Genomic DNA, 72,089 nt, shown 5'->3' with positions numbered 1-72,089 from the left:
TGCTATATAATTATATCAACCTTTTATTAGTAATAACGTGCATTTACACATTCTTCCTTTCTTGCATTCGATCACTGGTTTTAATATCGCAACAAATGTGAGAAAGCGAGTCAACAAAATGCACTCCAGATCTGCGCTGCGACACATGCTTGCCGACTCTTTAAACAGCACGAAGAGTCATAGCACAGTCCCACGACTCTTTTCCCGTCATTCGTTCACGACTCTCCTGGCAGCTCGAAGAGTCACAGCACAGCGCCACGACTCTTCTCCCGCCGTTCGTTCACGACTCTCGAGACGGCACGAAGAGTCATGGAGCACCTTAACGACTCGCTCGCCTTAGCGACTCTTCTCCTCACTCATCGTTCACGACTCTCGAGACGGCACGAAGAGTCGTGGAGCACCTTAACGACTCTTCTCCTCACTCATCGTTCGTTCACGAGTCGCGAGCTCTCTTACACAAGGTGCGGCGGCGGCAGTCTCGCCAGCAGACTGGATCTACAGTTTAAAGTGGGATCCACCCGCTCGCTCTCCGCGGATGGCTAACAGCTGTGTTTAAGAAATTTATATCGCTCTTGAACATTGTCCATGTCCATCCCAGATAGCTGTTTGTTGTTCCACAGTCATTCAATATAAGTTTCTACCAATATCATAATGTGTGATCGAATTTCTATAAAGCGGGCCAAGTTATACGTATGTATTTTTTTTAATGTTGCTTTCTACTAGTAAAACACCTTAACGCGTAGGCTCACCGCAGATGGCCAACAGCTGTTTATATCACTCGTGAACATGACCCACGTCCATCTTACGTAGTTGTTCCTAATTCTGCAGTCATTCAATAAAAGCTTTCTTGCAGTATCATGTACGATGAAATTTATGATTAAACTTCTATATTTATTCTTTAATGCTGTTTTCATTAGTAAAATATTTACACCTTAATGTTAATGAAATATTTCACGTCCTATGAAAACGATTTTGTCAGACAATGTTTAAAGTTCACTTTATGCTCAGATAGTCTAATCGGGATTGAAGCTACATTTTAAACTGGGGGTCTAAATCACTGGGCAAGGTGCCTCCACCGAGGATCGAATCCGAGACAGGAAGCGATTTCCTTACCAGGATTTAACAAGGAATGAAAGGATGGCTGAATAACATAAATAAAACAAACTCCATGGTGCATGTTCTTTGCTTCTTGGTTTCTATGTTGGCCAGCTTGAAATAATCTTGGAGTGACAGATAAGTGGTGTCGCCCTCCTCAAAGTAAGCCTATTGACACCGAAAGTTCCGGGTTCGAACCCCTGCCCAGAGATGAGTGGTAATCTATATTTAACCTCCTGTCAATTACTCTAATCCTCCGTCCTTGCCTTGTAACGATACCTGGTCGATCCCACTTTAAACTGTAGATCCAGTCCCGATTAGCCTATCTGTACGTAAAATTCATTCATCCTCGCTGTCAATACTAAGTAATTAGGTATAAAAGATGCATAAAATACAACAAAGCGTGTTAGGCAGTTAAAATATTAAAATTGATTTAATAAATTATAAAACATAATTACTGCATGCTAATTTATAAGAAATTATAGCATTTTGAAAAATGTTTGTTCCTTAATGGGAAAATAACTAGTAGCTTATTTCTTCTGTTCATTCTCATGTTAACAGATTTGTTTTCTTGGATAAATAAAATTGAATGTGTAAATTAAAAGGTTTACATGTGCACGAAGCGGAAGAGCAACTCGATCGGGTATCGTGCTGAGACTAGATGACTTGGCACATCGTTTCAACTCGTTAATGATAATGCATATCTTTTTCGCGATTTGATTTCAAGTTAAAAACACCTGTCTGGTCTTGTTCGCTTATCGATTTCTAAAGCATAAATCGGTATCGTTACTCCAATGAGACGAGATTCTCGGACAGTAGATTTTACACAGAGTGTCTCTCATCATCTCACCAACTTTGGAAGGGTTGGCCCTGTTTTCATTGCGATTTTCTAATGTCCTGCTACTTGTGAAACTGATTCACTTCCCACAATTTCAGTCGCCTCTGTTAAGGAGTGGTTAGAACAGTGCGATAAGAGGAATCCCGGAATTGAGTGTCACTTCAACAATTTTTTTCTCATTCACCCTAATAGCATAGTGGTTAACGCTGTCATGTATTACAATGGTTTGCGTGCAAAAATTGTTATAAGTCCACTTTTATGCTCCAATGGGCTAATCGGGTCTCCCCGATGGCACTTTAAACTGTAGGTCCAGTCCCGACTATCATATCTGCACATAAAGTGGACTTAAACAAAAAAAAAAAGAAAAGGTAAAGTGTTCCCCTGTGCATAGCACCACGCCATGAAGGCGTATAGGGGGTGTGGGGGTAACGCCCCACACTTTCTTGATCCGGTCGTGAGTGGGGGTGATGTGATCAGCATCACGCCCCTGACCGCCTTTACCCCCCAGGGTTTCCCCCAGGTACCCATGTTATTCGACGCTGGGTAGGCGCCGGGGCCGCTTCCACCGTTAGAAAAGTTCCCGGATTTGAACCGGCCGGGGATCGAAACCGGGACCTTGAGCATGGTAGTTAGACGACTTAAACAATAACAACTTAAAATAGGCTAATCGGAATATTGTAATCAAGAGGTCTCTGCCTAACACCTTCCCAAAATTTTCACAAGACTCCCCTAATATTTTTTTACAAACATTTAATTTCTTGTAATTTTAGCACTAATTTTGTCTGGACATCATAACTGGGTAAAGGCTTCCAGGGGCTTGACTTCCGGCGAAGAAACGCAATTGTTTGATTTGTTGGCTGTTCTTCGTTGCCCGTCATGGCCTGGGGTTGCGCGCTCTCTCTCTGCAAACAACACTCGCGAGTCGACTCTTTCCTTCGTTCAAAGAGTCAACTCCTTCCCCTCTCATCGTACACGGCACGTTTCAGCCAGCTTCACTCAACTAGGGGTAGGGAAAAGTAACAGAGAGGACCCCCCTCCCTCTCCTCTCCAGTCCCCATTTGCTGCCTGCCCGCAGAATCGACTTGCTTTCTTTCAAAAATTCCGGCCGCCAGGCGAGTATACACTTGCACATGCGCCTTCCTCCCAAAATTCGTGGAAAGGAGAGGGAATAATAGTTGCTTGGCGGGCGGAGGAGTCGTGGCACACATACGACTCTTTGAACGTGTCGTTCAATTCTGGTGAACGAGTCGTTCACCGCTTACAAGAGAGAGTCGTTACTTTTGAACGACTCGTTCACGAACGACCCATCACTAATCGGCATTCGGCATTTGCTCTCCCACTTAAATACATGGGAAATTTGATGCCGAACGTGCTCCTATTACATTAAATAGCAAGTTTAATATCATCTTAACCTCAGAAATGATGTCTGAACATGATAGTTGAATAATGAGTGCTGTAAAAGTAAGACTATTGAAAAGACGATCGTCAACAACAGAAAATATATCGTAACTCAAAAAAGCCTTAAATTTGCACAGCACTTTTTTACGTCACTTGCAATTTTCACAATTTATTGTTGAGAATCCGGTAAAGAATAATGCATAATAATTGCGCGCGATTGAAACTTTTATTTTTATAGTTGTTTTTAATAACTGATTTTTTTTCACGTGATATTATAATTTTCCATGTAGCTAGTAAATATGGTCCTTTGTTTTTATATACACACATTTATCGTCAAGAATAGTTATTACAAAAAATATTTTTCTTCTGTTTCATGTCTCGCAACCTCTAGGGCTATCTTATTTACAGGAATTATAATTTTAAAATTGTTGTTACCAAGAAAAAGCACAAAAATACGAGGGGCGGGGATATCTGCTTAATACAATGAAAACATACGTTAATATTAAATTATCGGATAGGGCATAGTGTATAATAATATACAGGGTGGGTCAAAAGTCGCAATACAAGTAGTGTAAACTTATTGTTTCTAAGTAGTACTTGGTACGAGCCCTTTTTTTTTATGGATTTTACCTCAGTGGTAGCATATTTTGACGATTTTTTTGTTGATTTTATAGCGTTTGACGACTTTTCAGTGCAATTTTCACCGCATATATTTTTTTTCCCACTCGTACTTGGTACGAATTCCACGATCTTACGTGATATAACTTAACCTATCCTCTTTTTTCTTACGATTTTTTTTTACGATCTTCAGTGATATACCTTAACCTATTATTTTTTTTTATTTGCGATCTTTTACGCACCGAACTAACTTACATTGGACTCCGTTTGTTTTAATATTTCAGTCGAGAATAATAGAGAACATGAAGACGATACCTGTGGAAATATTTCTAGTGTTTGCTACTAGATGTCACCACCAATTGCCAAGGGGCAAATTTTTTTTTTTGGACTATTTTTTTCCCTTAACCTAAGCAAATGACATAATAGAATAATAATTAATTGTGGTAGTAAAAGCAGCATTATTAGCGGTGGTGCAGTTGCGGTATTTTTTAATCGAAATTTCCCTTTTGGCTAAAAATCTCGGTGGCTAAAAATCTCTTCATGTGGACGTATAAAAGAACAATTGTACACGACCTCTCTCGGTCCTCCTCCGTAGCCGTGCGTGTTAAGGCGTTCACTCGTTCTTAACATCGTGCGTGTGGTATAGATTCGAACCCGGTTCTGGTCGGTAGTTTTTCAGTGGCCCCTTACTTTAGCTCGTGTTCCTGGTCTGCAGGCTGGGATTCAAGGATCTCATGAGTCCTGAGTGAGCGAGTTTGACGGGTTTGTTGTTTCACTGTCTATCGATCATCGCTACGGAGGAGCGACATTCTTAGTTTCTTGCGTGAAACGAAAACATCCGTGATAAATATTCTAAAAAATAAATTGGAAAATAATTCCATAAAAGTATACGTTGATCTATTTTCCGAATACGAAAAAGTCGATGGTACAAGAGTCTTTTATCATCGAACAAAAAACCAGGCTCTTCATTTGGCGGACGTCGATAATTTGGACGAATTTTATTCTGATCTTTCAAATGAACTGGTTAACCCTTTTCAGCCTGAATTTTTGTTATGGGACAAAATGTCAGTTTGTATTTTTTATATGTATTGGTAAGACCTCTTGTGGCTGGATTGAGAATAAATTATCACCTGACATTCAAATAGTGTTAATTACAACTAATTACAACTAATGGAACCTGAAAGTCCCGACAGGCAATTGGCGTCTGATGTGTAAACGCTGGAATGAAATATCAGATGCTGCGTGGTTACTATATATATATATATTCCTTTCAACAGTTACATTCAAAATATCTACGCACTACATGCTACAGTCTAAAATATACATTTGATAGAAACAAAATCCAATATATAAGCCAAAGAGAAATAAATGTATAATAGATGGAACAGTGTCTTATGATTGGTGGTACTAAAAAATAAAAACAGTTCTTCTTCTGGTCATTTACACAGAAATGAAATTACAAAATTAAGAGCCAAAATTGGAAGAAAGTATAAATGTATAACTGATGATCAATGTCTTACGATTGGTGGTATTCGAAAAAACAATTCTTCTTCTCATTCACACAGAGGAAAACCTTACATAGTGTACAACGTGAATGTGGTCTAGACTCAGTCTTATGCATAGCACACAATTCACACCTTCCTCGTTTAGTAGTAAATTCTGGCCAGTGTCCTCCCACGTTCTGATGTCGAATATCTGAACTGACAGAGAAACCTCCCCTTCTCCGTTTCACCGGTGGGCTTAGTCATTAGTGTAGATGTTGATGGAGAGGAGTCCTGTTTGGGTCTCCCTCTCTTCTTGGTCGGAACTCTGCACTTAGCAAGTAATCCCTGCACCACTCTTCTCTTGAAATCTAACAAAGGCATCGTGCCATACAGATCTGAATAAATTATGTGAGAATTCACCAGAGCAATTTCTATAAATGAAAAGAACAATCTGTGCCACCATTTCTTTGATCGTTTGTTTCGATCATATAGTGATCTCAACATATCAGCCTTATCTACTCCCCCCATGTGTGAATTATAATCTTGAACAACTGTAGGTGCTTGGATATCAATCTTTGTTCCATCTTTTTGTGTACGTTTCATTGTTACAGTCTCATTGCCATGGTAGTTAGATATCAGATGCACACAACGATTGTCTCTCCATTTGAAGTAGGCAATTCCTTGATCTGATATTCTGAAATCAAAATCACCCCTTTGTAACTTTCTGTCATCCGCAAGTTTTGGAAGTCCAACACGATTGGGACGCACAGTTCCACATGCATTCACACCCTGTGCCTTCAGATATTCAAGAAGCTCCATAGATGTGAAATAATTGTCCATCATAACGACATAATTTTTATGACACAAAGACAAGGTCAGTTTCTCAACTACACTTCCACCTAGGCCAAATCGTTTATTACCCATGTCGTTACCCTGTTTGCCCTGATAAACATGAAATTCATATATATATCCAGACATGTCTGCCCGGCACCATAATTTGAATCCCCGTTTGATAGGTTTCATGGGATTGTATTGTTTCAATGATGAACGTCCTTTGAATCGCACCATACTTTCATCAATGCTCTGAAATTGATCAGGTAACCTGAATTTTTGAAAATTCAGATTCAAAGCAGTTATCAGTGGACGAAGCTTGTATAATCTGTCACTATTATCTGAAGGGATTGACTCATTGTCATTCACATGCAAATTGGTCAGGATTTGTTTGTATCTTTCCCGCGTCATTGTTTGAGATACAGCTGGTACTGTGAGGTCAAAATCACTACACCAGTAATGCTGCAACTGTGGTAGACGATGATAACCGAATAGGAACTCAAAACCAAGGAAACCGTATAGTTCTTCCTCTGATATTTGTAATACTCTCTTTTGTTTTTTGCTGGATATATAAGTTGCTTTGAAATATTACATCGCAAACAGTAGTTTCACCTAGTACCGTGAGGAAAAAATCTGTTGGGCATGTTTTGCCTGCAAAGAACTGCTCAACAGTACCCTTTTGTAAAGTAAAGATAGGCACTGTAGTTACACTGTTACGTTTTCTGAAGTTTCTGTTCACTAGTGAATGCGCAGATGATACAGATGATACATCTTCACATTCGCTGTCAGAAGATTCAGGTTGTTCTCCACTATCATGTTGCTGTCCTGCATCATCACAAATGCCCTCCCACTCATCACCACTGTCCTCAAATGACGTATCTGCATCAGAGAGATCATCAGCGAGCCAACCCTCAATATCATCATCGGTTGTCGGTTTCCGTGCCATAGCCCTACAACACCAAAAAAGAGTTGTTTAGAAACGGAGAAAAGATACGTCGACTTATTCACGCACCATTGACAAAAACAGCAGACGCCTGTCGGGACTGGAAAGTCCGGGGTGATTTTTTGTTCATGAAACACATTTCCGAACACATTTCGCCAAAATTATTTCCTACACAAATTTACAATAGTTAAAACTAAGATATAAAAAAATCTGGGGTACTTACAGTTATTGAAACCCTTAATTATTGTGGAAAAACAACAGTTGCAATTTCGCCCTTGCAATATGGCTGCCTTACTGATGCCTTGGTCTAAAAACGTGTGTACTGCTCAGCTGTTTATTAGGCCAGCAACTCCTGCCATCTTTTGTGAATAAGAGACACTACATTTAACAGGGACGCAAAAGTTCCGCTGGGTCAGAAACGAAATGTGTCGTGTAGCTAGCGTGTGAACAATGTGGGACTTTTAAGTCCCGTCAGGTTGAAAAGGGTTAAGAAACACGACGATTTCGAGGCTACAGGGTCGGGATGGTCTCTGTGTGGAAGTCCTCACACGTTAATCGTTTACGTAAACCAATTCTCGCCTCTTCGTGCATCCAGCTACGTTCCTCTTCCAGTGGATATTAAAAATAAAAAAGCCGTGCTGAACATTCAAAATATGGATGATAAATGTTTTCTTTGGTGTGTGTTGGCGGAACTTCACCCGATTCATTGGTCAAATAATCCAGAACAAGTTTATCATTACAAGCAGCATGAACCTGAACTGGAAAATGCAATGGCCGGCATCGAATACCCGATGACCATTTCTGATATATCAAAATTCGAAACACGAGCACGAGATGCAGAAGGAAAACGCTTAATCATCAACGTGTATTCCTATACGTCAGATAAACATGTCGTGCATCCCGTCAGGATAAGCGATGTCGACGATGATGATGCTCGTGTGATTAATCTTCTTCTAATTTCCAACGACAGTGTTCACCATTACTGTCTCATTCGTTCACTATCACGTTTGGTCAGAAGTCAAACTACCAAGTATGCAAACCACATCGAAGTTTGCCCCAGATGCCTAACCACATTCAACGATAAAAAACAAGTCGATTATCGAAAATACACTGGACGTCAAATTGCTATCGATAAACTTGTTCAACATAAAATATATTGCGGCAACAACAAACCGGTTCGAATGTTGATGCCCGAAAAGAACGAAGTGGAAGAATTCAAAATGCACAAGGCATTGTTGGAACATCCGGCCATCATCGTTGCTGATTTCGAGGCGTTCCTCAAACCACTCTCATACTGCGATCCTGATCCCGAAGTTTCTTCCACCACACCTTACCAGCTTCACGAACCAAACAGTTTCGGTTACGTTGTCGTGCGACAGGATAAAATAGATGACCCGTACGTATACCGAGCACCCGATGCAATCGAACGCTTCTTCGAAAAGATGATCGAGGAGGTTGGGAAAATTGGATGCATGCTGCAAATATCGAAACCGATGCTTCCGTTATCTGCTATCGAACTTCAAAATTACTATGACACTGTCAAGTGTCCTGTGTGTGATAACCACTTCACAGACGACAATCGTAAAGTGTTTCACCATTCGCATACGGACGGTTGCTTCATAAGCGGAATCTGTAATGCATGCAACCTCAAAATCCAAAAACCAAAATTCGTCCCCATATTCTTTCACAATGGCTCTAATTACGACTTTCATCCCTTAATTAGGAAACTCGGATACGACACTCAAAAAATAGATATTCTTGCTCAAAACGAAGAACGATACATCTCTATAAGTAAGAAAGTTATGATTCCTGAGACTAAAAATACCATCGAGATGAGGTTTCTGGATTCATACAGATTTCTCTCTGCCAGCCTGCACGCTCTTGCTAGCAAACTTTTAGACGAACAATTCAAAATTACAAAAGCTAGTTTTCCCAACGTAGACATACAACTCGTTAGACGTAAAGGGATTTATCCTTACGAATATGTTAGTGATAATTCTAAATTTAATGACGACGCTCTCCCACTTCCAAGAGAATTTTACAGCAGACTCAGAGAGAAAGGAATTACGGACGAAGAATACCAACACGCGCAACTCATGTGGGAGAAATTAGAATGTAGGACACTCGGAGACTACCACGATGCCTACTTAAAATTAGACGTAAAGATACTCGCGGATGTTTTTCAAGCGTTCAGGAAAACGGCAACGAATATTTATAAATTAGATCCAGCGTATTTCTACAGCCTACCGGGATTAGCGTGGTCGGCAATGTTATTCCAAAAAAAATTTGTCTCGACACAAAAAAAAGTTGACGTGGACATCGTCAGAAAAAAAGTTGCCTTATCGTAAAAAAATTTTATGATCAAAAACATTTGTCTCGTCAAAAAAAAGTTGACGTGGACATCGTCAGAAAAAAAAGTTGCCTTATCGTAAAAAATTTTTATCATCAAAAAAATTTGCCTCGTCAAAAAAAGTTGACGTGGAAAAATTTTCATCGTCAGCAAAAAAGTTGCCTTATCGTAAATTTTTTTTATCGTCAAAAAAATTCTCGTCAAAAAAAAGTTGACGGAAAAATTTTCATCGTCAGAAAAAAAGTTGCCTTATCGTAAAAAAATTTTATCGTCAAAAAAATTTTGTCTCGTCAAAAAAAAGTTGTCAAAAAATGTGCAAAAAAAGTACGTGTCAAAAAAATGTACCTGTCAAAAAAAATATGAAAAAAAATGTAGGTGTAAAGAAATATACGTGTCAAAAAAATGTACGTGTCAAAAAAAATATGAAAAAAAATGTACGAGACAAAAAAATGTTCGTGTCAAAAAAACGTACGTGTCAAAAAAATGTACGAGACAAAAAAATGTGCGTGTCAAAAAAAAATGTACGTGCCAAAAAAATGTACAAGTCAAAAAAAACTTGATATATAAATAACACACATCGTGAAAAAAAATCTACGAGATCAAAAAAAAATTCTTCGGTATATAAATAACACATTGTGAAAAATTAAAAATTCTAACACACACCCTGAATTTCTTCGATATGACTGAAAAAATGAGTGACCTCCAAGCATTAAAACAAATGCTAAATTTGTCAGTCGGGTATTTAAAAATTCAGGAATTGGAAGTCGACAAACCTTACACGATAACTTCCGGTTCAATTGTTTCTACCCAGTATGGTCCCAAAGTACGTCTGTTGCTAAACGGACAATACAGTCTATTTTTACCAGATCGATACGCTAACATGTTATCCGACGAGAAGCTATCTATTTTAATCGAGAACAAAACTCGAATCGTGTACAAGGGGACAAAGGAACTCCTTGGTAAGAAAGCAAAGCACGTAATAGAATTTGTGTAACGGCTGCGGAGTATATAAAATAACATACCTTGAAAAAAAATTACACGAGAGGGAAACAAAAAAAATCTCAGAACATATATATATAAATAACATACCGTGAAACCAACATGAAGCCCAAGGGTGTCGTGTACCAGATACCATATTCGAATCTGAAAACGCTGGGTGCCCTCGATGGGTTACTCACCAAGAAACAACGCGAGAAGAAACGTTTTTGCTTGTCCAAAGGACATGGAATGAAATTGCTGCTCAGCACTCCACATTTGAGACGGTTGCAGCGTTCGAGGAAACAGCAAAAGACAGGGGGGTTCATATTTAGCATCCCGGCCATCCTGGCAGCATTGGGGGCAGTTGGAAGTTTGGCTGGGGGTAGCGCCGCCATCGCGAAAACCGTCATCGACTCGAAGAAGAACAAGGCGGAATTGGAAGAACAGAAACGTCACAATCTGGCCATGGAGAAGAAAGGGAAGGGGGTCATGAGCAAGTATAAAAAAAGAAACAGCACTCACCAACCGAGACATTGAATCTCTGATCAAACCATTACAAATCAAACACTTCAGAGGAGTTTTCATGTCCGATTCGTTACCTTCAACCATTAAAATAAGAGAATGTGGAGTAGTCAACTTGGACAGTCAAGAAAATCCAGGCACGCATTAGATATGTTACCACAAAAATGCAAATAACAATAAAGCATTCGTTTTCGATTCTTTCGGAGGTGTTCCACCTACAAATTTAGTTCATTATCTGAAAACGAACAACCTATACTACAACGACGAACGCATTCAGAATTTCGGAGACGTGAACTGCGGTCATCTCTGTCTCTCCATGCTCACGTTTCTCTCTAAAATAAATAAGCCATCGGTGGAAGATTTCCAGAAAGCATTGTGGAACCTAAAGCATCACGATGGGCGTGTTCCATCTCACGAGCGAATCTTCGATCTTGAAACTCACGCTGCACGACGATATCGTCTATCCTAAATCCATAGCTTTACGTGCATTCTACAGCATGTACCTCATACCTAACGTCACGCAGCACAACAACAAAATTAGCGTCGGAAGTGAACATATCGTCGTCACGCCAGGTCAATACAATCTTTCTACTTTGCAAGCTCAGTTACCTAAAGACACGTACCTTTCTCAAAATTCAGTCACGCACAGAGTCGAAATCGTGTCCGCAACGGAGACCGTGGACCTGGGCACCATAGGAGAACTTTTAGGTTTCGAGAACAACATCAAACTCGAAGCTGGCATCAAGCACACGGGAGCAAACATTCCTAAATTTCTAGCCATCGAAACTTTGAACGTTCACTGCAACGTAGCGGAAGGAATGATCACGAAATCTGAAGGGTTGCTGGGAAGTCACAAGCAGACGGGAATCATAGCCACGTTCAAACCCAGTTCCGAATTCATGGAACCGATCATCTACACACCCTCTTCGCCGATCTATTTTCCAGTATGTCGCAACCGCATAGACAACATAGAGTTGGTGGTCACGAACGAGAAAGGAGACGTGGTGGATTTTGCAGGTGCCACGGCGACGGCCGTCCTGGAGATCGACGTATAATAAATAACCATACATCATGGAACAAATCGAAAGTTACGAATTGCAATCTTTCCCTCCCAACCGTCGCACGTTCGCAAATTTGAACGAAGCGAACCGGGAAATCGAATACGACGTGGACGTAGGCGATGGGTTCGTTCATCCTCACAGAGCGGACCTTTACCTTCAATTCGACGTGGTGAAGAAAGAAAGCGGAGACGCGTTCCCCGCAGCAGCAAATTTGATACTCGTGGACAACTTCGTGCCTCACCTGTTCTCGCAGGTGGAGGTGAGGAAACACAACACCGTCATCGACAGAATCGATTATCCAGGCATCACGTCAACGGCAGTGGGAAAATTGAAATTATCCAAAACGGACGCAGCATACTATCAAGCGGGGGGGGGGTTCGAAGCGGGAACCAAAATATCGACGAGAAGTCACACGGTGCTCTTTCCCATGCGTCTGTTTCCGGGATTTTTCTCGGACTACAAGGAGATCATGTGGAAGGGAGGACTGAGAATCACCTTTCGAAGAGCGACCAACGATAACGACGCACTGATGCGATACAGTAACTTGAACGCAGACGGTACGCCACTGCCCAACACTTTACCCTGAGCATGGAGTTGAGAATGCCGATCGTGGAATACAAGACGAACTACGCCCTCAAGTACAAAGCGGAGATCTTGAAAAGTCCACAGGTGCCCATTCACTTTCACGGTTACCAGTGCGTGCAAAAAATAGCGTCAGGAAGTCACATGGAATTTGACGTGGCGACGCAGTTCAACAATATACAGTTCGACATGCCAGATTTCGTCATTGTACTCTTTCAGACCGGACGCGATAACAATCAGGAAAAAGATTCCAGCAAATTCGACGACTCCAAGATCAAAAACGTTTATCTCAAGAATGGCAGGAACGAAGTGTTCCCGCGCGAAAATTACAACCTCGACATGACCAAAGATGATTATCTAAAACTTTACGAAGCGTACTCTGCTTACAAGCGCGTGACCGAGGGAAACGTGGACATGTACTACACGCCCAGCGAATTCAAGACCCACAGACCCATGTTCGTCATCAGTACCACAAAGAGGAAGCAGGTGGTAGTCAACGATCGAACCAACATCAAGATCGTTTGCGAGTTCCACGACGCGCTGCCCGAGGATACCGTGTGCAGCGTCATCCTGGTCGCAGAGAAGTCCTTCGCGTACGACGTGAAGAACGAGAGGGTCACAGAGCAGTTTTAAAATTCGTAAAAAAAAAAATTTCCACATACTAAAAAAAAAATCAACACATTTTTTAGGTTATATAAAATATGTGAAAACTTTAAAATACTGAAATATTAAAACAAACGGAGTCCAATGTAAGTTAGTTCGGTGCGTAAAAGATCGCAAATAAAAAAAATGATAAGTTAAGTTATATCACTGAAGATCGTAAAAAAAAATCGTAAGAAAAAAAGAGGATAGGTTAAGTTATATCACGTAAGATCGTGGCATTCGTACCAAGTACGAGTGGGAAAAAAATTAGATGCGGTGAAAATTGCACTGAAAAGTCGTCAAACGCTATAAAATCAACAAAAAAATCGTCAAAATATGCTACCACTGAGGTTAAATCCATAAGAAAAAGGGCTCGTACCAAGTACTACTTAGAAACAATAAGTTTACACTACTAATACACCTAAATAAAAGAAGCCACTGTGGGGATAGGTGTCAGTGAGTGTTGGATATGCGTGTTGGGGGTGGAGGAAAACTTTATGATGAGGTTGATCTTGACGGCCGCCATCTTGAAGTCCGCCATCTTGGATTCAACATCATTTTTTTAAATGGGAAGGGGGTCGTGTGACACATAATTTTAGGCTAGAATTTTGTCAGGAATTAAATGGTGTTGTCCATTTTGACGTATCTATATTCGTGTAGGAGTTACAAATGTTTCTTTTTTCAAGTTTTGAAAAGTGGCACACTTTACATGATGTGTTCGATGTGGCCTCCTTCATGCTGGACAGTCATTTCCATTCTCTTCTGCCACTCCGTATGCACACGTAACAGGACATCTGGTGTAATAGCCGCACATGCATCAATGATCCGCTGTTCCAGGTGGCGAAGATCATTGATTTTGACCGCATACACCATGGCTTTGAGGTGGCCCCATAGGTAAAAGTCCAGGGGAGTGAGATCCGGGGATCTTGCAGACCACTCCACTGGACCTCGACGGCCATTCCAGCGCTGTGGAAACTGTTCGTTGAGTAATCCACGTACCTGCAGACCGTAGTGAGGTGGTGCCCCGTCGTGCTGAAACCATAAGGGAAAGTCACCATCCTCCGTCGCTACGGATGGGAACACCAGCTCCTCCAACATCTCTTTGTAGCTGTCGGCATTCAAATTGTTGTGGATGAACACAGGACCAATGACCCGTGTTCCTCAGATCCCGCACCACACCATGACTTTGGTATGTCCAACCATCTTGGATGGATCAGTCCAATGTGGGTTACTGTCTGACCAATAACGCAGGTTCTGCTTGATAACCTCCCCGTTAACGTAATAGTTAGCTTCGTCCGTAAAGAGCACATTCTGGGCGAACTGTGGGTTATCTGCAAGCTGTGCTGTTGCCCATTCCGCAAACTGAAGCCGGCGGTCAGGATCGTCTTCAGAAAGGTGGTGTAATAACTGCAGCTTGAATAGATGAAAATGATGTGTCTTCAAGATCCGGCGTATGGAGCATCTGCCAACACCAGTCACATGAGACATGCTACGCACACTCCTTGTGGGACTGAGGGCGAAGCTACCTAACACGGCGATGGTTGTCGCCTCATCTGTTGATGAACGTGGCCTCCCAGACAGTGGCGTATCTTTCACACTCCCTGTCCCATACAGCACACGAAGTCAGAATCATGTTTCTGAAAGGTTACGAAGTCTCATTTACATAACATACTTCAGTGTTTCCCTGTCGTGGTTGCTTTAACGTTGCGTGGTGCTTTCAATTTTTGCGCTCGTTACATCTTACACAGGGATCTTTCAATGTAGTTACGTGCGATAGCCGACTCGTTGCTTCCCATCATCCACTGCGCCAAAGAAGTTGAACGAGAACGACGCTGCGTACGAACGAAACCAAACACACTACACTGACCTCCTCCCACGGGTAAAAATCAAAATCGAAAAACAATGGGAAGATTGGTGCACTCAGCAACTTCTCAACACCAATACATATAGATGGTATGCACAAGTCGGCAATAAACGTCCTTGGTTTCACCAAATTAAATTACCCCGAGCAGTTTTAGTGTTTACCATGCGAATGCGTACAGGTCACGTAGTTATACATCCAAGCTCATATACCGTGCCTGCAACTTCCTGTCCGTGTGGAGAACCTGTTCAATCAATCAATCATTTGTTTTTACAATGTCCAATTCGACAACAACATCGAAATACTCTATACAAACAGTTACAACGTGTGGGTATCCCATTTCCGATGTCCCTTTCGACTTTACTCCACGAACCACGATCTGCTGTCATGTGGATACTGTACAACTTTGCACGAAAACATAACATCATAACATAAACAAACAGACCATTGACATGTAAACAAACTTTCACATCACAAAACAAGTAGGAACCCTGGCAAGAAATCGCTTATAGGCGGTATGTGCCACTCAAAGAAGAAGGAAGGAAGGAAGGACCAAACACACTGTGCAAACACAGATGAGTAGCGTGGTTTGAGCTTTGTTTCATGGGACAATCGTCTTTGTAAAGGCAGAGGTAAGTGTATTGATATTTACTTTTTTAACAGTAGTCTTTTTTACGACGAAAATACAGAATTCACAACATAAAATAAATTAAATATAGGCTACTATAATTAATTCTGCTTCCTCCATGATTGGAAACAAAGTGAGTTTCAGATTAGTGCGAAAAGTATGTTACTTTTATTGTGAAATTTAAGTAGTGTGTGTGAACATACATATATTAATAATAAATAATTAAAATTTCGGTAACCACCAAACGTCTCTAATTCCCTTATTTTCGTATTTTTAACATTGATACTTACATATTCTGCATTCGTAAGGATTCTTCTATTTCGCGTTTCGTTTTTTGCAGGCAAATAATCTCAATTTTCGAAATATGGAGTATTTTTATTTTCTTCGCTTTTGCTTGCGTTACACGCGATATGGCGGAGAAATCTTGACTAGCGTAGTCCATGATCAGTGGTTATTCAGTGTTGCGACCTTCTTCATAGCAAAATATCTAGGTACTAGTATGGAGAATACGTAAGTATGAATGTGGAAAATACGAAAATAAGGGAATTAGAGACGTTTGGTGGTTACTGAAATTTTAATGATATGGATAACAACATAGGCCTTTAGCCTAAAAATAAACTTCAGTCCGCTGACGTCAGAACGCAAGGTAGCAAGAGTGTTGTGCGATAAGTGATTGAAATAAAACAAAGCAACTGAAACCATTGGCGCGTGGATAGGTTAGTAGGGCCACGCAAAGGTTTCAATAGTGAAAAAGATAGCCCCACGAACCATTGGGGCTAGCCCCACGAACCATTGGCGCGTGGATAGGTTAGTAGGGCCACGAAAAGGTTTCAATAGTGAAAAAGATAGCCCCACGAACCATTGGCACGTGGATAGGTTAGTAGGGCCACGCAAAGGTTTCAATAGTTAAAAATATAGCCCCACGAACCATTGGTGCGTGGATAGGTTAGTAGGGCCACGCAAAGGTTTCAATAGTTAAAAATATAGCCCCACGAACCATTGGCGCTAGCCCCACAAACCACTGGCGCGTGGATAGGTTAGTAGGGCCACGCAAAGGTTTCAATAGTGAAAAAGATAGCCCCACGAACCATTGGCGCTAGCCCCACGAACTATTGGCACGTGGATAGGTTAGTAGGGCCACGCAAAGGTTTCAATAGTTAAAAATATAGCCCCACGAACCATTGGCGCTAGCCCCACGAACCATTGGCGCTAGCCCCACGAACCACTGGCACGTGGATAGGTTAGTAGGGCCACGCAAAGGTTTCAATAGTGAAAAAGATAGCCCCACGAACCATTGGCGCTAGCCCCACAAATCATTGGCGCGTGCATAGGTTAGTAGTAGGCCACGCAAAGGTTTCAATAGTTAAAAATTGGTTTCGAAAAAATATTCGTAGCCCCACACACCATTCTCGGATAGCCCCACGAACCATTGGCGCTAGTCCCACGAACGATTCACGGATAGCCCCACGAACCATTCACGGATAGCCCCACGAACCATACATAAATAGCCCACGAACCATTCATAAATAGCCTTAGAGATACTGGGCGAAAGGGGGGGTTATAGCCCCCATCAACCTCACATTGAGCATGCCACTGATCCTGTGCACGTCATGTTGTCGCAAGTTCGTAATCAGAAATGATGAACAGTAACTCACGTTTATTTACGTTCTAGAACTGTTACACAGTTACAAAACCGCGTATTTGGAAACACTGACCGGTTGTTACGTCATGAAACGCTCGCAAATATTTGGTTCACGTAGTAGACGAACATCAAGGGAACAGCTTTCGTGCATTGGAGTGACATTAATGTCGAAAATTACATGATTTACCGGCAAAAAAATTTCAACGAGGTGAAAACAAACTTCCAAGACCTTCCTAAAGTATAAATAAACCCATTTCGGTAAGTACTTTCTCCTGTAAAATTGAAGAAATACGTTTTGGGGATACGAAAATATTACCAAATAAATATATATATACACACACATATATATATATACACACACACACAACAGAATTACTTACGTACCGTGTAATTTATTCCTATTTCTACGTGCAACGTAATCAAGGATGTAGAGTTTGTTATCATTCTGCCGAGCGTGGCTGACTATCGCGGGACCGTTTACCCACTGTACCCCTCGAGAATTACGTAGAATTTTTTTTAATCGACAGATTTCAATGTTTTATGTAATGCAAAAGTGGTTCCAGCTTTAGGAAAGCTCAAATAACGGATATATTTGATACCATAGAATGGCACACGTAAGATAAAATCTTCAATTTCTAAGTATTTTCGCCACTTTTCGTTGGTAAAAATTGTTTGTATGTAGAGTAAAATAGCGAAAGAACGCGCCGAAAATGACTATCAGTACCAAACCTAACAATCCTAATCTAACTACGTAAAATTATAGCTGCTTTTGTGGAAAGTCGTTTTGGGTGCTATATTCACTTGTGTGAAGCTTTCGGGCTGTTCTGCTTCACAGTAAAGTAACATGCTAAGGAAACAAACGTACTTTGCTTCATAATAACACATTTCCGAAAGCTAAAATCAACTGAAAACGTTCATAAACAAGAAAATCTTCATAAACAATGCAAGATATTTCACTTTCTTTTGGGGTACAGAGGGACAAGTGAACATTTCCAGCGCGCAAAAATAAAATAACGTGGAAGAATACTGGAAAGTGTTCCGTTGTGGACTGCTGCTGCTGCTAATGTCACTTGACGTTGGTATGAATAATTATTACAGACCAAAATGCTTTCATTGTTAGGTTAGGCAGCTCAAATTTGAAGCATTAAAATTCTTCCGTAAATACTTTACAATGCCCGCGATGTAGGTGTGAAGGGGTATTACATTCCTAAATGCATTTGTTAGGTTAGGCAGGCCAGGTTTATGGCTGTTGTGATAGCAATTCCATATGCTAGTCTCATCACCTGTTGAAGAAGCTGTGGCCTAAATATACACCTTTTGCATTTACAGTATACCCCCCCCCCCTAATTTTGCACAAAACTTACCCTATTCTTTGGAAAAGAAAATTTTCTATCTTTCGTGTGTATAGTGAAGAGGTGTAGAATACCTTGTACCATATAAGTTGTTACGTTCCCAGCCTCTATCTAAAAATATTCACGTTTCAACTAATTCATTCTGCGATATAGTTACAATGTGTAAATTGATGGCAGCACCATTGTCATGCAGTTTTTTGAATTTTTCACACTGGCTAGATGAGTAGATAGCAACAGCTATGCCTGCTTCGCGATATGTGCTGACATGTAACAAAAACCTTTTTTGCCCTTTTGTAGGCATAAACCTGAGCTGCCTAACCTACTCATGTGTGCATCCTATTTATAGCAGAAATAAATATGTGAATAGTATAGGTAAGTCAAGTTTAGGTTATTTCACCTATTGGATGCATACGTCAGTAGGTTAGGCAGGTCAGGTTTATACATACTGTATAAATGGCCCAAAAATATTTTTTGTTACATGTTCGCACATGTCTCCAAGCTGTTTTTCCCAACTCTATTTTTGATTACATTGCTTGCAAAAATATAAATGTCACATTCTTGCAAACTTATGCAATCAGACTTTGTTTTAAAATATGGATGGGATCTACAACATGCACGAAGTAAAATTGTAAATTATTTTTGAATCTTGATTCTTGTTACTTCAGCTCCTTTGGTGGCAATAATAAAATTAGCCATTGATAACACAAAATGTACATGACACTCAATCAAAATTCTGTTTACATTTAAGTATACAATTATAGACAAAACAGACATGGTACTGGCTACCATAGCCCTCTGAAAGATACAGCATGCCATGACTTGCAGTAGTGTCACAGTGCTGTGACTGGTTACATGTATATTATTACAGGGTATGACTGAAGATGACCGGACCCCTCTCAGATTTTCTTCATATTTGGCATACTTACTAATTGAGGCCTGCTAATGATGAATCTGAAGTTAAAATTTGTCGGAAATTGCAAAATATTTGCGAACCATTGATGCTAGCCCAACAAACCATTGACGTGTGGTTAGGTTAGGCAAACACAGTTAAAATTTCATGTCGTAGTAGTATCAGGAATATATATATATATATATATATATATATATATATATATATATATATATATATATATATATATATATATATATATATATATATATATATATATATATATATATTTGCTTGTGCAACAAAAAATTTTGCGAAAATAGACTGTTTCCATTCCGAAAACTAACTCCTTATTTTCACTTATTTTGCCTCCATTGAGGATTGAACCTCAGACCCCTTCTTATTACAAGGCAAGAGCATTTAATTTATTCCACTCCAGAGGTCCATTTATTTTTATGAAAGGTACCTTATATAAAAATCTGGCCTTTTTCCAACAACAGTACTTGCAAATTGTTCTCTCTGATTTGCAGGCTAAACTAAATCTTAATCTTGGATGAAGTAGCTAATAATCTTGTTCAGTATAGAGAAAGAACATTCAGACCGAAGCAACGCATGGTAGTGGGGGTGTCACATTGAAACCATTTTATTATTGAATCACTGCTTCCTTTGCTGATTATATATGGCTCGTTATTTATTAATTATAATAATTACAGAAATTACTATCACAAATAAAAAATAATAACCAATTATTACATGAGTGTGTCACATATATTTTATTCCCTAAAACTCGCAAAACCCATGGTTTTTATTAATGATTTTTTTGTTTGTAGAAGTGCAGTTGTTTATTAAATATAATTATTACAATAATTACCATCATTACCAAGTAATTGTACACTGTCACTGGCATGAGTATCTCGAATGAGACGCATTCAAAGATGACGCATGATATGTCCCCCAGGTGCATTTTGCCTCCTAATTACATTACATTTATGTTTTTTATGAGCAGAAGTAATACAGAAATATTAGGAACATTCCAGGGAACCATGTAATTTATTTTCAAACAGTTGAAAAATCTAAAAAATAAGAGGTGGTTGGACTGCAAACCCCCCTCCCCCCTCTTCCTCGGTAAGCGAGGATTAAAATTGTAGCTGAACCACTATGCAATATGTGCCCACTGAGATTGGCCAATATATGTCTCGTGGCTGCTGCATCATGTAAAATTTTTGTAGCTAGTTGTAAAATATGTGAGTACAAACCTGTAAACTCCTAATAATAACTTCAAGTGAAATAGGTTAGCTGCAATTGGTAAAAAGCCAAAATTTCTGTTGTTTTTTCTTTAAAAAAAGCCTGCTTTTTATCGAAAAAAGAAACAGTTCATTCAAAAAGCTAGATTTTTTGCAACTCTATCATCTCACAAGAAAACTTGGCATGTTATGCAGTAGGTTGTTGCACAGCCCAGAATGCCAAAATTTCATCTTCAAACATTGGTCAAATCACAATTTCCCGATAACTTATTGATCACTTTTCACATTGTTGCAACGTTTTCATTTTCAAATTAAATGTCTTCCAAATTTGTGCAATATTCCTGATTGATTGAATTGGCTTATTTTACTTTGTATTTCTGCCACTTTTGACTAATCGCAAAGATGGGGATGCTGAAATTGATGAATGGACACTCACAAATACCTATGCCAGGCTTCGTTCCGGGACCCTTGGCATCATAGCATGTTGTGATAACTACTCCACTCCATCATGGAGGCAGCTGGAGTATTCTTTCTGTGATGAAGTTGGTCTTTTTTGTTGATGAAAGTCATCTTTGTTTAGAAGCCCTAGTGTGGCATAGGTATTGTTTTGCAGATATTATCACACACAATATATTTTAGAAATAAAATTGAACTTAAGAATATTTGGTATATGGGAACTAAAAGTTAAAAAAATCTGGGTTGTTGTTATTTTACTGATGCAAAATATTTTTCTTTAAATGAAAGTTCTGACTAGAATGTTAATTCCGAATTGATGTTACACATGACCGTGTTTCCTTTACAGGAAGGAACTGAATGTTATTCCACTCCAACATGAGGGTATATTGCAGAACGTGCAATGGAATTCTTCTGAACTACAGAAAAAAGTGTATTTAAACAACAAAAATAAAAATAAAGGATATATTTTATGAAAAAATGTTTTTTTTTCATAATAACCATAATCACATAATGTATGTGTAATTTTTGAACTTCAATGCTGACATGAATTGCTTGGTTGGTTGGTTGATTTGGTGTTTTAAGTTCACTTTATGCACAGTAAGTCTAATTGGGACTTGACCTACAGTTTAAAGTAGGATGTGAACCACTATGTGCCTCCACCAGATATCAAACTTGGGATCCTTGATTACAAGGCAATGACGTTACCACTGTGCCATCGGGGAAGCCCTTGGACATGAATTGTGCCTGAGCACTCGCTGGCATCATAACTGTATCAAAGTATGTTTATTTATATTTGTTTGGTTGTTATTGTTGCTTTAAACACACTATACACAGATATGTACCTCCACTGTGTATCGAACTAGACACCCCTTGATTACAAGGCTCTCATTTATATTTCTTACAGTGTAGGCTCAAACCGGCCAAACATCATAACAATTGTCTGGCATTTTCTCATTTTTGTAATGTTACTGCACAAAAATTCCTGAAGTTTAGCTTTTATCAATTTTGCATTTGTCTCTTGTGAACAGGTAGTTTTTCCCAGTTTTTTAAATTTTTTTACTGGTTCATTAACTGAATCTCTTTTCATGGTCAATGTGTGTCTACATTCTCCAGTTATGTAAGTATAAGAGACGTTGTCTTCCAATTCAGGTTACTTTAGGACCCTTTGCATGATCTCCAGAGGTATTTCAAGTTTATAGAATAATACATAATACATAATACTTCACAATTAATATTATTAGAATGCAGACTTGTCAAGAATTTCAAGTAGGTACGTACAAGGTTTTGATAAACTACAAACATGCAAGTGTTCTATTTAATTATTTAATTTGAGATGAAAGGCTGAAGTCACGTCTTGATTCTTTTGTTATTAACAGGAATATTACAAAACAGCAATATGTTACACCAGAATATACCAGAATTTAAACATGGTAATTTTTAGTATATGGAAGTTATATACTTTAAAACCACATACTCAATTTGTAACATTTGAAATCTAATTTGGAATATTCCTGTGTAATACTGATAGTTTGACCACTGTGTAGGTTGAAAAACCATGAAAGTTGAACATTATCCCTGAGAAATGCAGACAGAATCGAATTATCAAATGACCATGATTCTGCAAAATGTTTTACATCCTGCCAGCCTCTCATCAATTGGTAAAGGGGATGGATAGCGACTGGAGCATGATGCTGATAACATCACTCAAATCCAATCTTCTTCATGACATGGTGTTACAAACCAGGGAGAGCTTTATTATAGCATGTAAAACACTATTTTATACAAATTTGATGTTATTTTAGAATTTAGTGATTTAGTTGTCAATATTTCATTTTCATTTGAGTTTCCTTTTTTTTTAGCTCTATCTGTTAATTGATATTAATGAATTAATATCCAGTACTTTTATGCAGTTTTTCTCCCCTTATATTAATTGCGACAATTAAGATATGTGGTCAATTCATGAGAGGTGAAATAAATACATTTAGATATCTTGCCTAAACCTAGTTTTCTAAGTAAAATCCTGTGAATTCTATTTTCAGGAAATGATTTACAAGCTAATATTGTAATAATTTTTGAAGGGGCTTAACCCCAATAACCCCCCCTCAAATATGCCATCCATGAATACATGCAATATAACCACAATGTAAAATACCATTGCAGTAATGTAACTGACATATTATGCAACCTAATGGAAATGTTTCTGTAATGTCGGTAATGTTACATTTACATGTTTCTGTAACATTATCAATGTTGTGTTATGTTCGCGGACATTTCCACATTACTGAAACTTACCCGAAACATTTTTGTAATGTTCTGCAACATTGCCGCAATGTTACAATGTTTCACGACTTATGTGTTGCTAACGTATCTGAAACCATGTTGTGCTGTATGGGGTGGCAGTGAACCGGGACAGCAGTGATGTAACTGTGGCGTGGGAAATTGGATGTCGGTCTGGATGGCGAGCGTTGAAATCGGCTGCAATGGTGCGAGAACTTCTTTCCCCTGATATTAGGATGATCTCAACCCGTTCAGCGTCGCTTAGTTTCATGTTGTCCTGTCAACCTGCAACGAAGAGAAAACCTTCGTAACTCCTACACGAATAAAGATACGTCAAAATGGACAACACCATTTAATTCCTGACAAAATTCTAGCCTAAAATTATGTCACACGACCCCCTTCCCATTTAAAAAAATGAAGTTGAATCCAAGATGGCGGTCTTCATGATGGCGGCCGTCAAGATCAACCTCATCATAAAGTCTTCCTCCAGCCCCAACACGCATAACCAACACTCACTGACACCTATCCCCACAGTGGCTTCTTTTATTTAGGTGTATTGCGACTTTTGACCCACCCTGTATATCATGCGTTTATGCACTTAATATATTTTTCTTTATAGTTTTGGGAGTTTCTTCGATTCCTACCCGCCGTTGAATTACACATGCTCGCAACCAGAAAAAAAGCAAAGCATAGTGTAAAAAAATATTTTTTTGTATTTTCGAACCATGGCAGCTAGAGACCACCCAAATGACGTCAAGTTTAATATTCTTTGTTCATGAATGTACTATATTTAGCTCATCTTCGCAACCATTCCGTTGCGCTTTAATATATTAATTCTTAGGTTCAGGATAATGTAATTTTCGGAAACTTATGACTGGCTACATAATCATTTTTATTATCGATTTACACGAGAATAGCCATCCCATCGTGCTCCAATGTAAAGCTTAGGGCAACCAAATGAAGAACGAAATTATTTAGGGGTGGCGCCGCCACCGGAATAGTTTGGCAATGAACAGCCCCATTTTCCCCCACTGGAAATTTCATAAATATCACCCTGCATTTTCCGAATTAGTGCAGTTTGAAGCCATCATGCACGCGCGTTGTCTGCAAGCAGCAGACGATTCTCACCGAACAAACCAGCCTCCTGGCCATGCGTTTCGTGAATCTCGTTCTTGCACGAAACGCATGGAAAGCGACTTTTGGGACAGCATAACGAACGTCACGAAAGGAAACGCACGAGAGCACTTATGGGATGGACGACTTTCGGAACCAAACAGTTTGTATCGTCCATACCTTTCGTTTGATATATTACACGAACATATTTGGATGACTTTGAAATTTGACCTTTTAAGGTCAGAATATGACCTTGAAATTATCTTTGTCAAAATTTTTGGTGGCATCCACCCTAATTTCTGTCAGACCCATGACTTATTGATTTTGCATGGATACCTGATATTAACATTCCAATTTTTTTTAAAGCTTTTTTTTTGCTTTAACAAGATGCTAGGAAATACACAAAATGCACACACACACCCTTACTTTCTTAGTCACGTTGGAAGCAGATTGCTTTGATTTGTGAAGTTTTACTCCATTATTAGTATTGCTTTCACTTATTACTATGTAATATGTCCCATTCATTTGCAATGCATTTTCGTACCATGCCTTTTTTATTTATGCCGCTGCCACCCTGAAAGGAAGACGAGCTGGCTGCACACGGCGACAACAGGCAGGTCAGTTTCGCATTCCTCAGCCTCGCAGTCTTCTCAGCTCCAAACTATACTATTAACTACTGCAAATATAATATCAATATTGGTCATTACTGTATTTATTACAAAATAATATAAAGTTATCATATACAAGGCCTGATTTTCATTGAACAATGTAAATTGGAGCATCACTTCAAATAATTTCTTAAAGGTTTCCATAATCACAGCTTGCAGTTATTAAATGAAATCCAAGTCGCTACTTACATGTGGTCTAACAGGTTCTTTCCAATTCCAAATGTCTGTTTTTGGAAATAACCTGTTAAACCACACGTAAGTAGTGACTTGTTTTTTTATTTAATAGTGTTTGACTTATAAATGTTGCAATTATTATTTTTTTCAATTTAGATTTATGATTCTCTCCCAGTAACAATGCCAGAAAGAAATAGAATGCGATCCACTGAAGTGTAGGCTGCCAGGTCGGGGTTTGCACCATGTTCGAGCGAGACACATGTGGCCCTTTGTTCACATCGTAGAGTGTCAATGAAACAAGCACACAACAGTTTCCGTAATTATTTTAAGAAGTGATTTACTTACCAGATTTATAAAAGGAGGTGTTCAAACTAGTTACCTCCAATGCACACACATTTTTTATACATCTTTATTAAGACACCCACTAACGTTAGCTTGCAGGGAGGGGTGCTAGAAACCGGCTTTTACATAGGTCCTGAAAGTAGACAGGAGACTGTGAAGTGATAAGGGTGTTTGTTAGATATTGTGTTTTGTCTATATTCAACCACGAAATGTGTTATGGCTCAGCAAATGTTTTCTACTGCATGGCATGTATTTATTTATGATTCATATGTGTTAACTTAATTGGCATGTAAAGTTGAAGGGCAATTTAAAATAAGATTCCTAGGTGTAAAAGTTCCATCAGATTTTTATCTCTGCGGTAGATTAAAAAATTCTGTATACAAGTCAAATCCACACACCCTGGAAGAATGGAAACGTAACATCCACAAATAAATTATCCACATTAATCGATGGGAAGTCCTGCACCATGGCCATGCCGTCTAAGGCATCATGCTTTGGGCTCTGGCTACAAGTCTACTGGGGGAAGTTAACAACTTTTCTCCTGATATTTCGGCCTGTGTATGGGACCAGTGGCCACCCATCATCATGAGGAAATTGGGGAGCTACGAATGAGTAATGTAACTCGGTCATGGAAACCTACAATAATGACTGGGGGTTCATCGTGCTGATCACACATCACCCCGTAACTGGTTGGTTGATCTCCCACCTCGGGTTACTCAACAGGAACTGCAGCGAGTTATGGGTAACTTCATCAAGAGGTGTCAAAAATGTGTGGACAAGGAAGGCAGCCAGTTTCAGCACCTTCTTTCATCAATTGGTAAGTAAGTAAATCACTCTTTAAACTAGTTACAGAAACTTGCACGCTAGATTCATGGACATCCTACCTCTACAGTGCTGACATACGGCGGTGAGCACCTCGTTTGCCAATAGCGCAAACACCAACACAGCAGTCTACACTTCAATGGATCACTCTGTAGTATACAGGCAAAAGGAGGTGTATTTTCTGGGAATCAGTTATTTAGTGTAATTCTAAATACCATACAAAAATGCATATTTGGGTTAAAAGAGTATTTATTTGGTTTTATTTCTCTGCTAGGGGAGACAGACTAGTTGGCCCAGAGGCAACTATCCCCTCATTGAATCACTTGCATTAAAAGTGCTTGAAATGAAGGGGGATGCAGTAACATTTGCATGTGATATTCCCCTACTCCAGTGGTTCCCAAAGTGTGCACCGTGGTGCCCTGGGGCACTGTGGCTAGCTTACAGGGGCGCCACAAAATATTCCAATATTTTCACTGAAATTCAATCAATTATATGATTGTTTCAAATATGTGCTTATTTAGTACTTTTTACCACAAAATGTTAATGAATTTGAAATATGTGTTTATTTTTTAGCTTCAGGCAAGCAGCCTAACATCACTAATTGAGCATTGCAAGTTTTAGATAGGCCTACATTCTGACTTGGGCACCGTGGAAAAATCTAGAAACACTAAGGGCGGCATGAAACGAAAAAGTTTGGGAACTCCTGCCCTACTCTATACAGTGGAACTCAGACTATACGTTCCCAGATTTTACATTTTCCCACATTACATTCAATCCTGATGGTTCCAACGTAGCAAAATGTTGCAAATGTTTCCTAAATTTTACATTTTTTCCCACATTTGAAGTCTTTCTTCAGCTTGGTCCCCTGAAGAGCATAAAATCGAGGTTCCACTGTACTGGAATAGGGCAAGAAGGCTGTTTCATTAACAGCAATGAGTTGTATGCGCTCTTTGATTAACAGGAACACATGTAAAAGGATAAGAAGGGCTCCAGTATCTCCTTGAAGTTACAGGAGCTGGGTACACCACAGCATGGAAAGAAGGAGATTGATGCGTTGCTGGAAATTGAAAGAGTCTACTTTTGTAATAAACATTCTAGTATGTATTTTTTATTGTTTAATATCTTATTTGCTAAAGATACTTTCAATAACAAGTAGCCCAAAAAATTAGATAATAAGAGATTAAATTTCATTTTTATTTTACAATCAAATTCATCAAAATTCTATTAAAACTTAGTATTTGTAAAATGATGCATAGGCTGTATAGCTTAAAATATCATCTCATATAAAGATATTGATTTTGATTTGCTTTTCCTACATCAAATTTCATTTCTAAACACAAGCAGGACAAAACCATTTTTAATACATGGTTCCCACTGGCTTAGGAAAATTTACTTTTTATAAATTTAACTTAAAGTATGTAAGGTCCGACACTACAGTTCATATTTGTCATTAATTACAAAAGATGATTTAAATTGTAAATATAAGACTTTATTACACATTATTGTCTGTTTTAGTTTTCTTATTTGATCTTAAGAAACATATCAAATAGCCAATACAAAAGTTGAAGAAATTGTTTACTAAATAGAGTACCTATATGTAACATGTCAAAAATACTAGTAATACATACGAGGGTTGCTGGAAAAGTTTCTGCAAACTACCACCAACAGTGGCGCCAGTGTTCCGCTATTATAAAAATTGCAAGAATAGACCTTTTTATGTTTAAATTATCTTTGAATGTTTGTTTAAGCCTATTCGTTTATTTTTCACAGCAGTTTGAAGAAGTAGTTTCGTGTGAGAAATGAAGATTTCTCGTGAACACTTTCGGGCAATGATTTTTTATGATTTCAAATGTAGTTTAACACCAAAACAATGCATTGAGCGACTTCATTTTGCTTTTGGGGATGAAGCACCATCCAATAGGATTGTGTACAATTGGTTTTCCGAATTCCAGGGTGGTCGCACATTTCTCAGTGATAAATTTCGTGAAGGTCGTCCATCCACGTCTGTTGTGGCCAGTAATGTTGATGCTGTGCGTAAAATGATTGAGAGAGATCAGCATGTGACATATCGTGAGATTCAGGCATCCTTGAATATTGACATGAAAGCAATACATACAATTTTGCATGTTCATCTGAACGTACGGAAACTTTCAAGTCGTTGTATCCCACACAACTTGACCGAAGCTCAAAAACAGGCTTGTGTAAATTGGTGTAAAGAAATGCTAAAAAAGTTCAACCGAGGCAAGTCAAATTTGGTGTACTACATCGTTACAGGGGACGAAACTTAGATCTATTCATATTAACCCGAAACTAAACAACAATCCACTGTTTGAGTCTTTCAAAGTGAGCCGAAACCAACAAAAGTTGTTTGTTTGAGGAGTGCTGCCAAGTAAATTATTGTTTGTTTCTTAGGTTATACCAGACATGTGACAACAATAGCTTTAGAAGATCGAAGGACTGTAAATGCTGAGTGGTATACAACAATTTGTTTGCCAGAGGTCATCAATGAATTGCGTAAAACAAACCCATATCATCGCATTATTCTTCACCAGGCCAATGCCAGTTCCCACTCAGCACACCAAACTGTTGATATTTTGTCCAGTAAAAATGTCGAATTAATGACTCATTGTCCGTACTCACCTGATTTATCACCTAGTGACTTGTTTTTGTTCCCACACATGAAAAATAAGATGTGTGGTGAGCGATTTGTGTCGCCTGACGCATTCCGAACAGCAGTTTCTGAGGTATCAGCTTCAGAGTGGAAAAAATGCTTTCAAAATTGGTTTGAGCGTATGCAAAAGTGTATCGATCTTAAGGGTGAATACCTTGAAAAACAATAAAGCCATTCCCAGAATTCCGCATGTCTTTTTTCATATTGATTGTAGAAACTTTTCCAGCAGCCCTCGAATTTCAAAATAAAGTTGTTTTCTTTAATTTAATCCATGAAGAATCTAATTTAGTACCAATACAATAACACTTCTATTTTAAGTGTTTTTAGTGTCGCTTTATTGAGACCTAACTGAATTATTAACTTCAGCATAGTTTTATAATTTTTAAAGAAATATTAGACATTTTCAAAGTGCATACTTACATTAACAGGAATGAAATAATACTTTTGATTAATGGTTTGATATATATAAAATAAAACTAACTTTTATCATCTTATCATGATCTGATGGTGCATTTTCAAAAAAAAGAAAATGTGCTACCTAACACGTTACACAAATAGTTGTTAATATATGATCAATGAAGAACATTTTCAGTGCATATCTTCATTTTGTAGAATAATCTTAACTATGATTCCAAATATTTGTCAGAAAATAAGAGACAAAATATGAACATGGTAATTTGTGTTTAAATATAAATAAATAATGTCTTTTATCATTTTCAATCTGTACAAAACATGAGATAATTAAAATACAACCAAAGTGTCAATCATGGCATATTATATACACACAAATATGACATACTACAATATGTACAAATGGTATACAGAAAAGTTTCCCTTGACAACACTCATATGTATATGAAAAGCACCAAATATTTAACCAAACAGGTTTGAAAAAACCTAAAAATTGTTCACTTTACAAGAACTTGATTGTCTTAATTCATCAACTCATAAAAATAGTAATTCTTGATATAACTCCCCCATAAACTATACAATGTATTTTGTATGAGGATATGCAAAAGAAAAAAAAAACTATTTACACAGGGACATATCGGTGATTTCACATTTGTCATGAACCAGCATGTTTGCTAATAGGAACAAAACATTTTGCACTGAAAGAAATTCAATAGAAATTAAAATGAGATCCCTGTAGTTGGATATCCCTGCATAATTTTGAAATAAATGTTCAAGTTTTTGTAGTCTGACACCAAATTATTGCAGCCTCAATGCCCCTCCCTTAAAGAAATAAGTGTGAAAAATATCTTACACTATAGAATTCCTGGCTTATAACACCACTATGTCCGCAACATGTCATCATGTGTAACAATTTACCAGCTGTTACTACTAACATGCATGCTCTTTACGAACTGACAAAACAATAATGTGATTTAATATTTACCATACAAACACTGTAACTTTCTGTGATATATATGTGAGTAAATATATCAATGATGGAATAATCTATAAGTACAATTGTCAAAAACCAACAGATGCTACATGGTGCATCTTATGTCATCAATGTTCTACTGCTTAGAGTAATAACATGCCTTATTTTGATTCCAGCCTACATTTACAACAGATGTATAAGTCAACCTATTGCATATACAAACATCAATTCTGATGTCACACAGCCTAAAAAGTTAAAACAAACTTTCATCTAAGCAGTCTTCTTAGTATGCTAAATTCAAGCCTGATTTTCTCAGGTACAACTTAATTTCATTTCAAAGAATGCCATTGCGATATAACTTTCCGGGGGCTTTCCATCATACTGAGCCAATGTTCATATTCCTTTTCTCCACGAACATGCTTCCCTAGGGCTAGCTTTCCTAGACATTTATCTCTGTACTTCTTTGCCGAATCTCCACTGGGCGACTCGAGTGAGCTGTTGCTCTCGTACATGCCTCTTTCACTTTTGCAGCTTTGAGGAGAATCCTCAATAGTCTTACTGCAAAGCAAAACACGATACTTTGTGGTCTCCAGCTGAGTGTTAAGGAGATCGAATGTTAGGGTTTCATTAAACACTGGTGTGTCTGTGCCTCGTTTAAATGTTGTCTTCTTCTTCTTTACTATTCGACCTGTTGAATTCATCATGACTACTCTGATGTACGGATCTGAAATAGGAAATGAGAATTAGCAACATATCTCTGTACTTCTTCACTGAATCTCTGGTCAGCAACACCAATGAGCTGTTGCTCTCGTAAATGCTTCTTTTGCTTTTGTAGCTTTAAAGAGAATCCTCAACAGTCTTACTGTGAAGCTAAATACAATACTTGGTATGATCATTGTAATAGTAGTTTCAAGTGACATTAAGAATATGCTGAAATTTCAAAGCATAATCTAATGTTGTACTGTACAAAAGAAATATTTAGAAAACTTAGAGTAAAGTACTTACTGAAATCATCAAGAGACTCAACAATTTCCATATAGTTAAGGTTTGTTGCTTTGATGACACTAAATGATAGTCTCTGAGCAGTTGGGAGGTAGCTTATACCAAAAAGAATTTCTCCAAGCTCCTGAAATAATAATAATAAGAGAATACCTTGCACAAAGAAATTAGTATAATGAAGAAACAATTGTAAATGACTCAAAATAATCAATACAGTGTCACAACTGTAATCTGCCTCCCTGGTGGCATAGCGGCAACATGGTCACCTTGTGATCAAGGGGTCCTGGGTTTGATACCAGGTGGAGGCACAAGTGATTAGGATCTCACTTTAAACTGAAGGTGCAGTCCCAATTAGCATTCGTGTGCATGAAATGGATTCTTAAAACTCGAACTGAAACAATTACAATGTGTAAAATGTCACCAGAGAAAAGTAACTGGGGAGGTTAGAGTAGAAATATTTTACTTTTCTGTTGAATTGTTGTTGTTTTTATTGAATTAGGTTATTTTACGTGGCCATGAGGATGAGTGATGATATGATGAAATTGATAAAAGGAGACCTCACAAAGAACATCCATGCACAGGCAGGGATTCGAATCTGGACTTCTGGCATCATACCACACTGTGCTAACCACTCTGCCTCAGAGGTCCACACTCGCTTGTTGAGAGTGAGGTGGTAGGAGGGTCAGAGTGCATAATTGCAGGCATTCACCCCCTTTTGTCCTCTGTCCTTAATTGACATTATCATTGTGTTTCTCACAAGGAACATATGGCATTTCATCCACAAAGTTTATTTAAATTAGAATTAATATTAAATAGTTACTACTATTAGTACACATAGTGGTTGCATGACCTTGTAGTTGGTGGTGGGACTTGTGTACCCCTAGGTTATACCAGTGGTAGCAAAGCTACTTGAAGGGTCTCCCATGCTGGGCAGTCTAGTGGTGAAGAGTCAAGAAGAATAAGCAACCTACTGGTCAACGGCGGAAGAGCCAGGAACCAGGAGGAGTAACACCTCTTTAAAAAACCTTGGTCCTGCTGGCACCGCTACTAGTACCTTGTAAGGGCCCCTTGCCAGGGTTACAGTGAAGACCTCAATGGCAACTTTGGCAGAGAAGGAGACCTTCGGAACAGCATAGCTGCTGGAAGAGGTACTCATTCTCATCGAGAATAAATATGAGAAAAATCCGCTGTCTTGTGGAGCAAAGACTAGGGGAAAATACCACGACAGAAAATTGGCCTGCTTGGAAGCTTAGATGGCAGTCCCATAGACCAAGCTGGGTACTGTGGACTAATAATCTGTACACTTTAAATCACGTTATGAAAGAAACATCAACATCAGTAATATACCTCAAGGTCAAGCCAATCCTTAAGAATTAAACTAATGACAATTTTCTAGTAGGTATACACATGAATATCACAATTGTCATTAAAAAAAATAATACTTTATATAAGTTTCCCAGATGTCCCATAAAATATGGGAGTGTGTCATTTCTCATTCAATTGTCCCAATGTCCTGCCAGGATTTTGTCCTGTGTTACAGTGCTCGACATTGTTGAGTAACCTGACCTTATTATAGAGAATTGCATACCTTATTATAGAGAATTGCTATGCATAATCTTCTCGATTCATGTGTAGTGGGGGAAGTATGTTGTAGTATAACTAGTATCTTGCTGATGAACATACTACATAATCAACTTCTTTGAAGCGTTCCAGAGAATCTAATATTGAGAGCAATGCAGCTCCACCAACTAAATGTTCCTCGCACTTAATGTGCTTTCGTGGATAATTGGTTAATTCTTCCAGTTATGCTAAGTGATTTTTGTTAAATCCACTCAAAATGATGATAAGATATTTATTTTCACCCAATACTTAACACTATAATTAAGACAATTAATTTTTTTTTTCCTTGAATTGTTTCATGGTAAACACTGGTTGTTCTTTTCATAACATTGTACTGACTTCAAAAAATAATTGTCCTGTATTTTTTCAGAAATATCTGAGAACCCTATTTCGTTATCTAAGTTATGCACTATCAACTACCAGCATAAGTTCTTTAATGGCATTGTCAAATGTTATTTTTGTTCCATCACTGCTTATTCAGAACGGATGCCAGGTACTGTTAAATTGAGATCATCCACTTCATGCAAATTAATTCCATTAGAATCAATCAGTTTTGGAATAGGATTGATTTCCAGCAAGGACTAGAATTAGGACCTACCATGGAGTTCTTTTTTAAAAAATCTCATTTTTGGTGTTTATGCATATTCTGTATCCATATTCATATATTCATATTCATATTCTTTATTTCCGTTGACCTATGTCCATAGGTATGGAAATCGTCATATAACAATACATACAGTAATAAAATATTAATACAATTTTAGACAAGGATTACAGTAATGATTTTAAGAACTACTACATGAAGGAAAACCAAATACACTAATAAAATATTAATACAATTATAGACAAGAATTACAGCAATGATTTGAAGAAGTTCTGCATGAAGAAAATCTAAATAGAGAAAGAATACACTATTGGAGTGAAATTACATACAATATTTAAGGCGAGCACAATAATAAGCAAAGATTTTTTTTTTAGTGTAAAAATAAGATGTAAAAGTAACTATGTGACTTATACAACATGGAAGAATGCAATATATATACAGAACCGATTAATGATCATTTAGGCACAATAATAGCATATAGTGAATACTTCATACATGATAATATAAATAGTATAATTCCATTTTCTGTACAACCGAACCCTCTTTGTTGACAATTTATGTAATTTAATATTTACAAATTTAGAAATTCATTTATTGAATAAAAACAATGTCGTAATAAGAATTTTGTTAATTCCCTCTTAAATTGGGTAGTTGATTCCATTGTTTTCATGTGATCATTAACATTTCTCCAGGTTCAGACATTCGTTAACACAATTTTGTGTAACATTACACTTTAAATATAAATTAAGCCACTTACCTTTTGTACATATGTAAGATTACGCGTGAGAACAATCTGATCATTTGTTGTAATTAGCTGCTTTATGTCTTTTAAAGGTACATTAAGTTGTCCAATTTCAATTGGATTGGCAAATTTATCTTGATCAAACACTGTCAATCTTAGGCTCCACTCCTAAATAAAAAAAATTAGAAAGTGAATTACAATCATAAATGTACCTCACCGAAAGTGGATTTAGTATATTTGTGAGTAGATTAACTTAGATGTTAAAATTTTTAACAAAATATATGTGGTCATAAACCTCTTGAAACAAACTGTGCTTTTCTCTAGCGGTATGCAACAGTACAACATACTGGCACCTTTTTTATAGGTGAAAACAAAACTATAATATTTTATTTTCACGAAAGAAATGTGTGTGTGTGTGTAACTCACAGGCATAGCACAGTTTTGTGTGGCCCCCCTGCAAGTAAAATGACTCTCAGTAAAAAAAAATATTGAGAATACTACAATGTATATACCATTGAATATGCCAGAGGGGTGGACGGATGTGCAATTGTTACCTATTTCTCCCCCTCCCCCATGTGCACACAGTTATAAGGGTGGATAGTTGTATTTGCCACTTTATCTGAATAGCAGCATAAGAGATATTAACTTTTGCTCCAAATAACCAGCGTTTACAGTTTTGGTTATCGACTTATATGTCAGTGTGGTAGCTAGTGGAAACTAAATCAGGATATGAATCTCTGATAAATAACTGGAAGAAGTTGGAAATAATTTCTTTATTTCAATGCAGTGGCGCAGACATGATTCTTTCTTGGAGATGGGAGGAGAGGGGGTGTCCTCGTACAGTCAAATATGTAGTCGTAGTACATGTTTGTATTTTTCTCTTGATATATTTTTTTAAAGCAAGTAGGTTACATAATACATTTATACGACGAATACATACACATATATTCAAAAAACAATGTTTTGGGGAATTGTTTAAAGGATACTAAACAAACACTCATCTTTGGACTTTGAGGTGGCTGGGGGTTTATCCCCCAAAACCATGCCCTTGTCTGCGCCAGTTCAAAATTCGACGGGAAAATCGCTCACATTCGCCTACTAATACTAATAGTGACAAATAGGTCAAGTAAACTTACCATTTCAATTTTGGGGTTTGAACCTCTAGATTGTCGGTGTTGATCCAAGGGCAGTTGAAATCTATACTAGAGCGCGCTCGGGGACTCCAGTCTTGTGAGACAGGTAATTGAGTGGCGATGAGAATCTATTCATTGAAAATGTATCACTAATGAAAAGCCGAGCGGAAGGACTTAACCCCACAAAAGACTGTTGCAACACAGACATGGAATTTTAATGTTAGTGGACCTCGATATTATTACTCATAATTTTAACGATGCCATCCCTTTTTGATATACCACAAAACATACATTTTTAAGACTTTTTTATTAAACAAGGCCTATTTTTCTCAAATAGATCCATCATCACTACATCAAGTGTTGGTGGGACACAGGGAGGTTGCTATCCTCCCCTAGTTAAGAACATTTTCAAAAAGCATTCCCCTAGATGGGATAATTTGCATAAGCATCCCCCACCTACTGCAATGGCTCAGTGTTGACCCATACAGCCATTCTCTCTCCTATCTCCAAACTCGATCAAACATACTCGCTCAGCTAAATATTTACACTTCGAGGACTGTAGATCGTACTAAAATCATACCAGACTGAAAAAGAAGAAATGGTCCGACAAAGTTTTATTACAAAAGTAAAATGAACTTCAGAAAATGACCCAAAATAATGGTGAGATTTAACTCCTGTACTGTGTGACATAAGATGGGGCACTAGTCCCTAGAGCAAAAGATAATTGAACCCTGGGCCGACTTCCTACTGAGTTTTAGGGCCCCTTTAAAGTGTTTAACAGTTTAATGGAAAACCAACTATCTTGTCACACTAGCTAAGTATCGAGAATAAAGTGTAACACTTGACAGGTGTGGATAATGTAGGAAATGTACATTAACTCTTATTTAAATATGAAAAAAGCTTGAAGCCCCTTAAAAATATTTAGTGCAAGGTTACATTTGAAATACCACAATTAAAACTAATATTAGTAGTGCAAGTTGTGGAGACCATTTAACCTCTAAGTTTATGACAAACTGCGTTTAAAGGAAGGAGTGTTTTTCCCTTTACAGATGGCTATCTGTAAGTAAATTAATTGAGCATTTCTGAGAGGACTCACATGTCAAGTTGCCCAGGGGCCCCAGTTAAACTCTTCTTATTAATGTAAACATTGTCCTGTGATATTCAACTGAGAACTCACTCGACCACAACCAACACATTAAAAATTAATAATAATGACCAGCGAGTCATGAAAGTTATTTATGGTCAGTGGCGAAGCCTCATAAGAGGCCAGGAGACTGGGCCTACCCTAATATATTTGGCTAAATTCTAGGTTTTACGATAATTTCCACAAATTTCCATCCCTGCCAGGGGCTCTATTGTCGCATGTCGAGCCACTTCTCCGAGGGCCTCAGCTGGTGCCATAACACTATATGTGATTCATGCAGGAAAGCATAATTTCAGGGGTGCGTTCGCCTGAAATGGACACAGTGAGTCCGACCTCAAGCAGTGATGCCAACCCTAGCATAATTTTGCTAAACGTAGTACAATTTGAACTTTGTTGGCACCTAGCACCCTGTGTTTGGCATAATGGTAAAATATAGCATCATCTATAAACATGCGCCCCTAGGAGACAGATAAATTGAATTCAGAGGAATACATTTTGAAAAAATAAATTTTAAAGAAATCGCAAATCTTATTTGTTTTTTTTAAAAAAAAAGTAGCATGCCGATCCAGACACATCTAGTCTACTGTCTTCTTTTCATCTTTTCTTTATCTTTCCTTACTTATCTCACAAGGAGGCCTCCCCGATGGCGCAGTGGTAGCATCATTGCCTTGTAATCAAGGGGTCCCAGGTTCGAAACCCGGTGGAGGCACATAGTGGTTTGGATCTCTTTAAAATGTAGGTCCAGTCCCGATTAGCCTTACTGTTCATTGAGGGGAAAGGGAAGGTGAGAGTAGAAAGGCAAAGGCAACTTGTTCTGTGAGCGGAAAAAATGTTTCTATGACAGTGTTCTGCGTTTTCTTTAGTTTCTCGATTTACTCCTGTTGCGTTGTTGTTTAATTGTTATATTTTATCTTGTTCTTTTTTAATTTCATTTATTTATTTTTTATTGTTCTTTAATTTTTTTTACTTCGCTTTTAGTGCCACTTTTGGCTAATTTGCGAAAATGGGGAAGAGTGTTGATATTATGAAATTGACGAATGGACACTCAGAAACATCCATGCCCAGGTCGAGATTCGAACCCAGGACCCCTGGCTAGCATCGTAGCGTGATGTGCTAACCACTCCACCACGGGGGGCGACTTTCATTGTTGTGGGCACGAAGTGAGCAAGGGGAATAATGACTTGTATTACTCTGGAATGCTACAAAAATGAAGCATAAAAGCTATTACCGGGCATAGGAAGAGAGAAGGGGCATCGGAACACTGAGGACTGCCACTCGAATGACATCTAAAGCATCAATTTACAATAAAATCAAGAAATATGATTTACGAGTTAGCACACATCAAGAGTTACTATTCAGGTACATTGATAGATGCAAGAATATGTTGTTACAGTTTCAAAAATAACTTTAAAGGTTATATTTTTCATATTTGAAAAAAGTCGCACCCATAACAACACGAACTCACATCCTGTGCCCCTGTGCCTACCCTTCCAGCGACACCATGCTTCGCGACTGTTTATGGTGCCTGTTGACTTGTACAATACAGTTAAATCTATGGATACATATTCTAATTTTACGGACAGTAAGTAAATAAATAAATAAAATTAATTCTCCACCTTGAAGAATTTCTAGTATGAATTGTGTCATTGTTGACCCACATCTCGTTTGAAATTGTTATATATGTATATGTAAGCTACACTATCTGAAAATTTCAAGAACACAAAAGGAGCATTCTGAGGACCCTACATGTCATAGCCTCCCACACTGCAGAGGTTGTGGGGGTGGCCGCTACGCCACTGGTGGAACTACATGGATGCACAAACATTTATGAACATGCCACAATATTTGGAGTAGTTCTTCTGATGAACACAATAACGAAGGGTACCAGAGCCTTTCTTCTCAGAAAGAAGCAGTGTGTGTGTGTAAGGCAAAAGGAAATCTTGTGCAGACTCCTTTGATTTTGTTCTGAACTGGTCTTAGAACCAAACAAATAAGCACATGGGAATACAAGATCACCGACCTTGATCAAGTGCTAACCACTCTGCCATCTCAAGATGTGGGTTCCGGATACAAATTCTGCTCTAAGCATAGGTGTTGTTTGTGAGTTCATCAGTTTCATCTTATCAGCCATCATCCTCATCTTCGCAATTAGCTAAAAGTGGTAGAAAATTGAAGTAAAATAAACAAAAATCAATCCTTACAAGATCATAGTAATATACCTTGATTTCTGATCCTCTGGAATCGGCCATGAAACCGAAAATTTGATTGAAATCAGGATTTACAGTGTGCCTGACAGTTCTGGTACGCCATTCGAATAAAGGTACATGTGCTTTCTTCCCATTTAGGCACCACCTTGTGCGAATAAGTTGAACCAATACAAATGGATCCACAGAACCCAAATAGTCCCGAAATGGCAGCTGCTTGGCATCCTGTAAAAAGATTCCGATTAAATGAAACACTAAAACTTGAAACTTGATGAACAATCAAGTTACAAAAATTATAACAAATCAACAAAACATGAGCAATTTACAATTTGCACATTCAACGTTTACTCAAAAGACAGGACTCCAAATTTATACTTTTGCTATAGAGTCTGAGATAGTTCCTTAATGCTGCCATTAAAGCAATTTACACATACAAACTGTATATTTTCTTTTCTTTTTACTAGGTGCATAGTTGTATACTAGGGATTGCAGTGGCGGGAATTGGGTTGCAAAACCGGAGGGGGGGGGGGGCAAGGTGCCAAAACTGGGAGGGCAAAGACAGTATATTTTCCTTTGTAGAAATAATTTAGCACAGTGTGAGGGCAACTGCCCCCCTAATCGCCACCACTGAGGGGTTGATTTAACAAGACCAAACTCTCGCTATTGGTTTAGTAAATATTTTGTATTAATTGTATAATCAAATAAACAACATCTCAAAATTAGTAAAGACACCTTATTGGTTGTAAAGGTTTTAAAACTTATGTTAATATCAAGTAGTTGTTTTAAAAATAAAAACTTGTAACAGAGTTAAATAATAAGAATAATATTGTAAAGGTTAATAAAATTAATATACAAAAGTGCTTTTCAATTAAATTATAACTATATAGGCTATTGTAGTATCCCTGCGCGGCTGAAAGCTGAACGCCACCCATTACTTCTCTATATACAGTAAAACCCCGAGTCACTTAAGTAATGCATTCCGTAAACCTTTATGTGACTTGAATTTTACATAAGTCGAATTTGTAAATTGCTTAAGTGTAACTTCGTAAGAAACTGCAATATTTATTATTATTATTATATGTATGTATATTATTTACACAATATTATTTTATAAATGAAACATCATGCAGCAGTATTTACTCGGATATAAACTGTAAAAGTATGAAACATATATAAAAGAATATAAAAACAAACTGAAATCACACTTTTCAAATAGAAAAAAGTATTGTGACAGCTACATACAGTTATTAGGTAACTTCAAATTTACGTATGTCGTGTGTTACGTAATTTGGGGGTGGGGTTACTGTACTCATATGTGTGTATATACGGCCATGACTGGGTGTAACAATAATCAGAATGATCCACATTGCTCCAGTAAGATACATATGACTACCACATGGGAGAGTTGAGTTTGATTCTTAAGATCGGTGATCTCATGTAGGAATTTTTCCATTGGTGTGTCTGAAAAAAATATCTCTGGGATCCTCCACTGCCTTGTGGATGGGGGTAGCTAGAGCATAATGCTAATAACTTATATTTGTTGGATGATTCAAATTTCAAAATTACCTTTTCTTTTTTACTTGTTTTATTTGTGTCACTTCTCTGCAACTTACAAACATAAATTCTGAAGAGGATTATATTGGCTGTGAATCAGGCACATATCTATAAATATTTTGGGAAGGGTCTGAATCAAGTAGGGGAGAGGTGCGCAATACAGGCCCGTAGCCAGGCAGGGGCCAGGGGGGGTTCAGTCATCCCTGGAACTGCCATCAGCCCCCCTTTACATTGGGTAAACTATTTTGTATAATTTGTTTGGAGTGAAGAGTGAAAATGTAGACAACTCACAACTTTAAGGATAAATCCACAGAATATGAACAGTATCTATTACATTCACTCATTTTGTTTATGAGCAGAGGTAGCTGCAAGTATTTAGAATATTCTCTAGACTTCAGAAAGTTCTTTCATAGGGGAGTTTCTTTATCTGTACCTTCACTGTCCCTGTTGGAACTCCCATTTAGACAGAAATCTGTGACTTTGATGTCATCATGCAAGTTCCCTCTGCATCTGCGTCAAAGGTCAACAACAGCTCCCAAGTTTTGGGAAGGAAGGGGAGTTTAATTGCTTCGGCCGGGGGTGGAATATACTGTAGGCACTGTGATTAAATATTGTGCGTTTTTTGTGTGTGATATGCGTATCTGTATCATCTAAAATAATATGGGGTGTGTAAGGGATAATTTCAGTATCAGCCAATTAGCACTTCAAGAGATGTTCTAAAAGATGTAGAAAAATGTAGTATTTGTGTAGTATATGATATTTATAAATGAATGAGCGCCCCCACCACACACATAATTTACCTTAATTTAATATTTTTTTAAAAAAATAGACTTGGTTTACAAAGCCCCCGTGATAACCCATGAGCCCCCCCCCCCCCCCCCCCCCGAGATCAATTCTAGCTACGGGCCTGGTGCAATATGGGAAAGTTTCCTAATATGAGACACATTAATTCTGGCCAAGGTAAGAGTTGGACTCTGCCAGAGTGAACCACGTCCTCAGTCATTGTGTAGGCTATGGTGAAAACAAAGAAGTCAAGTGGTAGAGAGTGGTTTTAAAATATGTCAATTTCAAGTTTTCAGTAGTGTTTGCGCTGAGTGGACTTGCTGGGCTCATGAAGACTGGTGTGGAAGAAGATATTCTTATGCCCTGAGTAATGCAACTTGAAGCATAAGAAGTACAAAAAGACTATTGACTTTAAAAAATTATTTCAGCTATCACACAGTATTAGCTAGTATTAGAAACTTCTTGGACTGTCTGATATTAGGACATCCTTTTCTGCTTTCATAAAAATGACCTTTCTTTATTTTCTTCAGAATTGCATCATAGTGCTTTGGGCTAATTTGAAAATAATGAATCCATTGTGAAGTGTAAGAATGATGTACGGTGCCGACATTACAAAAATACATTTGGTTCCTATTTTATCGATCTATGTATTCGTTTACAAAACTGTATCTCATACAGGGCACCTTTCCTCTATCTCACAAGTAATACTAATAATATAATTGTTTATAATTAATATATTAATATAATTTATGCCTATTAATTGTAATAATAATAATCAGTAGGTAAATTAATTAATATCATTAATGTTATTAGTACATGAATAAGTAAAAAGATGGTATAAGGATAGAGATGCAACATCATGTATTCGTAGCTTACTGATAGTAAAGATTGCTAAAATTTGTATACAAACAACTCTCCTGGCAAGAAAATTAACATGGAAAAAAAATCTAATATTTCAGTAAAAAATAAGAATTTAATGTCCAGCTGATGAAAAGTAAAGTTCCTGATTAATATTTTATGCATATTATTATTAGTAGTAGTAGTGTGCATAAATCTTCTTAAGTACTGTTAGTTCAAAGCCCTATGATCCCAATCTAATCTTTGTCTTCATGTAAGTTTGGCAAAATAAATAGTCCTTGATCATGCAACAGATGTTAAACAAGTATATTTTGATTTAAACAAAAAATATTCGTATAGAAGTTAATATCAATAATAACAACAAGATAATTAATAAAAATATAAATCTACGAGGATAAAAATAATTTAATAATAAATTTTAGTACTTGGTAAGTCTTCGTCTTCAAGCAAGGGGTCAGGACCCTATGAACCTCCCTCTGAATACGTCCTTACTGTGAATCTTGGCGCCAGAGCGACAGTAGCTACAGTTTCTAACATGTAGCTGGAATAAAGGTGACATTTGAGGAGAGGCGAAACTAAAGAGAGGCCACGATGGGCCTGCCACCCCGCCCCCCCCCCCCATCCCGAATATAAGTTGTTACTCCCAGAACTGTTCTTACCACTAGGTTGCCCAACAAGGATCACCTCGATTTTTCTACCTTCTAAACTATTCTACCTAATCCTTTTCTGTTTTTTCTAATCATGTTTACATACTATCGGAAGCACTAGGTGCACACTACATTGGCTATCAGGAACGTTTTATTTGATTCGGTTGAATGGAAGAAAACAATGTGCACTAAAATCTATGGACGTGATAGGCCTAATGCATTGAGGCTGTCTTGCACCTTTACTCCGATCAAGAGCTTGCTTGAAAGACTGTCCTCATGACTCAGGTACTGCAGAGTGAAGGTCATCTCGCCAGCATTATCCTTCTTGCGGGTAGACTCGCCGTTGGGTGTCAAAATGCTCTGTTGGTTTAAGAAATGAGAAATAATAAAATCTTGAGCAATTTTAATGTACACAAAACATGTGATATATATGGAATGAATCAGTGAAATATAGATTGATTGATTTGATTTATTTTACTTTGTTTTCTGACAGATTTTGGCTTGTCGCGAATATGAGGATGAGTGATGAAGGGTCACTCACAAGTCACAAGGAACACCCGTGCTCAGACAGGAATTTGAACCCAACACCTCTGCCGTCGTAGCGCGCTGCAATAACCACTTCACGTCGTGGATGTCGGCCAATCTCTGAAATATGTAAATATATATGAAAGATTATTTTCTCACATTCTTCGAAATACAACTTCCTTCGTTCCGTTTTTTACTTCTTTTATTGAACTTCTTTTCGGAAATTCCGTCACGGACAATATCTGAATTACTGACTTGCAGTCACTATTTCCTGAATCACCAGAGAATGTTTGAGAAATTGGCAATAGTGGAGAACAAACAACTACGGAGACTTGATTTCTAGAGAAAACATATTTTGAATGTTCTCTCAAATAAATCTCCATTGCTCATTGAAAACTACACTATGTGTAAAATATGCCCTCTAAACGGAAAATATGTAACACAACTAAAAATATGTAACATGAAATTCTCGTATATGACTCCTAACATAGTAATTCGCCGATAGCAGATATTTTTGCTTGGGAAAGGAGGAAAATTACAAAGGGGAAAATGTGTGATTACGTAAAAACCCAGGTTTTTCTGATAAGCTATCTTTACAACTTCTTTCTTCTTGTTTCGTCTATAAAGTTATAAATTTAATAGGATTACGATGAGGCAAGAGATTATTCCAGTTTCAAAATACTAAGCACTGTATTTACGCTCAAACTAGTCCTGAATTTGCTCTATTTCCTCATAATGTTTCAGTGCTTCATCCGGTGCTTTGTTTCTCGTTTTTTCCATTAAGATTATTTAACGTCTTTTTTACCTCTTGGGTTAAACTGAAGATCAGAATGTTTTTTTGTTTGTTGAACTTCATATACTCCATAGTAAGAGACCCCCTTCCCACTTTTAAATACGACCTTGCTGTGCTGTCCCTCGCACCCCCTTCCACTTCGTACACCACGTACGACACAGGGAAGGGAGGTGGAGTGACTTAAAAAAGTAATGCTCGTCTTGCCCGATATCCTAAAATCAATTATGTATCTTTAGGGAGACAAATTTATGGTAAATAAAATGTTAGATCAGCGGTATATACCAGCGGTGGAAAAAAATGGCACACACTCTTTCATTGAGAGGAAACAACATACAAAAGAGCTATAAATTGATAAACTACTTCATTTTTATATACTGTATACATACACAAATGGGTTGGCCGCGGTGGCTCAGTCGGTAACGCGTCTGACTACCATGCTAAAGGTCCCGGGTTCGATCCCCGGCCGGTTCAAATCCGGGAACTTTTCTAACGATGGAAGCGGCCCCGGCGCCCACCCAGCGTCGAATAACATGGGTACCTGGGGGAAACCCTGGGGGGGGGGGGGGGTAAAGGCGGTCAGGGGCGTGATGCTGATCACATCACCCCCACTCACGACCGGATCAAGAAAGTGTGGGGCGTTACCCCCACACCCCCTATACGCCTTCATGGCGTGGTGCTATGCACAGGGGAGCACTTTACCTTTACTTTTTTTATACATACACAAATACTTTGCTGTCCAACCGAAAAGAAAACATCAACACAAAATCACTTCATTTCTAAATTGCATATCTCAAGTGATTTATTCATTGTATGTATTTAAAGGATATCCTTGCTGTCCAACAAATAAAATAACCACTACTGCACATACACAAACACATGTTGAAAATCACATGATGACACACAAAATTCATTCATGACTGAACACAAATAACACCATAGTTTCCCTTGATGTGCGGATGGCGCAGTGGTAGCGTCATTGCCTTGTAATCGAGGGGTCCCGGGTTCGATACCCGCTGGAGGCACAAGTGCTTCAGATCCCACATTAAACTGTAGGTCCAGTTCCGATTAGCCTTACTGTGCATAAAGTAGACTTAAAACAGCAACTCAAACCAAACCAAGCTAGCAAGTTCAATGAAACTGGAAGTTCAGTCAGGGACGGCGCCAGAAATTTTCGACTGGGTGGGCAGAAGCGCCATATTGTTAGATTAGGGTGGGCAGTATAAATATAAGACCATTTATACGTAGTATATATGTGTATGTAAGACGTAATGTATCCCCCTGTCTCTTACACTCCCGATTCTCCTCTTACTTCTTTTCCCTTTCCTTATCCTGTTTTCCTCTTTATTCTTTTCTAATCTATTCTCACATCTTGTTCCATTTCCTTTCGTTTTGTCTCTGATGGACACAATTATTTCAAGGAAGGGTGTAGCATGTGCAGCCATACATTCTAACCACATTATTTCATGCATGTTAATGCAGTGAAATAAATGCGAATTAGGTTTAAGCTTGTGTTGCAAATACAAGGCACATACTTGATTTTATGTATTCGGCTACAGTGATAGATTGATTTGATTGGTTGATTTGCTTTATTTTACTTCGCTTTTTGTTCCACATTTGGCTAATTTGCGAAGATGGGAATGAGTGATGACATGATGAAATTGATGAATGGACACTCACTCACAAACATCCAGCCCAGGCCGGGATTCGAACCCAGGACCCCTGACGTCGTAGTGCGATGTGCTAACAACTCCGCCACGGGAGCCGGAGCGACAGTGATATAAAGTGCGAAGGTAGACAATCGTGAAGTTTCTCGTAATTGAAGACATGTTCCTGAGCATAGTATTTTCATGGTATGAGTTTTTGACTGGAAGAGTTTTCTTACTCCTTTGGGGATCAGTTTTCTTAGCGTACAAGGTTTGCACAACTGACAAATCTATCTGAATGTTTGTAGTAGCGGCGATTGGGTGCCAACATTTGAGGGGCAAGGACAATATACGTTTTCTTGGTAGAAAAGGCTTAGCATAAAGAGGCCATAGGGCGGGGGGAAAAAGTGGCAAAATGTGGTGGGGGAACTGCATCCCCCACTTCCCGCTCCTCCTAATCGCCGCCACTGCATGTTTGGATTAAAATGAACGTCTTATTGTGAATGTTTTAATACACACACGGAAAACCAATTCTTTGTTCTTTTTCCATGAAGTATTCCTAGGCTAATGAAAGGCTATTTTGACAAAATATCACTCACAAGTAATAAACAAGTAAGATTCAAAAATCTGTTCAGAATTGAAGAGATTATTAGCTAAGTTGCTATTCGTTTTCTGAACTCTCATGTTACTAATGCGGGAGAAGCAACACACGTATGGTTACATGAACATTTTTTTTGGCGGTAACAAAATGATTTAGGACACAAGGAATTCATCCAAGTTGATCACCGTAACAGTAATAATTCATCTATTTTTTATAGATGACTTGGGTTGTATGGCGTGACCATTTCGAATACACTAGAATGTCAACCTGTGCAGCATACCCTGGAAACTTTATTCTTTCAGGACAGCTAGTCTCTGGAGCCTGGAACTACTGTCAAAGTAATAGTTTATGAGGGTTTATATTTTGAGTGTCAGAATGTATTTGTTTTCGCCCCTTCGTTACTTTCATCTAATCACAATTGAAATGACTTAAAATAAAAAGTGACTTAAAATAAAACAAATCAACCACGACTTACTCTTCCAAAAATGGAGTTTCATTAGCTCGTACCTCTTAGAAAGTTGAGGTGGTAGTTTCATTGCACAACGTTTCATTAGTGGATCAAGGCAGCTAATTCCGTGAACAATGACGTTGTTTTCCGAAAGTCTCAATTTGTCTCAGGCAATCACCCTCTTAAAATGGACGCATCTTCTGTGATGATAAAATGACACGTTTGGTGCGAGTTCTTTCTGTTTATTTTTTCCCCAATGGATAGACGTCATGTGTTGGACTCCCCCCTCTTCTGGTGGAAGCACAATGCACACTGGTTCGGACTACACGTTAAACTGTAGGTTTAGTCCCGATTAGCCCATCTGAGCATAAAGGTGGGCTTAAAATCAAACTAACAAAATCGTCTTCTGGATAATTCGTGACATAACATTTTTTCTTTACTTCAGCTGCATCTACAGATTCTGTCGACATTTTCGGCTGATTCGTGTTGCAAAATTTGTGTGTCGAAAGAGGATTTCTAAATATGATAAGCCAGTCATTAGCAATTGAATAATTCTGTAGCTTTTTCCATACATAACTGGTTCATTAAAATGTATTCACTTCGGTATTGTAGTGATTATTGTGATTCGTTCTTATTAGTAGAACGAATATAAAGTTGATATTTCGCATACCATATTGATATTCGAAGATGACAGGTATATACAAATTGTAATGAAATATAAAAAGGACACTTCTGGAATTTCAATGCAGAGCTAATTTAAACTATACTATACTCTCTAGCATATTTAAACCCGAAGGTTTATGGCTGCAGAAACACAAGCCTTCCATCTGTTTCTATCCGGGGCAAGATCAATCCAATCTTTCCTATCCTTACCGATTTCTTTTAGAGCCATCTCAACGTTATCCCTCCATCTTCGTCTTGGCCTTCCTACTGGTCTCTTACCATCAAGTTTCCCAAGAGAATCCTGTAAACTATTCTTTCCTCTGCCATTCGTGTCACATGGCCTGTCCATCTAAGTCTTCTTTATTAAATTATTTTAATAATAATAATAATAATAATTAAAAAGTCTAAATTTATTGTGTTGCTGGAGGAAGTAACGATAAGATGATGTTATTTGTTTATTTGGAGATTATTTTAACCATACCCAGGCTGGGATTTATATACGTATGTGGAGGCCCGGAGTTTACAGCACCAAGACCTCACTCCAATCCCCTCTACACAGTTTCAGTTACAACTTCTTGCCAAGTTACATGGTGTGGTTTGTTATTTTTACCACATCCGAAGTACCTATTTTTTTCATTATGTGGTACTTTTCAAACCAGTCTTTCCCAGTGAAGGCCCGAAGCTGCAGTCCTCAAGTTTACCCTAAATTCTGATCTAATCTTGATAATACCCTGCATAATTTTCAGCCTCCTAAGCCTACTAGCTGCTTTTAATCATGGAAGTATTCATTTGATCACAGTTTTTGTTTCAATAGCTCTAGTAATTACTTTCACTTTCTAATGAGAAAATTGGCTTTATATGGGATGATAATATGTGAACATTTCTAGCATAGATAATATTCACAAGTAAAATGTACATGTTATGAACACCAGAATACACTTATTTATTGAATCATTCCTATATCCCCAAGTATATGTACTTATTGAATTCGATTGGGTGGGCAATCGGGTGGGCACAGGAATTTTTGGGTGGGCGCTTGCCCACCCGTGCCCACCCCTGTCGCCGTCCCTGAGTTCAGTAGACATTCGGGTGAAGAAAGTAATGCAGCTTGACAGTGAGCGAAATTTTCGAACTGAGATTATGTGCATGGGAAATCCAAATTTGCAGCGTCTTCCTGCTGTGATCGAAGATAAAACGTTCTTCAGCTGCAAGGCAAACGTTTCGTTACAAATCGACAGTTTACAACCTCGCTTGCCGGTTTTTGTGTGTTTTCTACTTAATTTGATGATATTTCAAGGTTATTTCGCGAAAAAGGGTTCATTTCGTGGAAAAGCTCACATTTCGCATTACTTCGCGAATAAAACTCATGCATATTTCATCATTTGGGGTGTAGTTACGTGCAGATTGTTCAAAATTGCATATTTTTTTACATTTCGCGATTTCGCGCATCGCAAAAATTCAATGTCCCTATGTATCTTCTATGATGGGCGGTTGACAGCTGAAAGAAAGGTCATTTGCAACCCATGAGAGACGATCATTAATCCCACCCCTGGATAAAAGAGCTAAAATTTTATTTTCACACATGGTGAGCTAACATACTGCACATGACATTGTCCCTTGAGTCATCTTCCCATTACGAGAAGGAGAGCCGCGCTAAGTTTATTCACATGAATACTTGAATGACTTAAGAAATTAATGGTCTTAATAAACACCATGAAACTTTCTCAAAGTTTTAAGGCGAACCATAAAGACTATTTGCAAGAAGAGTTTAGAGATTTGTAACGGACGCTTCTGGATTGTAACTTCCTCACTGGAAGATAATGTGGTTGTTTCAACCCAGAAGTGTACGTGACTGTACGTACATGTACGAGACCAAGTCTAGTCAGCTCGGCGTATTTGTGAAAGAGCGCTCTCCTGTGCACGTGTGGACTGCAGTGCGAACATCCGTACTGCAGCGTCGTAAGAGGTATGAACAGGTGGGAGCGAGCAAGGCAAGAGGCTTCGTCGGTCTCGTTCGTGCAATGAGAAACCTAGCGTCATCTACTTCGTAACCGTGCAGTGTGACATTGTAACCATGACATAAGAAACAAGAGGTGATTCCGTGAAAAGGAGTATCTTTTTCTTCTCAATGCACGCGACTTCCCCTCTCCTCTTCTGCTTGCTGACCTTGAGGTGCAGTGTGCAGGCGACAAGCTCGCATCGCACGGAGTCCTCGTTCGCCTCCACGCTCAAGTATGATGCAGACTGCACACATACTATCTACTCACTAACAATTATTAAACATATCGCTGTAAATTGGTAACAAAATCCTTCCTTTACCTTCAGAGATGAGCCTGATACTGTACTTGTGGTGTCTGTGGCCTCTGACATGGAACTGTATGTTGAATCTCGATGGCTTAGCCTGCCCAGCAGGCTACTACGAGTACCTGCAAGTAAATGTACACAATCACTATTTTCATGCATACAACTATGTGTATATACACAATACACAGGACTTTACATTAAATATTGCCGACCTTAGGCCAGTGGATATTTTCTGTGAATGTATTGTAGATAGGCGAGGAGTACTAACTAAATTATTTCAGTTGTTGATGTACTATAACGTAGCTAATTTTTATCATGGGGTAACTGTGGATGTGGGATGACTTTTAGGGTGGAAGGAAACGACAAGAAGTATAAGGAAGTGTTTTGGCCCTCGTTAGCCATTGGCGTAGCCAGGCATGCCCCTCCCGAAATTTCTCCAAGTGGAAGTTTTGGAGGGGCCAATGCCCTCCTGCTACCCTAACGACGGATATGGGGCCAAGCATTGAGAAGTTCTATGTGGTTAGGGACAAGACAACATGGCACAGAAAACTAATGAGGAAGTACAATAGACATAAATAAATATAACGATAGTGCTGAATTGATAACTTTCTCACATGAAATACGGATGACTTGTTTTGTAATATCATTCTCTTTATCCATATGAGTTCATATTTTTGACGTCTTTGTGAAGTAGGGGAGTGGATGGTTATTATACGTATTTCCTTACTATGCCTCAAGACGCCGAAGGATATTACCTGTTTTTTAAAAAAAACATTAAGAACTAATATATTTAATTGGCATAGTATTACTTTCGTAATAGGAGTTAACAACAGAATGGGATTGGAAGGGGGGGGGGGTTAGAAAAGTTCCTTCATGGAGCGTCTCTTATGGAGAAGTCACACCGAAGCGATACGCGTCGCTTGAGGATTTCACCAATCGGATGCAGTCTTTTGTGACCTGTCATGCCACTACGGTGTGAAACGTTGTTGATGATTGGCTCTTTCCAAAGCCACATGCATGTCGCTTCAGTCTGAAATCTCCCTGAGGTTCACGCAGCCTCTAATAAACTAGTACCTGGGGGCAACCGGGCCGAAATAAAGGAGGCCGGAGCGTGATGATGATCACTTCACCTCCACAAATGGGCGCGATTGTGAATATGTGAAGGCCTAACTCATCCTTCCTTATGCCTTCACAGTATGTTGCAATCGCAAGGGGTTGTTTAACCTTTGCCTTAACAACAGTTCAAAACTTAATAAATCAGGTTAATTCAATAACTAATTAAATAATTAAGGATAAGCGTGGATTTATGTAAGATATGTATTCTTGTACGGAGAGAAATAACACGATTTACACACGACTGTTCAACAGTCGTGTGTAAATCGGAAGCCAACGGTCTGATAATATCCTCCAACCTTTCGAACATATGGCCGCGTCCGAATCGGCAGCAGATGTCTCCTAGAGCACCGTTCCATCCGGGACTCGGCCTACCTCCGTTGTCCGAATTGGCGGCAGACGTGGAGTCGGGGGGGAGAGGTGCTAAGGAGCGACAGGTGCCGTGCACGCTTCAACTCGCTGTGACCCTGCGCTTGGCAGCCATATTGCAACTTCCGCTTTGCGGAGACAACCTTTACTGAATAGACAATGTAAAACGCAGTGATTCTTGGATATTTTATCGATAACACTGAATGTAGGAAAATGGTAAAAGAATAAATCATATGCCACATTTTTGATATGGAAATCATTGTAATGTGTGGTTGGCGTCGTGCCTTCTGCTTTTGCACTGTGCGCCTGCGCCCCAGAGCGCGGTGAGTGACGTTCGGGCTGACACCTAGTGAGAAAAGTGACAACCGTACTGCAAGGGGATATGTAGATTCGGGACGGACGGAGCGCTTGCCAATCCGGACACGGCCTTAAAAGTCCTTCTAATCTTCTTTCACACATTCAAAATCAGTTTTCGAAGCGAAGGGGGGTTGCGGAGTGATGGTATCTTCCAGGTAGCAATTTTTTTGCAAAGCATCCCTCCAACTCTCTTGTTGCTAAAATGTTAAAATGTTAAACCGTAGCCCAAGGCTCGGCAAAACATTCCCTCAGCTATCATCTTCCACTTCAAACGCTGTTGTTTAAGGCACTTCCCTTTCATAACTTCTCGCCTCAATGTTTGTACCTTTAGACACAGGTTATGATTCATCTTAACTGAGCAGAATCGTTATTCAAAAAAGGCAATGCAATAAAGTCTATTGGACTATCTTGCTACAAGTTGAATTTTTAAGTTATTGTTAATATTTTTGACCAGATACAAGGAAATGCATAATCACCAGAACTTGTACTGCCAATAGTTCCGCTGTAGAGGGAGCTGTCCCTCTTGAAAGAACGATAGGAAGCGATGTTGTCCAACTTCACCTCTTCAACAACGCTTCCATTTTGGAGTTTGTCTCTCATTCTTTTCCGCTTACGGTTTTCATCTGGAAGAAAGGAAAATAATCATTATTATCATGATTCCTTATTTATTAGCTTTATGCTCACTATATTTGCTGGCTTAAGAGCTAGGGTTTATACCTCCTTTTGGCCCAAATTTCCTGATAAGATCAACGCCAGATATAGTACATGAATACAAGATAAAAGAAAATCAATTTCCTGTGCCTAAGTATAACTACGGCTAACTCGATTTGACCCAAATTGTCTCGAGTTTGGCTGTCCCGTGTTCCAGACGAAATCCTCACCAATATGACAAAGTTTCTGTTTTCAAAGTGACCTTCCGCAAATTTTAACATCACTATTATAAACAGAAGTAGTATGCAAAAGTATTCATACGCACTGCGAGTATCATGCATGGCAAATACCGTCCACGTTCGTAAGAGAGAAACGATAAAACTATTATTGGATGTTTTAAGAACTTTTACCAAAGGACAGAAAATATTTGTTCTCCTTTGTTTATTGTTTGTTTAATAAGTTTTACTAAAATACCTGTTTGTTGTTTAAAAAGAACAGTTTTGCAACAAGAAGTTAAAAACAGAGAACAATAACGCTTTCAATTTTTAATTAACCGGTATATTAAGTTGGTGTGTGTTCCGGTTTAGGATCATCAAAAGTTTGTCATCCTACTTACAACGTACTTTTCCTCGAGACTATACACATTCAATACGGTGATTAAAACAATATTAGTAAAATTATTGCACTTTCCGCGACATACTATTCGACAATACAATTCACGAAGTACAAATTTGCATATTGTTACCACATAGAATAAGAAATAGGAAAGCATGTATGAGGTTGCAAGTGCCCAATGTTGCCAAGCGATAACAGTGTTTCGCTGTAGTACTTAATGGGTTGCAATGAGCAACCGAAACAAAGGGACATAAAATGTTCGCGATATCTTTGGGCACTAAAGTTAACAATGCAAGGTCGAAATTCTGACCTTGAATATCTGAATGATTACGTCAGAGGTACTATTTTGTAAGTCCCCCAATAGAATTTCATTACACACCGAGGATTTATTTTTCAAATAATAGAGAATAGTGAGGAAATGCTTGTAGTGTATGTGGCCTCCGACAAGGAACTGTAGGTTGGATTTAGAAAATTAAATATTTAATTTATTTTAAAATATATTGTTAAACTAATTTAAATTATGTTAAGATTATCTGTTACAATTACGTGAGTTTTATTTTTTTTTGTTTGTAAAACCATTTTATGTTATTTTGAATAATTTTACTAATTATTGGCCTAGAGCAAGATTTGTGAAAAATTATATGTAGTGTGGTTTTAATTATCTTCACACTCTCTCTCTCTCTCTCTCTCTCTCTCTCTCTCTCTCTCTCTCTTTCTGTGTGTGTGTAAAAAGTACAGCATAAAATACAGATGGTATAAAATCTCACTGTATGTCAAATAGGATAGAGTTTTAAAATTGGATCACAGTAAGTAGGCTATGTATGTATACAGGACGGGCACCACTATATTTAACCGCGCCCAGGGCCGGCCGGATTAAGACGAAATTGGGCCTGATGCTTGAAATCTTTGGTGAACAATAAACACAATGATGTTATAGTTACGTCACAGCGCAAAGAATAATAGTAACTGTATAATAAGTAACGCTGTGTCTAGGCGTCCAAAATTGGGGCTCCAAATTTCATTCTAAGATTTATTATCAGGTTAATACAGCAAAAGAAAACTGTTCAGCTTTCGGAAAATTCTCGTCTGTTTTCATGTGGGCCTATTTCAGGAATGGGCCGAATGCTGCAGCATCAATAGCACCCGCCTTAATCCGGCCCAGACCGCGCCCAGTGTGCCGATGTCCTACGGCACGCCACTGATGCTTCTTTCATTATAGATCCACAGCAAGGACTTTAATACAATTGTGTGTAAGCCAAGCAAAAAATCAAACTTTCTCTTGAAAGTACACAGAAAAGCCTTGGCCTAAATTATTAAGGAGCAAAAACGAAAATCCTTCAAACGTATACGCTTCGAGTACAATCAGTGAGGAGTCACATTAATTATAATATTCTTTCATTGTGTAAGTTCGATGCCCAATATGTGCCGTTTTCGTTTGAACGGAATTTGAACTAAGATGATGGTTTTGAATGCTTAGTATCACAATTAAGAAATGGTACACGTAAAAGTTTAATATCCTACTTTGCTGTTTTTATTTCGCACCGATATTCTTCGTGTCTTGCTCTACCGACTACAGCAAGTATTGCTACACATGCACATGGACGTCCGCAGGATTTTTTCCAGGGAGGGGCAAGGAAGGTATTTTTCCGGGGGGGTAAACTAAGGCAAATTTTCACCAAAAATAGTGTTGTTCCATAAAAAACATTGCTTAAATTTGAACTTATGGTGTTCATGCAATAACTAACACATATTATTGTGGCTAAAATGAAATTATATGTGTGAAATACATATTTTTTGGTTGACTTTCATTTTCCAGGAGGGGCCACGGCCCCCCTTGCCCCCCTTGCCCCCCTTCCGGACGCCCATGCACATGCAGATAATTAAGAAGAATTTTAATAGTGGTGCCAACTTATATGGGCCTGTGTGGTTGGAGCCCGTGCAATAATTTGCCTTGTATTGTCATGATACGTATTTTAAAAATAAAGTACCTGTGTTTAACAACAACAAAATAATTCTCACAACTTGCTTACTATTTATAACAATTTGTTACGTTCCAATTTGATACTTGTCAGTATTCAATATTATTAACACTCTCGTGGTTCTATCGTTATTGTGAAAATAAGGAAAGACAAGGGTTTGTGACATGTGTTATGTGTTGTTTGTATAACACAACAAATCTCCGAGTCCAGCGTTCCCAATGTTTTTCAAAAGTTGATACCACTCATACTAATCCCTAGTTCTTGACGTCTGCTGAGGTGCAACGTCTTTTCGATTCCTCGTCTTGTCTAAAATATTTTGACATTGTGCAACCAATCTTTTTTGCTTGGGATCTAATACTCCCATCGTCCCAAAATATGGTTCAGGAACGTGTCATTTATGTTACACCGATGTACATAGGCGCCGATTTCTTCAGATATTTGGGGGGACCCAAAGCTAAGCAAAGCATGAAAACCCATATATTTCCGTTTGGGGGAGGGGAGCATTTTTTTCTCTTTAAATTAAGTAGAGACTTAAGAGTATACGGAAATAAGTTACCCTTTGAAAAATTGTAAATACAATTACTAGCTCTGACAACAAAAATATACATAACCAGGTACATCGAACTTGATGAGCTGGACAAAAAAATCATTGTAATGCAGTATGAAGTAGCACACAAATGTTTACATAAGTAAAAAAATTACTAATCTGATTAAATAGAACAGTGGCAAGTACCAGGATTAATGTGCCAATATTATTATTATTATTATTATTATTATTATTATTATTATTATAGTGTTGTAGTAGTATTAAAGACGTTATTATCCTCTTAAATTACGCAAAAAGGGGGTAGCTAGGTTCTAAAGCATTTGTGTTGGAACAAATACTTAATTCTACATATTTTTTTCAACACGTTTAATTTCACATTATCAAATAATTGAGAACAAGTACACAAACTGTGTTTTTAAAAGACAGGAAATGCATGATAAATGCATTCCGAACATAATTATTTTTGTACATACGTATAATTTCATGTTCAACATGTTTTACAAATATGTAATATGGATCGACGTAAAATAAGAAAATACAAATTCAACATGTTAACACTAAATTGTGCACGTATTCAAAGTTTCTTTAACATACATATGTATGGCATTCTACATAACCAATTCATCCACCTCATTAATAAACAACAGCAAAAATGATATAAATTGTATCTTAAATATGCGCGCTCCTTTTCCTCTGAACAATTGTTTATGCATCTTGAGTATCTTTTTGCCCTGTTCGTAGATTCTGCTAGGCTAGCCTTGTTGTTTCGTTGAACAAAGAGGAGGCAGCGATTGATTTTTTTTTACCTTGGAGGTACAGTGCATTGCACATTTAGTTTAAAGTTTAGTTTATTTTTATTTCTGGGCTTAGTGAAGTATTTTCCCGAAATATTTTTTTTAAAAATGACGGAAAATGAAACAGAGGGTGTGATACAGGATTATTATTATTATTATTATTATTATTTGACTTTGTGAAGCTAAAGAATAAGTTGATTGCTCTCTATTCTTCCCCCGAGTTTGAAAATAAACCTGTACGTACATGAACTAGTACCATATATGAACACGAACAATATTCATAACATTATGAGTGAAACTTACAAGTTGGCTACATTCATTTTGTCAATACCAGCTTCAATTGCATCAGTGTAACGATCTTTTTCAGCATTAAGAAGAATTAATAATTATACTAGAGCAACCCAATCGCAAGAAAGATTAAGTGCACTTGGTATATTATCCAGCGAAAAAGAGCTGCTTCTGAAAATTAAAGCATTGACCTCATTTTACGAAGATGTTATAAGGGAATTTATCACTCAAAACAGAAGAGCAGAATTTACATTTAAATTATTTTAATTAAGTCTGGTCTTTTGTTCCTCAATATCTGATTGTAATTTAGGCCTCTGCCAAACAAAACTAAATTGTGAATCTCCAATGTAAATATAAACTGTTTATAAATATCAAGTGATTTTATAATTTTATGAAGACTTCCACATCAGACATCAAACCTGGTGAGTTTTGAACTTTATTATCCATATTTCATTACTTTATACGTTATGCAATATTTAGTAATGTCAATGTGCAAATCGTCAACTATTGAATACGTATAATGCTATCACCCATCCCATAATATATATGTTTTTAAAAAATTGTGTACAGCATGCCCTTTATGATAATCCAGGATACGCCACTGGTAGACCTTCATCTGGAGCAGAAATTGCGGCATTCAGCTGTCAACTGTAGAGCCATTGGACCCTCTACTTAAATTGTACTCGGTTATTGGTTGGTTCTTACGCTTCTACTTGAACGCCACTTCCTGTGACCACTTGATTCCCGCCCATAGTCAACTATGTAAATATTTTGGTTTGACGCAATACGATAGTGACTACGTTCACGTCCGCACGGTAAAGGCACGTTTCAATAACTATTGGTACAATACAACACCCAATCGTCCATGTATAATTACTCGGTGAGCTCGTTTCTATCCCATATTTCGGATACACACCAAACAGCATTATAGTGTTTTATGGGAATAGAAGATGGTCCCTTACGCTTACAGTTAAAGATCATGAATAAAGAACTTTCGAAAATAACTTTGGAAAAATAACTGGATACAAAACAGTTGACGAAATGGAGAAGGATAACGGCTTATTAACAATGAACAATCATCTCTTATGGTCAGTGGCGGCGATTAGGGGCCGTAGGGGGCTGTTGCCCCCAACTTTTTTCACCCTTGCTCTAGCACTATGGCCTCTTAATCAGGGTTCGAAATCATTGAAGACACACACACACACACACATAAATTATACTAATGATATGGACATTTATAATGTTGTTAAATATAATATACAATTAATTACTAAATATTTAAGAAAAATATTATTATTAAATACACATAAAGGAATTAATTTATTACTTTTAAATATATAACAGATATTTATAAAGTAGCAAACTGATTCCTTTACTAACTGGTTAAATATGTCAATAAATTACAAAATAGTTGAAATTGATTTTTATTATGTAAAAGCTGTTGTTTAGTTTTTCCTCTTTATTATAATAAATCAATTAGAGTTTATAATTATATTTGACTTGCATTCTTGTTTTACTTTTCTTGTACGCATATTGTATTGGTGTAGAATAGATTTGTTAATGATCTCTTGAAAGAGAGAGAGAGAAGCATTCTGCACTCAAAACCGTACTATTTTGTGTGTGTGTGTGTTTTCTATATTATCCTTGGTAAAGTACATAAGAAGTCAGAACTAATTGCTTATATTTTATTGTTATAACAAAACTCTCCCCCCTTGAAATTTTTGGTGGGGGGGATTTTTGAGATGAAGATTGTTGGTGGGGGAAATCCCCCGTCCCCCTCCCCGATTTCGCACCCTGCTCTTAATGCTAAACCTTGTCTACCAAGAGAAAGTAAACGGTCCTTGCCTCCCAGTTTTGGCACCCAGTCGCCGCTACTGCTCATGGTTATCAGAAGAATTAACTGAAGAAAATTTTGACGTACATGCCTTGTGAACCAGATGGGAGAAGAAGGAAGAGTTTACAGATTTTTTGTTGGTACGTACATGTGGCCATCATGTAGAGAAATTCGGTAACGTCTGTGATTGATTTCAGTACGGTGCATAATTACATTCAGAATTGTTTGTAGAGATTTATCTATATCCCCTCAACACCCCATTCTAGTTCCATATTTCTCGGGACAACTTTAGGGCTAGGTTTAGGTCCAAGCCTAGCAAGGACGCCCCTAGAATGGGAATTTTTCTGTTAATCACTCTCACTAGTGACGTTTATCTAAGCGTAAACAACAACTGTCTACCTTCTACGTCTAAATCTACACTATAATAACAGGCGTGGACAACAACATGGTGATGAGGGTAAAATAGAATTATCCTGCACAAATAGGTTATCAGGACTGGGTCTATAGTTTAAAATGGTATCCAAAATGTGCATTCGCCTGGGATCGAATCCGGAGCCCAACATTACTAGTCCAAGATCTTAGAAGATAGAATTGTAACCCACGCTCTGTGGCCTCTCGAAGGCTAGTTCCAACGGTGGTTCTTTTCGGCATCGTTCAGCTGGCAACTTCTCTTTCAGATACAACGACCGGGAAAACAATACGTGGCGCTTTATAGCCTGGTGCAACACATTTTAACTGCATTCTTCGAGTGCCGCTAACATGACTAAGTCCATTTATAACCTCAGATTCAATAACAGGAATGGAAAGTCTTGAACATTGAGTATTGTTTACTTTTATAAATAGATTTTTCTAAAAAAATAAAAAATAAAAAAAAATCGTCATTGCACTATGAATTTTAACGCGCGTTCCTTTATCTTTAATGACTGGATTTCAATTTTTTGTTTCAGGGGTACACTGGCGTCTCCCCCTTTGGATCAACTGTCAAATTGAAACACCCCATGCAATTAAATATCACTTATTGCCCAGAAAGGTCCACCTTTACGTTCACCTCACGGCATTTTGCTTGATCTAGCTGTCGAAATACATTTTATAAAAAATCCCAACTTTAAGGTGAATATGTTAAAAAAAAAAAAAGTGGCGTAGCAAGGGGCGGGCCAAGTGGGCGACCGCCTGAAGCTTCGCGCTCCATGGGGCTGATATGAAAAATGTAATAAGCAGAAGAGAGAAAAATGAATGAGAAAGTCTAATTTTGTGGACAATGAAATTAAAACATTCTGTTCCTATCTGGCTTAAAATTCTAGTTTGACGTTATAATTTGAATGAATAAAATCAGATGCGTAACATACAGGCGGGTGGACCCGCCAAACGAGACCCGAAAAAAAGTTATCGTCGTATATCTCATATGAAACATTTACGCAAAAATTGATGATAGCTTGCTTGGACATTTTATCCAATTATCCTTCTCTTGAATAAAAAAGCACTTTGTCTTGCCTTTTTTTCTTTCTCTTGACTTCGGAGCAAGATGTGAGGAATTTAAATGTTTACGTTGTTTTCTACTTAAAAAAAAGAACATGGATAATATTAGCAGTTCTTCCTTCCTTCCTACAGCTTCAGCTACAGCTTTCCCTCTGTACTGAGTGCGAGAGATAATTTATCCTCTGAATTTCCTGATCAAGTACTAAGTTTCAGGAATGTGCTTAAATTTGAAATCACCTCAACAACATACATTCGTGCTTTAGCAAAGTTTCTCCTTGATAACTCTACACTAACTTCCAGTGTTCTCTGTACCGTTTCCCTTTTGTTCCTTACTCTTCCAGTAACAGTCACGACAGAAGAACTATCTTTCTCAAAATTGAAACTTACGAAGAACTCCTGGAAGCTGGTTTAGAGGATTCAGTCCAAATTTAGCGGATTCAGTATTCTCAATGTTGAATGTGAAAGGGAAAGATCTAATGATGTGAAGTAAAAGTGTCATTCGCAGCCCAGAAGTCAGCTTTCTGTTAAGAAGGGCAGGGGAGGGGATAATTAAGTATTTGTCTTTTCTTCTTTTGAATACACAAATGTCAAAGAAAGATAAGTTGTAACCTATGAAAATGCACAGATAGAGGTTCGATTTGTACTATAGCCCCAACCAGCCATTCTAAGTAATCACTTTAATTCTTTGGAAGAATCGGACTGTACAAAGGGAGTTCAATAAGTTTTGCACAGATGGTTATAATATTTTTATTAGTTGCAATATGATGATGAAATTTTAGGTGAACATACTTTGATCCTTTGGCTAGAAGACCATGTCACTCAATGTAGCCTCCATCTGCTGTTACGCATCTCGTCCAACGTTCTTTCCATGCCTTGAATGCACTTTGGTAAAATTCAGGTGGCTGACTGTTGTCTTGTCATTGTTTCGCACAAGAAATGAGGTCCTTGTCATTGTCGAATGTTTTCCCCCGCAGGTGGGCCTTCAGACGACCAAACAGGAAGACATCCGAAGGAGCCAAGTCCGGACTATAGGAAGGCTGAGGGACGACTTTCCATCCCATTTTCATGCTTTTTTTCATAGGGGACCCAAAATTTGTTTCTTGCGGGTGTGTACCTGACGATTTTGTTACGCCACTGCTGCAAATATTTAGTACTACAAGAACATCTCAGACTATACAACAAAATAAGATTCACAATTAATGTGCTAACAAAGTCAAAATGGCTATATTAAACGAAAGTCAAATTAGCTGCATCAATTTATTATACCAAAGTTTCCACACGTACGTATGAAGCAAATAACTATTGTTTTAAGATTTGTAGATGTTGAAACAGATTGCGTGAAAGAGCCACCAGCCTCGTAGCTAGATATTTAGGCTGCATAGGCATTATTGTAGTTTAGCACTCCCCGTACTACCAAGTACCAACATTTTATGTGCGTCCTTCGATATTTTCTTCTTATGCCATGGCTTGTGTTATTTACATCCTTCAATTTTTTGAAATGAGGAAACAAAGAAAATCTCATTAAACAAAATAGAGGTTATATTTAAAGATTCGTAGTTTGCGTTTCTGATTTTTTTTAAAAATATCATATTTAAGGGTATTTCAGTTATGTTTTAGTGCCTGAAGAACATCTTTAGAAACGTACTATTACTACTACTTTGGTTAAAGAAAATTCCAGCAGTGTTTTACAAGAATATACATCTATTAAGTGTAAATTCCTCTGTCGCATATTATTAAATATAATTTTCGTCAGTAATGTATTATTATTAAAATATGATAATCTGCTGAGGTATCCCTGAAGATTTTGTATCGATTTACATTGAGATTTCAAATTTAAAGAACGGATGGGGACCTCGCATTCCAATCTCGTCCAGGGCCTCGCGATATGTTGCTACGCCACTGTTAAAAAATATAAATTCTTCGTTGCGTTTCGTCCCATGAATCGTCTTTCTAACATTTATTGTTCCACTTTATTTTCTTATCATTGTTATTGGATTTTAAATACTGTATTAGTCAACAACTCGTAGCGACAGAATTCTGGATTCACCCTTATCTCGGTCTTTGCTTTCTTTCTTACAATCTCTCTCTGTTCTTGTTGTCTCCCTTTATTTCTCTGTTTCCTTTCTCTTCAATTCTATCTTTCGTTCCTTGTACCTCTGTCTCTTTCATTATTTCTGTTTTCTTATTTGTTTCTATACCTCTCTCTCTTTTGTTTTTGCATTCTCTTGTTCTTCTTTCTTTCTGCCCCTCTGTTTTCGTTCTTCTTTCTACATCTCCCTCTTTCTGCTTCTCTTCACTCTTATCTGTCTGTCTTCCTTTTCTCACTCCTCTCTCTTTCTTCTTTACTTCCTCTCGACCCTCAAGATACGTTTTCCCTCCTGAACGCTTACGTGGAAACAACGGCCTGATAATGAATGGAAAACGCTGGTTCTGTTGTAGAGATAAACAATTGCTTTGAAAAGCCGTCCTCTGCGATTTGCTGTATACTTGGCAACCCTGCTGGAGATAGCCACATTACAGCAATGCGCATGATGTGTACAACAGAAAATGTAAACCTTGGGTAAGAGCGTTGCATGGCACTGAAATTGCAATTAGCTGTGAAACGCTGAAGAGCTTTTGCGCTGTGTAAACTCAAAAACTTTTATCTTTTAATGATCTGAAAACAATCATGTATTTTTAATAGTTTTTGGTCCAAAAATTGTATGTCCTTGCTTCACAGCATTAAGCAAAAGTTTATTCGGACACAAATTAGTTATTTACACTATTTTTCATTAATAGGGCCCGGGACTGTATGTTATAACATATTTTTCAATTGGCTTCGGATCTATTATTGGGGTGAGATCTTTACATATCTGATGAAAATCAGCCTAAATAGACAAACATTAAAAAACAAAGCATATTTTGACATATTTCACCAATTTCGCGTTTTTACAACATGTTTCTTCAATTTTGTTGTAATAAGACATACGAGGGACGTTCATTAAAGATTTCCCCTGACCCAGTTCTAGTTAATGTAGAATACTGAAATTTTACGAGTGTAATGATACATATGTGCATAGGTCATGAGGTAATTTGCAATTCTGAACTCCTCTTAGTTTTTGTCTTACAAGTACTAAATTGAGACAAGGTGTAGTGATGGATCCAGTGGAATACCAATCAGTCATCAAGTTTCTTTACTTGAGAGGCCGCACACCAAAGGAAACTTTTGATGAGATGAAAGTGACCTATGGAGAGGATGCCTCATCATATGACGTAGTGAAGCACTGGCATCGTCAGTTCAAGTGTGGTCGGACTTCAGTAGAAACAGCCCCCATTCTCGGACGACCCCAGTCAGCCATTGACGAAGACACCATTGGGCAAGTGAAAGCCGCCATATTGGAGGATCGCCGCATAACCGTTCGCCAACTAGCTGAAGATGTCAAGATCAGTGTGGGGTCTGTGGGAAAAATCATCCATGACCATTTGCACATGCGGAAGGTGTCTGCCCGATGGGTTCCTCGGCTACTCACACCTTTCCAAATGGAGGAACAAGTCACGTGCCCCCAGGCTAATTTGACCATGTACCAGGAAAACCAGGAGGAATTTTTTGACAGACTAATCACCCAGGGTTAAACGTGGGTCCATCACTATGACCCAGAGACCAAGGCCCAGTCAAAGCAATGGAAGCATCCTGACTCACCACCACCAAAGAAGGCCCGTGTCCAACCCTCAGCGGGTAAAGTGATGCTCATGGTTTTTTGGGACCAGCATGGAGTAGTTATGATGGCGTTCCTGGCGATGGGTACCACAATTACCAGGACATAGTACACTTCACTGCTGCAGAAATTGCGGAAGGCCATCAAAACCAAGAGGCGTAGCATGTTGACCAAAGGCGTCCGCATCCTGCAAGACAACGCTCCAGTTCACAACTCGCATGTTGCCCAGACAGAAGCACGGTCCTGTAGAAATGAAATCCTTCCTTATCGCCCGTGCTCTCCAAATCTCGCACCATCAGACTTTCACCCTTCCCAACCATGAAGTCATTTCTGAAGGGAACGCACTTCCACGACAATGAAACGTTAATTTCTGAGGTCAAGCCATAGCTTCTGGAGCAACCTGCAGACTTCTACAAACAAGGTCTCCACGAGTACATAAAGCGATGGAAAAAATGTGTGGCCATTGCGTGTAATGTCTGTACAAATTTTCGTTTATTTCCGTCCATGGGAACTGGTTCAGGGGAAATCTTTAATGAACGTCCCTCGTATTTCTGTATAATTTCGTAATTCTCTCGCACATAATCGGTTATTTCATAATGTTTTTCTTCGTAGCTTTAGTACAACGGATACTTCATATTGTCGATGGCAGGAAATGGAAATTACGGAGGAAGAAAGGTGCCGTCTTTTCTTAGTACAGAACAATATAATACCCCACCTTTTTATCCCGTCGACAATTGATAGCCCTGCAAACATTATTGAGGCAAAATGTTCTCTCTCATTGTTGCACGGGAAGTAAAGAAGTTTCGTTCTCATTTCTTTGCCTTTTCGCTTTTCACAAAAATCAGTAAAAAGTAAAAATAACATTAGGTACATTACAGCCCCTACTCTACTCTATCGGGTATGGGAGAAATTCGAGAGTACTGTTGTGCATATTTTTGGCTTTACTGGGAATATTTCTGCATTTTTCTGACATATTTGTAATTTTTCATGACATATTTTCCATTTTATATGACGTAATTACATACATATTTTACAGTTTTATAGGACATAAAGTTCCGGGCCCTATCATTAAGACTGAGGACATGAATACAAACGGTTACTTCCAACAAAGATATTTCTCTAATTAATTTATCTTGATAATATTTCTGTTGTATGAGCGTGAGACGTCGTCCACTAACGATTTCGTCACTACAGGTGGCCTGGCGATGGCCATGGGCGTATCCAGTGGGAGGCACTTGCCCCCCCCCCCACCTCGTCCTCTTGGAAAACTAGTAGTGTTTCTTTTTTCTCATTTTGTTCATTGTGCTTGTTACGTGGAAAGTAAATTAAATGTTAGTCGCTTTTCAAATAATTCAAAATAAAGTATTGCTTTCACTGGGAAAGTGTTGTTTGCCCCTGGAACAAGTGTTGTTTGTCTACCTGGAAAAAAGGATTGTTCCCCGTCCATTTCATTGTGAATGTTTCTCTTCATCAATTTAATCTAAACACTATCACTGTTCATCCGCAACGTTGCGATTAACTTAAAGAGGCAAAAATCAATAAATGAAGAAAATAAAGTGTGTCACAAGCAGAGTAGTTGAAATGGTGAAACATTTTTCTTCTCATGCCGACATTATGAGGAATTCATGTGTACATAGTAGGGTCGGAAATGTACATCGTTGCTGACTTGATATTTTAATATCTTTAATTTTCTTATTTTACATAATTTCTGTCACTTTCAGCTGATCGCGACAATGAGGATGATTAGATGAAGAAACACAAAGACACGAGCATGTCCGGGACTCGAACCCGAATATTCTGTTCAGAAATCAATAGTCTCCCGCTCAATGTGGCCATCGATGTGGTGTTATTTTCTTTAACTACTATTTAAAAATAATAATCCTTAAATGCTTACCTCTGTTAAGCCATTCATAGCCCCAACATCCAGGTCCAACAAAACAAGCGACTATCAGAATAGCCAGAACGACAACCGTAGCCCCTAGGCCCAGAACTAGGATTTTGCCCCAAGGGCCTAGGTGCAAGGGCATCTGAAAGCAAAACAAAGCGTACTGTTAATTCATAGAAAGGCACGTTACATCCGGAATTAAGGGTGACAATTTCTGAAACTGTACTCGCAACTCATCCGTGGAGCTCTGGGGGAAGATCTGGGGTCACTTCGTCACTTGCCCCTCCCCTGGATAAGAAAAAAAAGTGACTTATTTTTCTCATCTTCATTTTTTGTACCTCACACAATAACGGCGCCAGGGGGGAGTGCCCCCTCAGCAAGCAAGAAGAAATCAATTAACAAATGTTCTTTTAGCTTAATTTTGCATCTTATTATATGGCATTTAATAGTATATTATACCTCAGAAGGTTGATCCCGGTGGTCTGCTGGAGGACCTTAATAATCATTGATTGTCTGTAATTTGCTTGCAAGAAAATTTCCAGCAGTAAGGAACTGTAAAATTAACCTATAGTTAATTTTCAAGTATCAGTACCTGTAACTGAGCTACTTTTTTAAAAATAACTCTAAGTTACTGTTTGATCCAATTGATTGATTTGTTTTATTTTACTTCGCTTCTTGTGCCACTTTTGGCTAATTTGCGAAGATGGGGATGAGTGATGATATGATGAAATTGATGAACGGACACTTACAAACATCCATGTGCAGGCCAGGATTCGAACCCGGGACTCCTGGCGTCGTAGCGCGATATGCTAACCACTCCGCCACGGAGGCCGGCCCTGTTTGATGCAAGTAACTGTAACTTTCACTTAGTTACTTTTAAAAATAATAACTTTCCAAACACTCTTCTAAGTAATTAGACAGCTATTAACTTTTTTTCAATGTTATTGCGAATACAAATAATAAGGTCCTTCACCATAATGTCTCTGAAAATCAGCACCCAAATTCTACAAGGAAATTCTACTTTTGTAAATTAAGAATTCCACTCCAGAGCAGCTAATTTGGTAAAATTTCAAGGGTCCGATTAGCCCATACATGACTATGCCAATGCACACCCTCCCCCTTCGTGTACTCTTCGCATGAATAAAAATACTACAGGCGTTTCTATTCTGGAGCACTAGTTATGCCATCAGAGATTTTTCTCATACACTATCACACAATGCACTCCAAATAGAATAACCTACTACGATATGCCTTCTAAGTTTTGTCTCAAATTGTTTCCATTTCTCAATTTTTGTTAGCATTCATAAATATCCGTGTAGATTCCCTCCAAATTCCTATTAAGACCCTTTATCGAAGAAACTTAACTCTTTTCATTAAATTACGCAAGAAAGAACTCCATAAAAATAGGTATGTGGTTGTAATAAGGTTCAAAGTACAATTCTAATAGAATCGAAAAAAGGTTATAACTTATATGCTGTCACTTTAATACAACTCAATATCTTAATATAACAGCCATTGTTCTCCACGTAAGCTTCATAAAGTGTGCTATCTTTATAACTTCCGTTACACAAGTATCAAAGCAGTACTGTGGCTTACCTACACTAAGCTTCTGCTTGTGTTGAATATGTGGATGTAAGGCACTACAAAAAGTGTTTTGTTTATGGAACAAAGAACTTTTAAAAAGTATATAAGTCAAATTAAGTTTATTGTCGCTTCTATAAAGAAAAGTAGGCTTTCTTATTCAATTCAATTGCGGATTTAAAAGACGGTGTTTACTAGAAGACGGTGTTCTCTTTCTTTGCAGTTAGTTCTATAGTTTCCGCGGTGGTCCGTAGGTATGGCGTCCGACTGTCACGCGGGAGACCCAGGTTCGATTCTCAGGGTGGAGATTTCAAATGGTGATTATTCCAGCATTGTCCTTTTGTGGAGGTGCTCTGGAGTTCACCGGAGCGTGGTGCTGTTCACGTCGCCTCCGCGCAAATGACCCGAGACTGTAAGTACTTCCACCCCCCACCCCATATGCCTTTATGGCATGTTGCAATGTGTAAGGGGTAACTTTTAGCTGTTTTTACCTTTTTCCTATACTTTGTCACCTCTTTCTACATTTAGCGAGTTTTATTTAGGGAAGTTTTGCCCAAAAGTGGGATTTATGGCTTCAATTTAGACCATCGACTTAGCCGTAATCGTAAACAACATAAATTTTCTTTTGCACGAACGTTGAGCAAAAACTAGCTGGCCATATCTTAACTGCCACGTTAGGTTCACGTGATCTGAAAATAACACATGACATACTGAACGCGGTACATATAGCTTTTTTGACGTGTCACCTGCAATTCACATTGTGCATCAAGGTCGTGCATCCGTGCATTTTTTGTAATGTCTGAGCATCATTTTCGTCAAAGAATCCATGCTAGTCGCTATTTCGTAGAGTTGCTATGAATCTAAATCTTTTTCACAGAGTGATGCGATAAGTATTCGGTGTGGAAGAATGGTAAAATTTAATTTTGACAGTGATGTGCTGGCTGCTCCTCCTGCACACCTTATCTCATTTGTCCAATCTCTCGCGTTGAGACAATTCACCTTACATTCAATGGCGGCCCCCTACTTTTTCGCCACTCTTGCTCCCTTACTATGCTAACCCTTATATACCAAGGGAAAGTAAATTGCTTACATCAGTAACGTAGCCAGGGAGAAAATATGGAACTACATTGTAGGTATATGGCAAGAAGGAACAACTTTGCGAATTGAATATTGCTAATTTTCCATGATGATTCGTTATTGGCACGATTTCAATGGTATTTCAAGGGGTTTGGACTCGAATGCTCCGTCCTGACCACTTTTCTCACATTGGTTGAACCCGTACGAACTTTAACCAGTACCTGCTACTTAACGTGAAAAAAATGTTTCTTTTAGGTCAACTTAATACATCAATAGGCCTATACACTGGAAATATGGTGTAAATGGGAAATTTCTCTAATCCAAAATTGGATGACCCTTTGCGTAGAACTCGAAATGGCTTAGTTAATTAGGATAGTTTAGATTAGATTAAGTTACGATATCGGTGTTATCGTTATTAACTAATCAAGGTGTCTAACCAAATTAGCCTTGTTATTAATAACCAGGGTGCAATAAGAAACAATCCTGTCCTGGGCATTGCTGTTCTTTGTGAGTGTCCCCTCATCAATGTCATCATATCATCATTCATCCTCATCTTCGCGATTAATCAAAAGTGGCAGAAAAGCGAGGTAAAATAATGAAAATCGACCAACGAAATGTTCAGTAGCAAAAGAAAGCGAAAATTACATTGGAATACACAGAAAATACATTTTAGGCAATATTATTCAAAACAGGATTTATAGGCATTATAAAAATGCGCTGTTAGGCCCAAAACAACATGAAAGGAGTATACAATATTAAACCTTATGTTTTACCATACGAAGGAGTACAGGAAAAGGCAAATTGGCAAAAATCTGCACCCTATTAATAAAGCAAGCAATCTCTAACAGCACTCACATCTGTCACCATGACAACCGTCACTCCTCCTCCTCAACTTTCGGCGACACGTTTCAGCTCATTAGGAATGTTTGCTAATAACTTGCTAACCATTTACCCTTCCGCAAATATTTAAAAACAGCAGGATCTGGCATCTGACTCGTCAGCAAATTTGAAGGACGACTTTGACTTACGCAATGACAAACTGGAATTTTGCATTGATTTCGATTACAACAGTCCCTATTATCCTTTCTGTGAATAAATTGGATTTAAAAATAAACTAAAAAAAAAACAAACAGCCACGATTATGTAATCAGAAATAAGGACCTTAAGCCGCCTCTGATTTCCACCCCTGGAAAACAGTGGTTAATTTTTAATTATTTTCATTTTGCTTCTATTTTGCACGGAAATTAAATAAATGTTACTCCCCTTTAAAATAATTCAAAAGAAATCATTGCCCCTCTTGAGTAAATGTTATTTGCCCCTCAGGATAGATAGATAGATAGATAGATTAACTTTTAAAACTACTTTTATGCACAAATAGGCTAATCGGGACTGGACCTACAGTTTAAAGTGGGATCCGAACCACTGTGCAATGTGCCTCCACCGGGCATCGAACCCGGGATCCCTTGATTTGAAGGCGACGAGCCCCCAGGAAAAAGTGTTGTTTGCCCCTTCCTCGGGAAAAAATCTGGGTACGCCCATGATGCCCACCAAAATTTGCACAGCAAATTATAATAGGTAAAATTACACGCAGAGAGAGACGAGGAAGAGAGGAAAATTGAATTAAAGACAGAATCAGAAGAACGAAGAAAGATTTAATGATAGAAATAAAGAGATAAACGGAAGAGAGGAGGTAGAAAGAAATATAAAGAGCGTGGTGTAGTGATAATGTTGCCTTGAAATCAGATTCCGTTTCCGATAGAGGAACATATTGGTTCGGATCCATTTTTAATGTGACCTTAAAAGAAAAAACTTCAAGAAATATAAACAGAGGATTAGAGATAGATGGGAGAGAGAAGAAGAAGAAGAAGAGAGAGAGAGAGAGAGAGAGAGAGAGAAACAAGGAATTTAAGTAGAGAAAAGAGGGAGATAAATTTAGAGAAGGAAAGACAGAAACCAAGAAAGATATATACAATACAAACAGATGAAGAAGGAGACAGAAAGGAATACAACATACGTAGATACATTGATTAATTTTGTGTTTTAAGTCCACTTTATGCACAGCAAAGGCTAATCGGGACTGGACGTACAGTTTAAAGCGGTATCCGAACCACTATGTGCCTCCACCGGGTATCGAACCCATCTTGACGACGACGCTAACCCTGCGCCATCTGGGATACGTAGATACAGAAAGAAAGAGATGAGAGAGAGACAGAGAGAGAGAGAGAAAAAGAAAGAGAGAAATACAAGAAACGTAGAAACAAGAGGAAGGAGGAGAGAGAGAGAGATAGAGAGAGAGAGAGAGAGAAGAGATTCTTAACAGATAATACAAAAATAATTTGTGCACCGAAATGAAGTTGTCTAGCAACAAGAGTGTATAAGTGATCTTAAAGAGCACATAGTTTTTATTGTCTACTAATAGTTTCCTGTTGAAAGACCTTTTCAAATGCTACATCGAATTGGCGTCAAGAATATGACAAACGTTAAAGTTTGAATTACTACTCACCGTTGCAAATCTGGATTGATTTCCTTTCCGTTCAAAAAATCCACTTGAATAACGAACTTGCTTTTCATTTAAGCTTGCACACAACGACACCAACATGCATTGCTGCTAACATTGCACTAAACGAGTGTCTGAAAACTCACAGATGCAAGAATAATAAGATTGTGGCGACGTCATAACAGGTGTTTTGAAGGCACAAACACACGACACACACACACGCGCGCACTGCCTGGTTGTGCCTTATGCCCGTTTTCTCAAAGTAACGGAGAGGGTGTAGCGATGAGATAATTTCGTGACACGATTGTGTGGAACAGGAATAACAACTTACAACGTCGAAACACTTGTGCTTTATCGAAGTGCTCGCATAGGTGACAGCGCCTCGCGTAGCAACGTAGGAAAACTAAAGTGGAGCGAGATTTCCACGTATCTGTCCTCAACGGAAATGACTAAAGCAGAGAGAGGATATTGTGCTAGCAGTAATGTTCTCTCCCTACAAATAACAGGATGTTCCTAGCATGCGAAACATTTGATGTACTTGGAAACCGATTTACAAAAGGTTCCATTTCGCAACAAGATTCACTATAGTGATATGATTTTGTGATTTCCTATTTTTAGATCTCTATGTAGAATATGAATAATGTTTGTTTCTCGTCTCAGGAAAGATTCAAGGTCGGTTAAGAGGAAGTTTCTAAAAATAGTTCACATATGCCTACTTCCATGAGGGAGTGGTTAGCAGAGCGCGCTACGACGCAAGTGGTCCCGGGTTCGAATCCTAACCAGAACATGAGTGTTCTTTCTGAGGGTATCTTCATCATATCATCACTCATCTTAGCAAAAGTGGCAGAAAAGCGTAGTAAAAATAAACCAATCAAGTTCACATGAACCACGGAGTGCAAGGGCTTTTGTCTACATTTAAGGTACATAAGTTGCTTGTGTTCCGATCTCCGTGGCAGAGTGGTTAACACAGCTCGCTGCGACGCCAGTGGTTCCGGGTTCGAATCCCGGCCAAGACAAGGATGTTCTTTGTGAGTGTTCCTTCATCATATTATCACTCACCTCATCTTCGCGATTAGCCAAAAGTGACAGAAAACCAAGTCAATTTCACATGAACTACGGAGTGCAAGGACTTTTCTCCTAAATTTAAGGTAGAAAAGTGTATCTTGCGATGTATGTCCTTGTCGAAATTTGATACAGTGAA

General features: G+C 38.2%; 1 protein-coding gene across 2 annotated transcripts; it reads right to left on the bottom strand.

The window, feature by feature from the left end:
• Positions 1 to 30,682: 30,682 nt before the first annotated feature.
• LOC145986667 (synaptotagmin-5-like) lies at positions 30,683 to 71,315 on the bottom strand. 2 transcript variants are annotated; one of them, XM_083120951.1, is made up of 9 exons: positions 70,895 to 71,315; positions 65,743 to 65,875; positions 52,446 to 52,592; positions 50,146 to 50,252; positions 43,391 to 43,513; positions 39,327 to 39,536; positions 34,846 to 34,998; positions 31,871 to 31,991; positions 30,683 to 31,589 (listed from the first exon to the last, which is right to left on the bottom strand). In XM_083120951.1, exons 1-9 carry the CDS (start codon positions 70,988 to 70,990, stop codon positions 31,195 to 31,197), a joined length of 1,485 nt encoding a protein of 494 aa, XP_082977077.1. In that variant the 5' UTR covers positions 70,991 to 71,315; the 3' UTR covers positions 30,683 to 31,194. The 2 variants fall into 2 exon arrangements, with proteins under 2 accessions (XP_082977077.1, XP_082977078.1); XM_083120952.1 differs by lacking the exon at positions 70,895 to 71,315 and adding an exon at positions 66,707 to 66,726.
• Positions 71,316 to 72,089: the final 774 nt, after the last annotated feature.

This window comes from Lepisma saccharinum, chromosome 4, assembly GCF_977018435.1.
Source record: "Lepisma saccharinum chromosome 4, izLepSacc3.1, whole genome shotgun sequence".
In the NCBI taxonomy this organism is placed as follows: domain Eukaryota; kingdom Metazoa; phylum Arthropoda; class Insecta; order Zygentoma; family Lepismatidae; genus Lepisma; species Lepisma saccharinum.
The sequence above is the reverse complement of the archived record's forward strand: the minus strand, read 5'-3'. Positions and strand labels throughout refer to the sequence as shown.

Bases quoted from the DNA above. Each gene is read 5' to 3' on its own strand.
- LOC145986667 (XM_083120951.1), bottom strand. From the start codon at position 70,990: ATGTTGGTGTCGTTGTGTGCAAGCTTAAATGAAAAGCAAGTTCGTTAT. The intron at 50,253-52,445 runs GTGATTATGCAT...ATTTACTTGCAG, and splicing joins TATTGGCAGTACAAGTTCTG to GTACTCGTAGTAGCCTGCTG. The intron at 43,514-50,145 runs GTAAAGGAAGGA...TTAAACCAACAG, and splicing joins TATCAGGCTCATCTCTGAAG to AGCATTTTGACACCCAACGG.